Source organism: the organism of the source record quoted next, unplaced genomic scaffold, assembly GCF_019419815.1.
Source record: "Pyrus x bretschneideri cultivar Hongxiangsu unplaced genomic scaffold, Pyrus_bretschneideri_v1 Contig138, whole genome shotgun sequence".
Taxonomy (NCBI): domain Eukaryota; kingdom Viridiplantae; phylum Streptophyta; class Magnoliopsida; order Rosales; family Rosaceae; genus Pyrus; species Pyrus x bretschneideri.
This window is the reverse complement of record NW_025999433.1, coordinates 54,275-115,222: the sequence shown is the minus strand read 5'-3', so window position 1 is coordinate 115,222 and position 60,948 is coordinate 54,275. Positions and strand designations below refer to the sequence as shown.

Sequence of the window (60,948 nt, the reverse complement as noted above, 5' to 3'; positions counted from 1 at the left end):
ACTGACCAAGTCGAAGCTATGAAACAGCTTCTTCAACCTAAGGTTCTGTTTTGTGATAGCAAGGAGAGAGAATTTAAAGAGCTTGCGAAACGGAAAATGACGATCGAAGGCAACCAGGTTGCAGTACTTGCTGAAATTTGTGGCATAGTTGCTGAAATTCGTGGCGCCATCAAAGCGATGCTGGAACAAGTTGAGAAATTCCACCTACAGTAAGATCAATTTAAAGAAAATGTGGGTAATCTCAAGACCACGCTGGATACTGGAGATGTCCTCTGGACAGCCTTTAAGAAGATAATTCACCAGCACCGACCTGCGACTAACAAGCTTCTAACAAGGACATGCGCGGAACATTTTGGGGAGAGATCAAAGGTGCCTTCGAAAGAGCTGTATCTAGCAATTTCTATTACTTTTACTTGCGAAACCGAGTAATGGCTGAATTTTGTACAAGGATGCATTTTAATCAGCAGAGTTACCTTGATATTTGACGAAGGAGAAGCTGTGAGATACTTTTCCTTTGCCGCATCAATTTTTGCAATGAGGTTAAGGAAGGACAGCAGCAAAACCAGGAATGCAACTGAAAACCCAAATCAAGTCATTCTCTATCCATTTAAGAAGTTGATTATTGCAAACTGAGATGATCAAAACTGTCTGCATGTATAGAAAATAAACAAACCACCACCATTAATCAGAAGCCAATACGTAACATGCATTTGGTTGCCAAAATATATAGCAAAAGTGAAAACTAAAACATTTTGTGTAAGTGAAACCAAAACATACACAAATTCTCCACACACAGGGCAAGTTTGGTATTGATGCGCTTTAAAAATAAAAAAAATGCTTACTGTGAGAATAAACAGCTGTGAAATAAAGCAGTAGAGTGTTTGGTAAACTTCTACAAATTGTAAAAGTGTTTTAAAAAAAAACCAGTGTGTTTGGACCCAAATTTACACCGTCGCCCCATGCAATCAAGGCTGTTGAGTGAGCATAGCTCCACACCATTAGATAGAAAAGTAAAGATAATTTTGTTATTGTTAAAGAGTAATCTTATGATTTTTATCATAATAGTTATCTTTTAATGGTGAATTATCTTGATATTTTCTTGTACAAGATAGATGAGATGCAAATTATATCTCCAATTTGAAAGCGAGCAATACAGTTCAATTAGGTTTGGGATTCTTGGAATTTAGACGTGTGGTGGATTGGAGCATCAGAGCACTATATCAAGAGTCCTAATACATTGCGGCGTTGGTTGCCAAATGGATATTGATTGGTAGAGAGATTGATGCATGCATAAAGATGAAGATGCCAAATATTTTGGTTTAAATAGATACCAAGATGGAATCAACAGAGAATGTCCTCCACGTGTGCTTGGTATCGATTAGCCATGCATGCAGGTTATTGGCATATTTCAAATTGGGATGCTTATCAGCACAAAGATATATGCTAATAATTAGTATATGCTATTAATTAGCATGTGGTGGTGCCGTGCTGGTGAGTGATGAGATTTTTATGCATGAGGAAGCTTTGATATTGATGGTAGTTTTACAACACAACGGCCATCAAGATGATAGTCCTATAAATAAGAGATGTGTAGAAAACGAAAGCCCCTTCAAATCAACAAACAAATTGCCCCGTGCAAAGCTTCTCAACAATCCTGAGATTTTTTTCCTTTCTTTTTCTTCCCGCCAACACATCTTCAATTTGGATAAACAGAACTATGAAGGCAATCGGCGACATCTTCAGTTTGGATAAACAGTACTGGAGCTGTAGAATCAGCCGAGGAGCACCTTTAGTTTGGATAAACAACACTGCTTTGAGACCAATTGATTATTTATCCAAGTCTTGGTCAACAAGGATTTTCGAGTCCTTGTTGGTAGAGGTCATCTCATCAGCGTTCTCGGCGAAGTGAGGTATTACTGGGTTACTACATTTGGCACACTGAAAGCCGAATTTGATATTGAACTTCGCATAACTAGCATTCTTGTCTTCAGGCTTTAGAACCGAAGGCCGAGACGTGTTCCTTCCTCAGACGCATTCGCGAGATCAAGAAGTCAGCAGGGTGCCTAACGCCACATCAACATATTTTACTTCTCGGCTGAACTCGGTCAACTAGTTGGCACGCCCTGCACACAACTGAATGACGTAATTAGCTTATTAATTACTCGGCTTACACTCCACGTAAAGCTAGGTAGTTTTTAGGGTCAACACAGTGTTATAGTATTTGGTAAATTTTTATGTAAAACAGATGTGACTCTGTAAAATGATAAAAAAAAAAAAAAAAAAAGAGTATAATACTGGGTGTGCTATTAATTTAAATTTTCTTAACAAATAAAGGTCAATAACTAAATATACTTTATTTAAAATATATGTATATATATATATATTTATAAACTTTATCTCAAATATTAACTAGTACGATAAATTACTTCAATCGAAATATTTAGACTAAATAACTAGAATTCCTTAGTACAATATTGTTGATGTAATTGAAAGTAGTCTAATTAGATGCATTCATCAAACTTCTTGTTATTCTATTTCTTAATGCCTCTATCTCATGTGATCCTTCAACTTGATAATTTCGGTATTCTTCATCATCATCATCACTATAGATCACTTCACAAAAGTCATTGGGGTCATCAAAATGGTGATCACATTCCAAATACCTTCGTATGTAGTTATGAAGAGCCATTGTAGCAATGACGATCTTCACTTGCTTATTGAACGGGTAATTAGGCATATCCCTTAAAATTGCCCATCTTTTCTTCCAGACCCCAAATGTTCGTTCAATGATGCTCCTAAGAGAATAATGCATGTGGATGAATACCTCTTTATGACCTGTTGGTTCGGCACCCCTACGAAAGTCCAAAAGATGATATCTTTCACCTTTATATGGTTCCAAATAACCTCTCATTTGTGGGTACCCCGCATCTACCAAGTAATATTTTCCTGACAATTGAAACCATTGTTTGTAATGTAATAATTATACAAAGCGAGTATGTAAAATGTTATAATAAGTATGAAGATTCTAGAAAAATAACAAGTATGAAGATTGCTATTTGGAGGCTTAGAAAAGTTTAAATTTGGATTTCATAGCACGGATAGAAAAACCCTTGTATCATGTGTAGTGCCTTCCCATCCGGCACAAGAAAATGTGAATTGCATGTCAAATTACATGCAGTCATAACATTTTGAGTCGGCATTCCTTTCCTACCAGTATATGGAACTTGATCTGGAGGCTGTAGTGAAGCTCAACATGTACTCTATCTATAACACCAATACAATCCTAAAAATAATAACATAGAAGAAAACCGTCAACCTACACTCATAGTTTGCAAATAAGTTAGAAAACGAGTCAAACTTTACCTTAAAATGAGGCATGTATCTTGTAGCTCTTCTTATTTCTTGGGGAATGCCACAAAACTCCGAATCCATTAGTTTGATAATATCTATTGCCATCTTACATACAATATCCAACATAGCACCAAAATATCTACTAATAGTCTCACCAGAATGCTAAAATCTCTCTTGCGCTAATCTATTTTTCACACCATGTCCCAACATATCAAGAACATTCCTAATATTTCAGTTGCATTCAAAACATATGGATTATTGTTGAAAGATTTGACGAAGATGCCCCCTTCTTTGCCATCGATACCAACCAGTGATTTGTATATATACATATATATTAAAACAAGAACAAATGATATTGTAACACAACCAAGAAAAAACTAATCAAACTTTCTAATTTCTTTATTATTACCATTGTAACAATTTATGGAAACGAAATCTGAAATCAAACTATTTTGCTAAGGAAAGACTACACATTACTTGAAGAAATATCAGTAAACCTCAAAGTGGCTTAAATCTGCAATCTTATGACTACAAAATACTTAATTTGTTGGTGTGGACAAAAATTTTCTAAAGGCATTCACTAAAAACACCAGTATATTATGTCAAAATTTTGCAAAATCCACATTCTTAGGTTTTTGTTGACAATATACCAAGTAGTCTTTATTTTTAGGGTTTTGTGTTATTAGGAAATATTATATTGTATTGTATGTAAATATCTTGTATTATATTTACCTAAATAGGTTTGAGTCAAATCCCATTAAATATGGGTCACTGTTTCCTAGCCTTTAATGTAGGGTTGATTAGTTGACTTGTGGTGTACTGGTGCCTGATTGCCCACATTTTCAACTCTCATCCTATTTCCCAAACATCATGTCAGACACACTTGTTCAACCACCACCATAAAAAATAAAAAAAAAATCAAAATAATAGCAATATCGGCATGCATTCATCAAGTTCATACTATGTTCACCATTCAGATAACCTCGGTCATATGATCGTTTCAGAAAAATTGAATGGCCCCTTTTATCCATCTTGGAGTAAATCCATGATACATGCTCTCACAGCCAAGAACAAAATTGGCTTCATCGATGGCTCCATTCAGCCCCCTTGAGCAACACACCAACCAAAAGAATATGCTCTTTGGAATCAATGCAACAATATGATTTTGTCATGGCTTGCTCAATCAGTTGAATCCGATTTATCTAAAGGAGTTGTTCATGCCAAAAGCGCCCAAAAGGTGTGGGAAGATTTCAAAGATCATTTTTCACAGAAGAATGCACCAACAATCTATCAAATTCAGAAGTCAATCGCATCTCTCTCACAAGGCTCCATGACAGTTTCGGCTTATTTTACAAAACTTAAAGGCCTTTGGGATGAATTAGAGACATATCGACCTCTTCTTATCTGTGATCAGACAAAGGCACATAATGAGCAAATGGAAGAAGATTGGATGATGCAATTTCTTATGGGTCTCAACGATGTCTATAATGGAGTTCGCAGTAATATCCTTATGATGACACCATTGCCTAAAGTTCGTCAAGCATATTCACTTGTCATTCAAGATGAAACACAACGACAAATGACATCAGGATCAACCGAAAATTTCTCAATTGCTGCTGCAGTCCAAAGTCGATCGAACCATTCCTCTGACAGTTTCAAGAATCTTCACTGCGAATACTGTGATAAATATGGGCACACAATTGAAAATGGTAGGACTCGAAAATATTATTGCAAGTTTTGTGACAAAAGAGGCCACACTGAAGACAGATACCGAATAAAAAATGGGACCGAGGGCTCTAGTTATGGGGGGAAACCAAGACAAGAAACACATCAACAAGTCACACTCTCGTGGGTCCCATAACAACAATCAACGTGCTGCATTTCCTGCTGCAAACACAACTGCTACGTCATCATCTCTTGTTGCCAATGCAGCATATGGTTCTCATCTTGCTGCCAATACATCAATTGCCCCCTTTCAACTACACATGTCTCAATCAAATGCTCTGCAAGGACTTTCAGCAGAACAGCTCCAACAATTGGACCAAGCTGTATCCATGACAAATTTAAACCAGTGTTTTAAAAAACGCCCTAGGCGCTAGGCGCCTTGGAATCGAGGCAATTTTGTGCAAAACGGCTGGAAAAATCGTGCGGCTCTAGGCAGCTGGGTGGTTTTTTTTTTTTTTTTTTTGTTGTGAATTTTTTTAAAGTCTAAGTTCTAATTATACTTGAAATTTTGTTAATTTTATAGAGTAGGTGTGTTGTGTATCAACTTAAATTCCGGGATGCCAAAGATAAGTATCTTACATTACTATATTTCTTTATCTTCCTCTTATTTTCCATTTTATGTTGTTTTAAATTGTGAACTTGTTGTACATGTGGCATTCTACAATACTCCTCACTATGGTTATATAGCATATATGCTTAATGTGTTTTTAAAATTTGGACTTGTTGGATACTCGTTTTGCATTTTATCATTCTTTTATTATCTTATCCATGAATTTCATACAAGTATAATTTTTTGTAATTGTCAATATGAACTTTATTTACAAGATATACAAGAAATTTACCTAAATCCGCCTAGGCGTTAGGTGCTAGCCCGCTGCCCGACTAGCGCCTAACATTTTTTAGAACCTTGATTTAAACCATGCTCCTGGTAATAACAGTGCTTATGCAAACGTTGTAGGTATGTTCCCTTTTACTGTTGCTTCTGTTAATTCCATATTTACAAAGCCTTGGATTTTGGATTGCGGGGCCACCAATGACATCACCTCAGACTACTTACTTTTCAATAAAACCGAACCTTCACTGATATCTACTGTTAAATTGCCCACTGGCTCTTTGGCCACAATCACTTCCTTCGGCACCATACCGTTCAATTCCGATATCACATTAGATAATGTTTTGTGTGTTCCTTCTTTTCACTTAAATCTCATGTCTGCTAGCCAAGTCACTAATTCTCTAAACTGTTGTGCCATTTTTTTTCCCACCTTTTGTGTGGACTTGGCTACGGGGAAGATGATTGGATCGGGTAAGCAACGTGATGGACTTTATTACATGTCACCGTTGCAACGGACGCCCATCTCCTGTCAAGTTTCCCACTCCTCCAATTTATGGCATATGCGGCTTGGACATACTTCACCTACTTGCCTTAAATTAGTATTTCCCTCATTATTCCCGAATAATATTTCTTTTGATAATAATTGTAACGTTTGTCCCGTAGCCAAACAAACTAGACTTCCGTTTCCGTTAAGTTTTATATTAACTCATAATCCATTTGATTTACTTCGTTGTGATATTTGGGGAACTCTTAAAATTCCCACGCATTCAGGGGCTCGATTGTTTCTCACTATTGTGGATGATTTTACTAGATGTACATGGATATTTTTGATGAAATATAAATCTGAAGCTCAAGACCTTTTAAAATCGTTTATTACCTTTGCTCATACTCAATTTCATGCCAAAATCAAAGCCATAAGAGTCGACAATGGGTCTAAGTTTTTTATCCATGAAAGATTTTTTTCTAAACCAATGGCATTGAATATCAACGCACTTGTGTCTACACCCTGCAACAAAATAGGGTTGTTAAACATAAGCATAGGCACATCCTCACCGTTGCACATGACTTACTATTCCAATCTCTCTTACCCCTTTCTTTTTGGGACGAATGTGTTTCCACCGCTATCTACCTCATTAATCGATTACCATCCCTTTTGTTATCCAATAGATCCCCTTTCAAATTATTATACAAGCGCTCACCATCGTTTGATCACTTGAAAGTTTTTGGTTGTTTATGCTTTTCCACTGTTGTTCACCCTACACACAAATTTGACCCTCATGTTAGGCGTTGTATTTTTGTTGGTTACGTAATTGGTCAGAAAGGTTGCAAACTTTATGATTTGGAGACTAAAACCTTCTTTGTCAGTCATGATGTTAAATTTTTTGAAAATACCTTTCCTTTCCACTATATGTCTCATTCAACCTCCCCACCTCACGAGGACATCCTTGCAATACCGTCCCTTCCCATCTTAACTGATACCCATGACCCCTCTCACAAGGTACCCAATATTCCCTCATTTCCACCATCCATTGACCCCACCCACATCAATATCTCACCTCCCATAAATTCGCCCACCTCATCTCATCGTGAAACGAGTGTGCTTCCTCCAGCCGTCCTATCTTCCACTAGACCCTACTCCTCCATCAATCATCATTCATCCTCCACATTACTTTTCCATCAAATTAGCTTCCTACACACACCAAACCTACCCACCTTTCCATCCTCATCCAGTCAGACACATCTCATTCTCTCGCCACATCATCATCTCCAGCCCTACGATAGTCCCATCGTCCTAAGCAACCTCCGGTTTGGCATAAAGACTATCATGTGACTAACCAAGTCAGTCATTCTCCTTCACAGCCTCGTCCTTCCTCAGGTACTCAGTATTCTCTTTCTAATTTTCTTTCATACTCACGTCTTTCTACTACCCATTGTGCTTTTCTAGCTAACATTATAGGTCCCACCAAACCCACTTCTTATGCTCAGTTTATCCTTGATCCTAATTGGTGACAGGCTATGCATGCTGAATTAGAGGCTTTACAACACAATAATACCTGGAGCATGGTTCCCCTGCTTGCTGGTTATAAACCTATTAGATGCAAATGGGTTTATAAATTCAAATACAAGTCTGATGGTACCATTGAATGGTACAAGGCTCGTCTTGTTGCAAAAGGATACACTCAAGTTGAGGGCATCGTTATCATGAAACTTTTTCTCCTATAGCCAAACTCACCATCCTCCGTTATCTCCTTACGGTCACTACTGCCCGTTGTTGGTTCATCCATCAATTAGACGTTCAAAATGCCTTTTTACATGGTGATTTGCATGGGATTGTATTCATGGAACCTCCTTCTTATCTTCGCCGATAGGGGGAGAACATTGTGTGTTAGCTCAACAAATCTCTCTATGGACTTAAACAGGCTTCTAGAAATTGGTTTTCCATTTTTTTAGATACCATTCAGAAAGCTGGCTATCAACAATCGAAAGCTGATTATTATCTTTTTACCAAGGTTGAAGGTACTTCATTCACTGTTGTCCTTATCTATGTAGATAACATACTTCTTACAAGAAATGATCTTCAAGAGATGGAACGACTCAAAACATTTCTTCTCACACGCTTCCGCATCAAAGACCTTGGTGATTTAAAATACTTTTTGGGTATTGAATTCTCTTGTTCTAAGAAAGGCATTTTCATGTCTCAAAAAAAAATATGCACTAGATATTTTGCAGGATTCTGGACTTATGGGGACACGTCTAGACAAGTTTCCAATGGAACAAAATTTGAAACCCACTCCCACTGACGGAGCATTGTTAGATGATCCCACCAAGTACAGAAGACTAGTCGGACGATTGATTTATCTTACTGTCACCAGGCCTGGCATAGTCTTTTTAGTTCACACATTGAGTCAATTTATGCATGAGCCTCGCAAACCTCATTGGGATGCAGCTTTACGAACTCTTAGGTACATCAAAGGCACTCCTGGTCAAGGCTTGTTATTCCCTGCCTCCGATAATCTTGAGTTAAAGGCCTTTTGTGATTCAGATTGGGGAGGTTATGGTGCCACTAAAAGGTCAATTATAAGGTATTGTGTTTTTCTTGGAAATTCACTTATCTCATGGAAATCCAAGAAACAAGATAATGTTTCTTGATCGTTTGCAGAAGCCAAATATCGGGCTTTGGCAAACACATGTTTAGAATTGACTTGGTTATGCTATATAATGCAAGATTTAAAGGTTCCGTAAAAGGCTCCCACACCATTATTTTGCGACAATCAAGCCGCCCTATATATTGCAGCTAATCCCGTTTTTCATGAGCGAATGAAGCATATTGAAATTGATTGTCACATTGTTCGAGAAAAACTGCAAGCTGGAATGATTAGTCTTTCACATATACCTACACGTTTCCAGTTAGCAGATTTATTTACTAAGGCCTTGGGGAAAGATCACTTTGTAACACTACGCGACAAGTAGGGACTTCATAATATTCACTCTCCAACTTGAGGGGGAGTATTAAGAAATATTATATTGTATTATATGTAAATATCTTGTATTATATTTTCCTAAATATGTTTGAGTCAAATCCCATTAAATATGGGTCACTGTTTCCTAGCCCTTAATGTAGGGTTGGTTAGTTGACTTGTGGTGTTTATATTGTACAACAATGAGATATATGAAATATTCAATCTGCCATTCTCATAGCCTTTACAGTGTTCAGTCATTTTAACATGTCTATCAATTATGGATGCATAATTTCTGGTCATGGCAGGGAAAAAATAAGATCACAGCCAATTAGATTGCTTGCTTTTATTTGTTTTTATTTTTTTATGTTAGAAATAACATTTGATGCAATACACGAGATTGACCATTACTTGAATTTGATGCACTTCTTTAATAAGATTTCATCAAAATTGAAGAAAATTGCCATTTAATTATTGGTTTTCTCTTCTAGGTGATTAGGAAGTCGTAAAAAAGGAGAGAGAGAAGGGGATGCAATATTGGCAGGGGCTGAAATCAGAAGATGATCCCTACAAACCCCACAAACCTTAAGATAAATCAGAACTAGAGTTCATAGAGCATTTCAGAGCAGTTCACAGAGTAATTAAGATATGAAAAACAAGAAAATTAATCTAAAAAAAAATGATCAGCAACTATAAACATGTTTCCTCCAGACCTTCTGGAAAAAAATTAATATACAATTAAGATAATGCATATTTTCCTTGTAATATTCAAGCAAGAACGTATATCTAAAGAAAATGTGGGTAATCGAGTAATGGCTGAAAAAGCTGTATTTTGGGGAGAGATCAAATGTGCCTTACGAAAGAGCTGTATTTAGCAATTTCTATTACTTCTACTTGTGAAACCAAGTAATGGTTGAATTTTGTGTGACCAGTATTCTATGACTTCTTTGACAACAAAGCAACCTCCGTTTCCTACTGTTTCTTCCGGTACCTCTAAGTGATTGCATTAACAATCTTGACAAAGAAGTCCAATAACATAAACCATACCAAAATGTTCCAAACTGCCAAGGATTCTGAATTAGACAAACTGAAATAAAACTGCCCTTGATATCAATATCGACAACATATAAATTAAAAGCCAATGTACAATAATGTATTTTAATCAGCAGAGTTACGTTGATATTGGACGAATGAGAAGATGTGAGATACTTTTCCTTTGCCGCATCAATTTTTTCAATAAGGTTAAAGAAGGACAGCAACAAAACCAGGAATGCAACTAAAAACCCAAATCAATACAGTCTCTATCCATTTAAGAAGTTGATTGTTGCAAACTAAGATGATCAAAACTGTTTGCATGTATAGAAAATAAGCAAACCACCACCATTAATCAGAAGCCAATACGTAACATACATTTGGTTGCCAAAATATATAACAAAAGTGAAAACTAAAACATTTTTACGTAAGTGAAAACTAAAACCTTATTTCCTTGAAGCAGCTCGGTCTTGATTGTCGGAGTTTGTCGGCCATCTTCGTTTCTCACTGTTTCTTTCAGCTGCCATTTGGTAGCTGGGGTAGCCTGGGTTGCTTGTCGACGAGCCATGCAATCTATTCTTTGGTGGGATGCTTCTGTGATTTGTACAGCGCGGTATATGTGCTAGCAGAGGAGTTGTAGCTATACCAACGTTGGTCGTGTGACTCAGGTGGCTTAAAGGTTCGCTGGTTCACGGGTGAACTTCAGCTGCCAGAGTTGTGCACATAATAATCTTTATTATAAAATGGCTCGTCGAAGTTGAGTCGTCGTCTGGCCGAATACAGCATGTTACTCTGTGTTTGAGAGCCAAGCCTATCGAAAACTCTATGGAGTCGAGCCAAAGACGGCTTATTACTCTGTGTTTGAGATGTTGTCGCAGCTGTAGGCACCAGTTGTGGTGCCTCAGCCTGAAGTGGTTGTGCCTTCAACTCAGTTATGATGATGATCGATTGGCATTGACTACATAGAACCATTGGGCTTTCAGTCTCTTGTGCTGGAGTCCGACATTAACTCGGCATAAGCTGGGTTTGAAAAGACTTAGGTGGCTCGTCCGAAAATAAATCAATCTTCAATCATGGCCGAAGGTTCTGTTTAGGGACATATTGCGTTGGGATGAACTCAACTTTTCCTTTTTCTTGTCCTTAGGTAGATGAGCATCTATCATGCTTACCGTCGTAGGAGGAAAATCATCGGTGTCGACTATCATTTGAGCTTTCTCGGAAAACTTGAGTTTGCCATTGTTGATCCGGCTTTGGATGGTGTTGTGAAATACAACATAATTATTTGTCATATACTTATTTGAGTTATGGTACTTGCAGTACGTCTTTCCTTTCAAATCTTTGGCCTTGGTGATATTGTACCCTAGCCAAAGCTTGATGATTTTTGCAAGTAACAACAGGTCGAAGATGGCGTCGGCTTTGGTGATGTCGGAAATGTAGACCTTCGGCATTTTGACGGCTGCTTCCACAGAGGCCGAGTGAGTTTTGACATCTTTGGAATTAGCGTGAGCCAATGCCTTGCCTACGTATGGTTTGTCAATTAATATCTCGGCTGCATTTGTACTAGCATATTGGGACTCTTTGCTTTCGGCCGATGCATAACTTACCGTTGTGTTATTGTAGATCGTCTTCGAGATTTTCTCTTTTTTGAGCAAATAATCATATTGCTTGGCATGTTGAGCCAGGTCATACATATCTCGGAAGTTTGCCCCTAAGAATTTCTTTTTGTACTCAACATCCAGGCCATTCAAGGCAAGCCTAACAAACTCGACCTTAGAAAGGGGTACTCGACACCAGTTTCTGGCCGATTTAAACCTCGTAAGATACTACATCGGTGATTCATTGGATGCTTGAGCCATCCTAGCCAAAGAAGAAACTGACATTTCGATCCCTGGCTGATAGAATTGCTCATGAAATTTCTTGACTAATTCCTCCTAGCTTTGGATGGAGTTGGGTGGGAGGTTGATGTACTATGCGAATGCTGTGCCTGTTATCGAGAAATTGAATAGTCATAGTTTATGAAAATCATTGTTAACATCTCCACAATGAGCAATGAATCGAGCCATATGTTCTAACAAGGACAAGGATGATTCTCCAGCGAAAAGGCTAAAGTTTGGAATTTTGAATCCCTTAAGATATTCGAACCTTTCTACAAAGGTTGGATATGGGTGAATGAATTTTGGGAACTTCAACCCCTTTTTTAAGGTCGAATCAATCATTCTCTGGACTTTGATCATGTCAACAGGCGCCGTCTCTACTCATTGGTCGATTTTGACCAAGCTGCTGCTAGGTTCACCACTTTTTCTAAAGTTAATCATTTTAGGCCGAGCAAATCCTATCTCGGCCTGTATCGGTGGCAATGGAATATTCTTTAGGAGATGAGGTTGCCTAGGTCAATCGACGTGTCCACCTTCGTGGGCTTTATTAACCAAAACTTCGAGGAATCTATTATTCACAGCGCTGTTATCATGCATCTCTTTAAGTATGCTTTTTACCTCTTGGCTGAACATTTGCTCAAATTTCTGAGATTGTTCTTCTAATTGTCGCCTGAGAAAATATCTATATGGTGGACCAAAGGCCTCATCATCGTCATCGTCACAATCTTCCACTAGTCATTCGACAAAGACGCATTTTGCCATTTTGATGGGGATTTTTGCATCATGAGTCTGACTGCCGAGATTAATTTCCTTTTCTCGGCGCGTTGTATTTATGACTTCATGTGTCACGGCAACAGGATGATTTTGTGCCTGTAACGTGCCATCTTATCCTGGGCTTTGGACTGTAGGTGGTAAATTAGTTGTGGACTTACCCATGACTGTTTACTTTTTGACTGACTGTGTTTCAATGGTCATGAACTTTGTAGATTTTGCACTGGGTCCCACCTGGCGTGCCAAAATGTTGATCCTAAAAACTACCTAGCCTACGTGGCGCGCATGTTGAGTAATTAATAAGCTAACTATGTCTTTCAGTTGTGTGTTGGGCGTGCCGAACTCTAATATTAAAATATATAGTGTAATATCCACCATCAGATGCCTTTTGGAAGGCAACGTGGGAAGAGGAAGAAAAAAAGGCTACATCCAACACCAACTTCAACTCCACTTTTCTTGAATGCAGGAGCGGCTTCTTTTTCATTCATTTATTTTTATCTGTAATTTCATTTTTGCACGTGTATTTTTTTACTTCGACAGGTAGTACGGGCATACTGAAAGTTTCATTCAAATGGGGCATTGGGTATCATGTGTACCCGGCTTCTGAAAAATAAAATTTAAAGATTGAGTCATTTAAAAAGATGACAACTAAGGTGTCAAATGCTAATAGGTTGGGAACACCAGGTATCATGTGTACCCGGCTTCTGAAAAAATTTCTCCTTTCCGCAGGGTCTTCCTGCACTGATCTTACCGGTCCACCACCATGAAGATTCGAAGAGAGAGAGAGATGCGGAGATGGCAGGACGGTTTTCGTGGTGGGAAAAGTTTTTCTTTTTCTTTTTTCAGAAACAAGGGCAAATTCTGAATATTGAAGACTAAAACAAATAAAAAGACAATTTGGGAAAGTTATGTAGTACGAGAGGTCGGAACAGAAAAGTCAGAGTCGACTACTCGGCATTTTCACTTTTAAACGCGTTCTGCCTTTTACTCGGCACTCGGTTTCTTTGTTTTACAACACCACTGCCGAGTGAATTTAATCGAAACACACTGCCGAGTTCATGGCGGAGAGCAATTGCAATCACAGTGAATTGTAGAGCTGCAGCTGCTTGTGCAAATTCTAGTCACAGTGAATTTAATCGCAACCCACTGCCAAGTTCATGGCGGAGAGCAATTGCGATCTTCCTGATCAATTGCAAGTTTCAAACTCTGCCTTTTACTCTGAACACGGTTTCTTTGTATCACCAAACCTTCAGATCAAAGCACTGCATTATATAATGCAGGCCACGAGTGAATTGTAGAGCTGTAGCTGCTTGTGCAAATTGCAATCACAGTGAATTTAATCGAAACCCACTGCTGACTTCATGGCGGAGAGCGATCGCGACCATTGTAAGTTTGATATGTTCGATAAAAATGTTTTGACTTTTTGCAATTCATTGCAATATGAGTATGTTGATCCAACCCAAGTTCATCTGTGGTTCTTATGTTTTCTTGAAAGTTGTCAATATATATATATATATAGACATGAAATATATCAAAATTTTCAACATAGATATTTTATTATGTGTTGATTATGATATGATTGAATGCAGCAAGTGAAATGGAAGTAAGACTCGACCAGAAATATCATCGATGGCTAAGTGCGCAGCAAATATGTAATGTTCTTCGAAATCCTAACTACACAATTTCTGAGAAGCCTGCAACTACACCACCAAGTATGACTTTCTGCTGCATTGCATTTGTTAAGAAATATTGTATTGGCTTATTTAACTCGAATTTTCTTTAGCATTTTAAGAATTTTATTTTTCTTTTTGCATCATTCTTCGAAGATTAATTTGGATGTGTATTGAAAATTCCCTTGATAAGTTTTGAACTGTTGGTCATTTGTATAAGAGGAAAGTTTATGTCAACCGGTGTTTATGTAAAGTATTGGTCGAGTTGGTCGATCATTTTCTTTTAGATTGCCCTCTCACATGAGATTTGTGGGTTTTTCTTCTCTTTATAAAATTAATCAAGCTATTTTTTATGCGAATTGATATTGGCGCTCCAAAATTCTCATTTGTGAGGAGTGCATAATAAGATTTTTGGAGTGTCAATAACAATACCCTTTTTTATTTATAAGAAATTAATTGGGATATAGTGTCATTGGCTTTCAAGAATATAAGAATCGACATTTGCATTGGATGTTACGACATGTTTGTTTTTATTAATTATTTTGGGATGCCTGTGAACATTGCATTGCTTTATTTGGAAACATATGAAACCTTTATTTGCTTGACACACATGATTTGTTTTAGGTGGATCCATTGTTCTTTATGATAGGAACTTGGTGAAGCATTTTAGAAAGGATGGCTATAAATGGAAGACGGCAAAAGATGGAAGGACTAAGGAAGGCCATGAGAAGCTCAAGGTAAGCATACGCCAAGGTTGATGTTATAAGAAATATGATGTATTAAGCATGACACTTAACCATACAACTATATTTATGTAACGTAATCAGTTAATCTTGTAGATGTTGATTTATTTTATGGAACAAATTGGCATGTTGGATATCGCCATTTATAATTTGATGTAGTATAGTTGGAAGAATTTTGGTACAAAATTGATATGGAGCAATGGCATGGTACAATTTCGATGTGTACATCTCTGTTAGGTTGAAGATTCCTTATTTTCCTAATTAAACTTATTGAACTATTGTTGTACATCTCTGTCAGGTTGAAGGTGTTGATGCATTGCACTGCTACTATGCTCATAGAGAAGATGGAAATTTTCACCGACGCAGTTTTTGGATGATTGATCAGTAAGTTTCTAAAAGAACTTAGTCTCTTTTTCGGCCTTAATGCAGTAATCTCTCCTCTAAACTCTAATATTTCACTGCTGCAGGAATTTCTCACATAGAGTTCTTGTCCACTATCGGGATGTAAAGGTTATGCCTTACACTGTCATTTATATTTTCAGTAGCATTTCATTCATCTGTCAAGTTAGTGCTTGAGATTCTTACACACCCTTTCTTTCAGTAATGTTCATTTTGTCCGTCATATCCATGTTCTACATTTAACATTTATTTTGATATATAATAAGATCAGGAAGACCAAATAAGGATTGGGAAAGGTGTTCTGCCTTCCAGCAAAATTGATGCATCAGGTGCTTGTTTTACATTGTCAAAATCTTTCTCCGATATTTGACACGAGTTCCTTTTCTTTTACAAATATTTTGGTTTTCTTTTTTTTGTATTATTTGTTCTCTGTGTTTATCTTCTATGTATTTCTTCTATTGTTGTTGTCTTCGCTTAACACGATAAATGTTGCAGCATATGATCACCAAGCAAGTTCTGGGTTACCCCCTGTTTCTGGATTGCAACATGATTTTGCTTGCTCTAGTTCCAATCCAAGTAATTTCCAGCATTCACAAGCAACAGATGTGACAAACTTGAATAGTGCTCAGATATTAGAGCCCGAAAACACTGTTTCAGGTGCTTGTTTTGCATTGTCAAAATCTTTCCCCGATATTTGTCACGAGTTCCTTTTCTTTTACAAATATTTTGGTGATTTTTTTTTTTTTTTTGTATTATTTGTTCTCCGTGTTTATCTTCTATATATTTCTTATATTGTTGTCATCTTTGCTTAACACAATAAATGTTGCAGCATATAATCACCGAGCAAGTTACGAGTTACCCCCTATTCTTGGATCGCAACATGAGATTGCTTCTTCTATTCCCAATCCAAGTAATTTCCAGCATTCACAAGCTACAGATGCGACAAACTTGAATAGTGCTCAGACATTAGAGCCCGAAACCACTGTATCAGGTGTTTGTTTTACGTTGTCAAAATCTTTCTTCGATATTTGTCACGAGTTCCTTTTCTTCTACAAATATTTCGGTGATATTTTTTTATTTATATTATTTGTTATCCGTATTTAGCTTCTATATATTTCTTCTACTGTTGTCGTCTTCGCTTAACACAGTAAATGTTGCGGCATATAATCACCAAGCAAGTTCTGGATTACCCCCTATTCTTGGATTGCGACCAAGTAATTTCCAGCATTCACAAGCTACAGATGCGATAAACTTTCAAGATTTTGGTGATTTGTTGAACAAAACTTGTTGGTTGTTTACCTTTGTTATTCCTTTGCCAGCTTTGCTTTCCATATTTCTCTGGAGATGTTCGTTATTTAACTTGACATTCTATAATGTGCAGACCCTAGTAATTGTGGAGGCTTCGAGAATTTATTCACTGGGTTACCTGGTACGTGGAATGTGATCCTGTCTTATTAAAGTAACTTGTTCCAGTGTATCTTTTGAATCTATATTGTCTTTGTCGATACATGAGTTCATTATATAGCTACTATTTGTCGAGTTGGTCAACAAAAAAAAGACTGAAAAGCTGTTTCATAGTCGCACGAAGAGGAAGACACTGAAACCTCTTTCCATAGTTTGTGTAGCCCAAATTCATCAAACTTTGGAGACGATGAACAGGTACTTGACAAGTACCTGTTTCATCAAGTACTACTTCTCTTTTATAATCATTTTGGTGATTTGACAATGTACAACAAGTACTACTTGTTGTACATTGGCAAATCTTTTTCCATAATTTGTCGTGGCTACCTTTTCTTTTATAATCATTTTGGTGATTTGGTAAACTAAACTTTGTTTGTTCCTTTAGTGTGAATGTACTACCTTTGTTAGTTTTGTAAAAAACTCAATCAAAGCACATCATGTGGAGCACATGTGGGCTTTGTTTTAAGGGTTTTTCACCACTCCATGACCCCTAGATGATTTTAGGTAAGAATTATGTTTACTACAACTCGTGTACACATATCTTTTGCTTCCATGAATTACGGATTCACCCAGCCACCATCAGATCGCCTCTTGAGTTTTCCTTGATACTTACAAGTAAAACTTGTTACCTTTTAAAAACCCATATCGTCTTTGTCAACACATGAATGAATTCGTTTAAATAGTTACTATTTGTTGAAACAGATTGCAAAGAAAGAGAGGTTGATTTTTTTTTTTGTATTATTTGTTCTCCGTGTTTATCTTCTATGTATTTCTTTTATTGTTGTCGTCTTCGCTTAATACAATAAATGTTACAGCATCTAATCACCAAGCAAGTCTTGGGGTACTCTATGTTCCTGGATATGAGATTGCTTCTTCTATTTCCAATCAAAGTAATTTCCAGCATTCACAAGCTACAGATGCGATAAACTTTCAAGATTATGGTGATTTGTTAAACAAAACTTGTTGGTTGTTTCCCTTTGTTATTCATTTGGCAGCTTCGCCTTCCATATTTCTCCGGAGTTTTTCATTATTTAACTTGACATTCTATAATGTGCAGATAATTGGCTCGAGAATTTACTTAATGGTATGTGGAATGTGATCCTTTGTTTTATTCATGTAACTTGTTCCGGTGTATCTTTTGAATCTATATTGTCTTTGTCAATACATGAGTTCATTAAATAGCTACTATTTGTTCAATTGGTCAATAAAAAAAAGACTGAAAAGCTGTTTCATATTTGCACGAAGAGGAAGACATTGAAACCTCTTTCCATAGTTTGTATAGCCCAAATTCATCAAACTTTGGAGACGATGAACAGGCACTTGACAAGTACCTGTTTCATCAAGTACTACTTTTCTTTTATAATCATTTTGGTGATTTGGTAAACTAAACTTGTTTGTTCCTTTAGTGTGAATGTACTACCTCTGTTAGTTTTGTAAAAAACCCAGTCAAAGCACATCATGTGGAGCACATTTGGGCTTTGTTTTAAGGGTTTTTCACCACTCCATGACCCCTAGATGACTTGAGATAAGAATTATGTTTACTACAACTCGTGTACACATATCTTTTGCTTCCATGAATTACGGATTCACCTAGCCACCATCAGATCGCCTCTTGAGTTTTCCTTGATACTTTTAAGTAAAACTTGTTACCTTTTAAAAATCCATATCGTCTTTGTCAACACCTGAATTCGTTCAAATAGTTACTGTTTGTTGAATCAGATTGCAAAGAAAGAGAGGTTGAGGAAGCTGTTTCTTCACATTTTTGTTGTACATTGTCTGTGTTTTTCCAAAAAATTTCAAGATTTTGGTGATTTGTTTAACAAAACTTGTTGGTTGTTTCCCTTTGTTATTCCTTTGCCAGCTTTGCCTTCCATATTTCTCTGGAGTTGTTCATTATTTAACTTGACATTCTATAATGTGCAGACTCTAGTGATCGGGGAATCCCCGAGAATTCATGTACTGGGTTACCTAGTACGTGCAATGTGATCCTTTTGTCTTATTCAAGCAACTTGTTCCAATGTATCTTTTAACTCTATATCGTCTTTGTCAATACATGAGTTCATTAAATAGCTGCTATTTGTTGAATTGGTCAACAAAAAAAAACCTGAAGAATCTGTTTCATATTTGCACGAAGATGAGGACACTGAAATCTGGGTTAAGATGGTGGACAATGGCACGATAATTTTTTTCTTTTGTTTTGCACTTTTTTTTCCCTATGCTTACAAAGTTTAAACCATTATTGTTCAGATGCAGCCTGCACCAACTCGAGAGTCAGCTCAAGTGCTGCGGTGGAGCCAAGTCATTCATCTCTTGGAAAAAGGCAATGCGGTAAATTCTCAAGTTGCATCATTACAAAAACTGCGTTGATTTTTTCTCATTCATACACTTAATTCCTAGAGGCAGTCTCTAGATAGTTTCTTAGCTGAGGGTGATGACTTATTTCTAGACTCCACTAAGTCCAAGGCCACACCCTTTGCAACCATTGAAGGAGTAGATGAAGACGAAGAGGGAAACGATACAAACCAAGCCTGGAAGCGACTCAAAGTCACATGTGGCCAGAAGGTAGACTCAGCCACCCAAAGTAACTAGTGGATGAAACCCCCAATTATTTCATGTTCCAAAACTAACATTCCTTGTTTCTCATTACAGAATGCGACTTAGATTCCTTCTTTTACTACGGTCTTCCTTCGTTTCTAAACTTCTGACAATTTTTTGTTGTGGTGGCTCAAAAATTACAGCCACCAGTTCCACAACCAACCGCAACCATTGGGATTGCTACTTCTGCCGCAACCAACATGACTGCTGCTCTTGAGTCTAGCAATCCAGCCATGCTGCAATCAAGACCAACCTCAGATGCCAACCAAGATTTTGTCCAAGACGTTGAGGTAAACACCATTTCATCTTTGATTTGTACGTGTGTATGTGTGTGTGCGTATTTTTTATTTATTTTTTAATCTTTTGATCCTTCTTTATTTGAAACTTTTCGTTAACAAATCTGTTTGAACATAGAATCAAGAGAAGGAACTCGAGCCTACCTCCACTGAGCTAGAAAATGGCAAAAGCAAGGCTGTCGTTCAAAATTATTTTGGGACGGGAAAGGTACGTACACAACTTTCTTTAATTCAACATCCCTTAGGTCTTGTCAAGTTTGAAGGTAAAACATGGATTAGAAAATAGTAGAATTTGGATGGATAAGTTTCCTTTAAAACTAAACTATCTTCTAGCTTCAACTTGGACATAATTTGGAAGTTGGCATCCATGTCTTTGTTTGACATACATCGTATATATCTATTCCATTCCAGCACTTGACACTAGCTTAACGAGGCCTTAATAGTTTTCTCCAACGTCTTTCTATTGTAGAGTCATGAGTTTTCAGAAGTTGCGGTGATGGACTCCTGTAAAAGCCTCCATGCTCTTTACGACCGAGCGTCTGCAACCAATACACTGGCCAGCTCCTCCATTTCTACTCCTACCAGAGACTCGCAAGACATAGCGACAATCAGAACTATTCTAGAAATGGACTTTACTATTATGGCTGGCGATGTTCAACGAACTGAGAAGATCTCACTCATCAGGAGCTTCGTAGATTCTGAATGCTCTAACATCGGCATCAGAACAATGATTTTGTCAATATTGAATCTGCTTGAGCAACCTCTTCGAGCCTATTCCGAGCACGATAAGGGCAAAAACTTGAATGACCAAGTCGAAGCTACGATAAAGCGTCTTGAACCTAAGGTTCAGTTTTGGGATAGCAAGAAGAGAGAACTTCAGGAACTTGAGAAATTGAAAATGCAGATTGAAGCCGACCTGGCTGCAATACGTGCTGAAATTGATGGCAGCATGAAAGAAACTGAACCGATCCAGGCAAAACTCAAGGAATTGCTCCGACAGCGAGATCAATTTAAAGAAAATGAGGATTATCTCAAGGCCAGCTTGGATATTGGAGAGGGCATCTGGACAATCACGAAGAACGTAATTTCAGGGACCACCTTATTCCGAGTATGATAAGGTTCAGTTTTGTAATAGCAAGGAGAGAATTTCAAGAGCTTGCCAAATGGAAAATGAGTATTGAAGTCAGGTAGGCTGCAATACTTGCTGAAATTCATGGCGCCGTCAAAGAGACTGAGCGTAATCTCAAGATCCAGGCACAGCTTGAGAAATTGCTCCTACAGCAAGATCAATTTAAAGAAAATGAGGGTAATCTAAAACCCAACTTGGATATTGGAGATGGCATCTGGACAATCACGAAGAACGTAATTTCAGCGACCACCTTGATTGGGCATGTTAATTGCAGAGACGTTTGTGATAAACACCCAATGTTGGAATGTAACCCTTCAGCTGAAGATTGACGGCTAAGATCATCTCACAAATGTTTTCCATTTCAGTTTGAATGTCAGTCATTGGATCATAGTCCACATGGTTACTCAATGTTGTATCTAGTTTTAAGTAATAGAATTAGACATGTGGCATTATCTCATAGGATGATACCAATGAATGGTTGAGATTATATTGTGTGTTGGAGGGTGAAGGATCTCCCTTCCTTCCATATGCAATGGTAACAAAATGTATGCGTGTTCAGTGTGTGAAATGTGAGAAGCATAATTTCCTTTCATCTTCCTCTTGAGCATTGTCTGTCTTTCTTTGCACAGAACCTCCATTGAAACACATATCACCAATCACAAACACTAACACCCAATTGGTTTTCATGGATGTACCAAATCAACAATAACCCAATTTTCTTTATAAAAATTTATTTAAGATTTGGTCAAGTCATTTTTTTTTTTTTTTTTTCAATCATGGTTAATATTTAGGAAAGTTGGATATAACTGTAGGTTCGACCATGCGAGATTCTTTGTTGAGGTTTTTCGGACTAGCTATATTTATTATTAGTTATGAGGTGAACTGTTAATTTAGTATTTCAATTATCACCTGAGTGAAAATTAGGGTCTTAAACTATTTTTTATTTTTTTTTAGAAAAAAATCTGTTGATTACATCTCTAATATTAGATTCAAAACTACTATATTCAGTTTTTCATCAACTTAAGTCACGTTATGTGCATGTGATACACATTGGAGGGTAGATTGGCAATTTTTCATAAAGAAATAGCGTATGAAATTAAATTTGAAGGGTAAATTAGACGTTTGATTCGCAACGTATATTAAACGTTAAGGGCCTATAGGCGAGAAAATGATGGTATTATACTCTAAAGTGTGTCAAATGACTTAAGTTGACAAAAAATTAGATAAAATAGTTTTGAATATAATAGTAGAGATGAAATTAGCAATTTTTAATGAATTAAGGGACCTAATTTTTACTGAGTTGATAGTTTAGGAACTAAATCGACACTTCATCATTATACCTATAAGATTTAAGCTAAGTTTCAAATTAGGCCATTTGTTAAATCTCCTTAAAATTTTGAAAATTTATCAGTTTACACTTTTTGTATATTTTAACGTCTATTATATTTTAATTGTGCCTTGCATATCAACTCAATTATAGATTTTACGCTCATCATGTCATCAATTTAGTGAAAATTTAAATAATTTATTAGATAAAATGTGTAATTTAATACAATTTAAGAATATTTTTTTTTCGGAAGTGGGTTAATATCATTACCAAACACGAAGTAACAGTACAAGGTCCAAAGATACAAAAGCATAAACAAACAAAACAGGAAAGATCCAAATTAGCCCAAATGACCCAACAAACAAAAAGGCCCAAACCCTAAAATACAACAACAGAAACCCAAGGCTTCCCTTGCTGCACCCGCCGCCGAGCATCCCTACCAGCACAAACCCTCGCCACCAACCAATCGACGTCGCGCCGTTGCAACATCCAACCACAAGCACCTGTTCGAACACAGCCACACAGACGAGAACCAAGAACCATGTATAGGAAGCCCGTGGGATTCCACGAGCAACACTGCCAACAAAGGCAGACAGTGAGAAGGTGGTGGTGTTGAATACCCGAGCCGATGGGAACACCGGAACTCTACACACCATCTCGAAATACCGCAACAAGCCGCAATTATGAAGCGGTTGTAGATCGGAGTAGAGATGAGCAAGGAGTAACGCCGATGGGGGTATGAAGAAATGGGTAGATCCGAAAGAAGAGCAGGGGGAAAAACAGCAAAAAGGAAGACAACAGAACAAAGAAAGCACAACCACCGACCCCAGCAACAGCTAGGGTTGGCGGCATCGGAGTTGATCAAAAGTGGAACCCTCACACAAGCGGTGGTGAGAAAGGTCTCTCAAGCAGAGAGAAAGTCTCTCACAAGGAAAGAAAGAAAGCCTAACGTTAGGACCACTGTTTTTTTTTTTTATCCAATTTAAGAATCTTAGGACACTGCAAATAAATTCAATTTCACGCCCAATTTGAAAATCACCCTGGAGGGTGCAAAATATAATTAGGCCAAGTTTTTCAAAACTGTACATTTCTTAATTTTTTTTATGTTTATGTTTTTACCCGCTCTCTCTCTCTGCCTCTCCATTTCGTCGCAGCTATTCAATTAGATTGACTGGACGCCGCACACACTAATCGACCCGCTGATGTCTCCGAAACCCAGACCGCACCGACGAATTCATTTGACGCCGGAAATTTGTCGGATTCCATCGCCTGCGGTGATCTACCGGAAGAGGACAGAGGTGTTGTGGGTAACTCATGTTATTTCCGTCGCTCAGCCTCACCAGAGCTCCAAGCCTCTCCATTTGTTCCTCAACAAGGACGCCTCCATGTGCCAACACCTCCTCGACCTCCGCTCCGTCGGTACCTCCTCTCTCTCTCTCTCTCTAGGATTCGATTCGCAATAACCTATCTCGCATTGAAAGATCCACACATTTTTAGGGGTTCTGTGCTTATTTTTGTTAGGAAGGCGGCTGGAAGAATCTGGACTTCTGAACGAGTCGCTGCTATCACGGAGCAATTCTTGGGATTACATATGCCGTTGGTTTGTCCCGACGGCGCCGTTGTTGCGTATACTTGGAAGCGACAGCTCGCCGGCCAAGCTGGCGTGTCTGCGGTTGACCGGACCAGATTGGTCTATATCCTTTACTTAAAAAATTATGATTAAAGGAAAGCTTTTTTTTACTTCAAAATTTCCAAAGCATACATAAACTTGTGTTCCAAAAAATTATAGATTTTGAATAGTTTTCCACTAAAGAGGATATGGAGAGCAAATACAAGTTTCATATTTTGACCTATGAAGCCATTTCTTGAATTTTGTCATTCCATGTTTTAGGTTAGCTCTCAAGGCCTTCACTGATCAGAAAAGGCATTTTTTTTACTCACCTTGATGAGGCGTCAAATGGTCAATGTAATGAGTCAGCTTCGAAGAAGCATCGCTTTTCCCAAGCACCGGTAGCACATAATCAAGAAGAGGTTCTAGATTTCAAAACACTGTCAGAGGTTTTAGCGCTTTTCGAAAAGGTTCCTAATTTGAAAGTTTCCACATATGAACGATTGGATTGGTTGAAACGAGCATCTTCACTGCCAGAAAATGAGAGTTCCAGTGAAACATTAAGGGATCATAGTTATCACAGTTCAAGTGAGTTACGATCAGGTCCGCTTGATGTTGCACCAGATAAGGTTGCTGTCATTGAGTCGCTGTTTTCCTTCTACCGTCAGAGCTGTACTTTCATTGCATACTGCTGGTTCTATTGACCCAGATGCAGTGGCTTTCTTTTCTCCAGCTGAACTTCGTATATTTATAAAAAAATAAAAAATAAAGCTTATTATGTTTCATTTGATCAAATTACATTTTTTACCTCTGAAACCTTTTACTGGCTTTGAAGTTATTGATGTTACATTTTTTATGCAGCAAGTGTGGACGGCTGCTAACAATGGACCGGAAATCAGCTCTACTGTTACCTCCAGTTTGTCGTCCTTATTGGCAGTTCACCACATCGAATGCGTCATCAAATTTGAATGTTTCCGGGGCTTACCATGTGGGTTGTTTCTCAGAGGAATTGTGATCTCCACTGATGACAGGTAAAAACTGTCCATTGTCTCACATGTTGAATTGGCAAGATAAAGAAATTATAATACGTCATTCAAAGAACTCCCACTAGAATGTTGAATTTTACATCTTTTCCTAATTTGCTTGAAAGCTACTGGGACATGAACTTTTCTTTTATGTTATTTTTGTATTATTTCAGGGAGATGGTTATAATCAAATTATCTGCACTATAACCTAAATAATTCGCTAGAGTGTAAGTTTTCAAATTTTAGTTGCTGCTATCCGAGTACACAAATCATCTTACATGCGTTGTTTGCAAACTATGAAATCACTTAACTGGTTTTTGCAGTGATATACAACTGTTTCTGGCGATTCCAAAGCTACTGTAGAGCATGACAAATTGGTGATGTAGGAAAAAGAGCGACGGTAGAACTGTATAAGAAATAAGAGAGAAAGAAGGGGAACTAGAATTGGGAAAGGTTAGGAAAATTAAAATCAACCTTGTCAATCAATTATTAGAAATATGGTGCATCCTTTAAAGCAATTGCAAATAATCTACTCCATAGACTAATTAATAATTTCACATAAGTCTTAAGTGAATAAAGAGAGAATTCAAATTAGTTGGCAATATTAAATACATATATCTAATTTCGAGTGTTTGTGACAATGCATAAAATGAATCACAGTTTTCTTGTTGTCTGCGTCGTCAATTTGTTTTAGCAAATTCTACAGCCATTTCATACTTCATGACGGTCCTATCAATTGTATGTGTCAGCTGTACTGGCACCAGAACAATGTTTATGGGTTTTTTGAAGCAGCTAGAACAATATGTTCCAGCCTACTCCAAAGCCTATTCCGAGTATGATAGGGGCAAAAATTTGACTGACCAAGTCGAAGCTACGAAACAGCTTCTTCAACCCAAGGTTCAGTTTTGTTATAGCAAGGAGAGAGAATTTCAAGAGCTTGCGAAAGCAAAAATGACGATCGAAGGCAAGCAGGCTGCAGTACTTGCTGAAATTCATGGCATAATTGCTGAAATTTGTGGTGCCATCAAAGCGATGCTGGAACAAGTTGAGAAATTCCTCCTACCGTAAGATCAATTTAAAGAAAATGTGGGTAATCTTGTTATGATCCAAACTCAGAACCTTAACTCAGACCTGCAAGTATGTGACAATGGTGGATGGAGGAATACAGAGAAGAGCTAGAAAGAGAGAAGAGTATTTTTTTTTTTTTTAAATATATTTCTTTTTGAATATTCGTTGTTTCTTCCCTTTCACAAGTGGCTACATATATGGTTCCCCAAAACTCTCAAAGCCAGCTGGCATAACTAATTACAAAACAACTTAATCAAAATTCTTATTTAATTGCTAAACTATGATTAAGATAATCACAAATATAACATTGCCTTGCCCTTCCGTTAAACCTTGTCCTCCAGGTTGCTGTTAAAACTTGAATCCTGGAAATTTTGCAGTGAACTCATCATAATCTTCCCAAGTACATTCTTCAGCGTTCTTGTCCTTCCATTGAATGAGCAGTTGAACCCCAGCTGCATTGTTCTTCTTGTAGACTCTTCTTTGCAGCACTGCTGCGGGTTCTTGAGCTTGTAGTCCATCATCAGTCACTAGTGGTAACAGTGGCACAAGATTAACATCAGGACCCACATGTTTCTTTAAGCAACTGACATGGAAGACAAGATGTATCTTAGAGGTCTCAGGAAGCTTTAGCTTGTAGGCCACACTGCCAACTTTCTCTAATACTTCGAAGGGGCCATAGAATTTTGGGTGAAGTTTGTGGTATGCATGAGTTGCTAGTGATTGCAACTGGTAGGGAATAAGGTTCAAGTAGACCCAACCTCCCACCTCAAAGGTTCTTTCACTCCTGTTTTTATCCGCTTGCACCTTTATTCTGTTTTAAGCAATGATCAGATTAGTTTTTAGCATTGTCAACATTCTGTCTCTTGCCATCAATCCCTGTTCATCACTCTCCAGTTTAGCAGAACCAAGCTCATAAGAGGCAATGTGTGGAGGAGGGTAGCCATATACAATTTTGAAAGGTGTGAACTTGGAGGCAGTGTGAAATGAAGTGTTGTAACTCCATTCAGTCCAAGGAAGCCACTAAAGCTACTTCTTGGGTTAGCAGCTAGTGAAGCATCTCAGATAGGTTTCTAAACATCTGTTGACAACCTCCGTCTGTCCATCACTTTGTGGGTGATAACCCGAGCTTATGCATAACTTCGATCCTTGTAGTCTAAAAAACTCCCGCCAAAAGGCACTAAGAAAAATGGAATCCCTGTCACTCATTATGGTCAGTGGCATGCCATGCAATTTGAAAATGTTTTCCACAAATTCTTGTGCTACCATGCTAGCAGTGTATGGGTGCCCCAATGCTATGAAATGCCTATACTTAGAAAGCTTGTCCACCACCACTAAAATGATTGACTTCCCCTTGCATGAAGGCAATCCGCAAATGAAATCGATACTTATATCTGTCCAGGCTTGCTATGGAATTCGAAGAGGCTGCAGTAACCCAGGTGGTGATATTGTTTCATACTTATTCTGTTGACAAGTCCTGCATTCAGCCACCCAAGCTTTTATATCTTTTTTCATCCCAACCCAATAAAAACCTCTTTTCAATCTTTGGTAAGTCTTCAATACCCCTTCATGACCTACTGTGGGAGTAGAGTGATGCTCCTCAAAAACTTTTCTCCTCCAACTAGAATCAACTCCTAATAAAATCCTATGCTTGTATTTCAAGAAGCCATTATCCAGTTCATACTTAGGAGCAGTGATAGTAGTTCTAGGATCTTGATCTCGTACCTCTACTTCTTGTTTCTTTGATCTAACCCACAGATCATGTTCTAAATCTCTCCTGAGGTCATCCAACCACCCAAAATAGGGATAAGTAGTAACCAATAATTCTCCATTCTCCTCTAAAGGTAGCTCAGAAAGAGGTGGTGACCTTGGAACCCGAGAGAGAGAGCATTTGCCACAATGTTTTCCTTGCCATGTCTATATTGCACCTCATAATCAAGTCCCAACAATTTGAACACCCATTTTTGTTGGAATGGGGTGTTGGTTCTTTGACTCAAGAATGATGGCAATTAGCTCATTTTCATAAGTTGACAATGCCTGATTTCTTCGACCTAAAGCTTGGTTGGCAAAAGCAATAGGCCTCCCATGTTGCTGCAAAACTGCTCCAATACCTAAACCAGAAGCATCACACTCAACTATAAATGGTTCTGCAAAGTTGGGTAGAGCTAGCAATTAGGGTGAAGTCATGGCTTGCTTCAATTTCTGGAAAGCTACCTCAACTGCTTCTGACCACAGGAATCCCTCTCTTCCAGTGAGTTTGTACAAAGGCTGGCAAATTTTGCCATATCCAGGTATAAATTTTTGTAGTAGCCTGTTAACCCCAAAAATCCCCTTAACTCCTTAACATTCTTAGAAGCATGCCACTCCAATATAGCTTGGATTTTTGCAGGATCTGCAAAAACTCCCTCACTGGATACTATATGGCCAAGGTATTCCACTTGGTGCTGCCCAAAAGAACACTTTTGTTTCTTGACAAATAGTTGATGTTGTTGCAATAATTCTAGAGTTTTTTCCAAATGCACTAGGTGCTCATCCCACGACTAACTATATATCAATATGTCATCGAAGAACACAAGGATTAACTTCCGTAAGTAAGGTTTAAAAATGTCATTCATGAGGCTTTGAAATGTTGCAGGGGCATTAGTGAGGCCAAATGGCATAACCAGGAACTCATAATGGCCCTCATGAGTTCTAAAAGCTGTTTTTTCAATGTCATCCTTATGCATTCGAATTTGGTGATAGCCGGACCTTAGATCAAGCTTTGAGAAATAGTGAGCTCTATATAATTCATCCAAAAGATCATCAATCAATGGAATATGATACTTATCCTTGACTGTGAGTCTGTTCAATTCCCTATAATCCATGCATAACCTCCATGTCCATTCCTTTTTCTTCACCAACAGCACAGGGAATGAGAATGGACTGTGACTATGCCTGATGAACCCTGATTTTAGAAGTTCCTGCACTACTTTCTCAATTTCAACTTTCTATGTAGGGCCATAATGGTAAGGCTAAATGTTTTGAGGCTTAGATCCTTGGATAAGTGAGATTTTGTGATCCTGTGCTCTATGTGGAGGCAATTGTGAAGGAATATGAAACACTGCATCAAATCTTATTAAAACTGCTTGTAACTTTTCCATTTGTTGAGCACTGAGGGTGCCAGTATCCTTTGGTGAAGACTCCATTGAATACAATAAAGCTCCCAAGTTAGAATCATAGAATTCCTTGTTGAGCTGCTGCAATGACATTTCCTGGACAGTCAGCTGTGGTGGTATACTATAGGATAGTTTGAACTTGTTTTGGCCCACTTGAAACTCCATTGTGAGTAATTGAAAATCCCAGAGTACCGGACTCACCATAGACAACCATTGCACTCTCAACACCAAGTCACAACCCCTCAAAGGCAATGCAAACAAATCAGTGTGACAATGGTATCCTCCCAATTCCAACGGAATGTGTCCACAACAACCCTGACTTTTGATTTTGCCTTCATCTGCTATCATTACTTCAAATGGTTTGGTTGTTTGTAAAGACCACCCCAATTTCTTAGTGAACCTAGAATCAATAAAGTTGTGGGTACTACCTGAGTCGAGGAGGATTCATACGGGTTGGCCCTTAACACTACCCAAAACCTTCATAGTTTGTAGGAAGCGCTTAGCATTCATGCCATAAAATGCACATTCACTCAGTGTCATTCCTTGCAACTCAGTTTGCACAGCCTCGTCATTCTCCTCACACAATTCCCCATCATCACACACATCTAACAAAAGCAACTGTTTATGTGTACATTTATGCCCCATGATCCATTTCTCAAGGCAAAACCAACATTCCTCCCGGTCTTTCTTTCTCTGTACTTCCTCATGAGCGAACTTACAATATGGTAAATTGGGAGTTTTACGATATGATTAAGATAATCACGTATATAACATTTCTCAAGACCACGTTGGATATTGGAGATGTCCTCTGGACAACCTTTAAGAAGATAATTCACCAGCACTGACCTGCGACTAACAAGCTTTTAACAAGGACATGCATGGAACATTTTGGGGAGAGATCAAATGTGCCTACCAAAAGAGCTGTATTTAGCAATTTCTATTACTTCTACTTGTGAATTTTGTGTGACTGGTATTCTGTGACTTATTTGGCAACAAAGCAACCTCTGTTTCCTGTTGTTTCTTCCAGTACCTCCGAGCGGTTGCATTAACAATCTTGACAAAGAAGTCTAACAGCATAAACTATACCAAACTATTCCAAACTGTGAAGGATTCTAAATTAGACAAACTGAAATAAAACTACCCCTGAGATCAATATCGACAACATATAAATTAAAAGCCAATGTACAAGGATGCATTTTAATTAGCAGAGTTACCTTGATATTTGACAAAGGAGAACTGTGAGATACTTTTCCTTTGCCGCATCAATTTTTTCAATGAGGTTAAGGAAGAACAGCAGCAAAACCAGGAATGCAACTAAAAACCCAAATCAATACATTCTCTATCCATTTAAGAAGTTGATTGTTACAAACTAAGATGATCAAAACTGTGTGCATATATAGAAAATAAGCAAACCACTACCATTAATCAGAAGCGAATACGTAACATACATTTGGTTGCCAAAATATATAGCAAAAGTGAAAGCTAAAACATTTTTGCATAAGTGAAAACTAAAACCTTTTTTCCTTGAAAGAGCTCCATCATGATTGCCAGAGTTTGTCGACCATTTTCGTTTCCCACCGTTTCTTTCAGCTGCCATTTGGTAGCTAGGGTAGCCTGGGCTGCTTGTCCACAGGCCATGCAGTCTATTCTTTAGCGGCAACGCTTCTGTGATTTGTACAACGCGATATATACGTTAGCAGAGGAGTTGTAGCTATACCAACATTGGTCTTGTGACTTAGGTGGCTTGAAGGTTCATTGGTTCACGGGTGAACTTGAGCTGCCAGAGTTGCGCGCATAATAATCTTCATTATAAAATGGCTCATCGAAGTCGAGTCGTCGTCTGGCCAAAGACGGCTTGTTACTCTGTTTGAGTGCCAAACCTATCGAAAACCCTCTAGCGTTGGCCTGCACTGAGCACTTTGTGAGATGTTGCCGCAGCTGCAGGTGCCAGTTGTGGTGACTCAACAGGAAGTGGTTGTGGTTTTGGCTTAGTTATGATGACGGTCTATTGGCATCAACTACACAGAAGCATCGGGCCTTCAATTTCTCCTGTGCTGGAGTTCGACATTGACTTGGCATAAGCTGGGTTTGAAAAGGACTTGGGTGGCTAGTCCGAAGATAGATCAATCTTCAATTGCGGCCGAAGGCTCTGTTTGAGGACATACTGCATTGGGACGAACTCGGCTTTTCCTTTTTTCTTGTCCATAGGTAGATGAGCATCTACCATGCTTACCGTTGCTGGAGGAAAAGGATCGGCGTTGATTATCATTTTAGGTTTCTCGGAAAACTCGAGTTTGCCATTGTTGATCCAGCTTTGGATGGCATCACAAAATACAACATAATTATTTGTCATATGCTTGTTTGAGTTATGGTACTTGCAGTACATCTTTCCTTTCAAATCTTCGGCCTTGGGGATATTGTGCCCTAGCTGAAGCTTGACGGTTTTTGCAAGTAACAGCTGGTCGAAGATGGTGTCAGCATTGGTGATGTCGAAACTGTAGACCTTCGACGTTTTGACATCATTGGAATTAGCATGAGCTAATGCCTTGCATACGTACGGTTTGTCAATTATTATCTCGGCTGCATTTATACTAGCATTTTGGGACTCTTCACCTTCGGTGGATACATAACTTACCGTTAGGTTTTTATAGATCATCCCTCGGGCTAGGGGTTTTCGAGATTTTCTCTTCTTTGAGAAAATAATCATATTGCTCAACATGTTGAGCCATTTCATACACATCTCAGAAGTTTGCCCCCAAGAATTTCTTTTTGTACTCAACATCCAGGCTATTCAAGGCAAGCCTTACAAACCCGACCTTAGGGAGGGGTACTCAGCACCAGTTTCTAGCCGATTTAAACCTCATAAGATACTCTATCGGTGATTCGTCAGATGATTGAGCCATCTTGGCCAAAGAAGAAACTGACATTTTGATCCCTTGCCCATATAATTGCTCATGAAATTTCTCGACTAATTCCTCCCAACTTTGGATGAAGTTGGGTGGAAGGTTGATGTACTATGCGAATGTTGTGCCGTTTAACGAGAAATTGAACAATCGTAGTTTATGAAAATCACTGTTAACATCTCCACAATGAGCAGTGAATGGAGCCATGTGTTCTAACGAGGACAAGGATGATTCTCCAGCGAAAAGGCTGAAGTCTGGAATTTTAAATCCCTTAAGATATTTGAACCTTTCTACAAAGGCTAGATATGGGTGAATGAATTTTGGGAACTTCAACCCCTTTTTTAAGGCCAAATTAATCATTCTCTGGACTTCGAACATGTCAATAGGCGCCGCCTCTACTCCTCGGTCAATCATTTTAGGCTGAGCAAATCTTATCTTGGCCTGTATTGGTGGCAAGAGAATATTCTTTAGGAGAGGAGGCTGCCTAAGTCGATCAACGGGTCCACTTTCATAGGCTTTATTAACCAGAACTTCAAGGAATTTATTATTCACAGCCCTGTTATCATGCATCTCTTCAAGTATGCTTTTTACCTCTCGGCCGAACATTTGCTCAAACTGCCGAGATTGTTCTTCTAATCGTTGCCTGAGAAAAGATCTAGATGGTGGACCAAAGGCCTCATCATCGTCATCGTCACAATCCTCCACTAGTCATTCGACAAAGACGTATTTTGCCATTTTGGTGGGGATTTTTGCATCATAAGTCTAACAATTGAGATTAATTTCCTTTTCTCGGCGCATTGTATTGTGGCTTCATGTGGCATAGCAACAGAAGGATTCTGTGCCTGTGATGTGCCATCTTATCCTATGCTTTGGACTATAGGTGGCAAATTAGTCGTTAACTTACCCATGACTGTTTTCTTTTTTACTGACCGTGTTTCAATGGTCATGAACTTCATAGCTTTAGCACTGGGTCCCACTAGGCGTGCCAAAATGTTGACCCTAAAAACTACCTAGCCTACATGGCACGCATGCTGAGTAATTAATAAGCTAACTACGTCATTAGGTTGTGTGTGGGGCTTGCCAACTCGTTGATCGAGTTCGGCTAGAGAGTAAAATATGTTGATGTGGCGTTGGGTGAGCTTCTAACTTCTTGATCTCGCGATTGGGGCCGAGGAAGAAACACGTCTCAGCCTTCGAGTTCTAGAACCTAAATACAAGGCTGCTAGTCTTTTCGAAGTTCATGAATCGTCGGCGTCAAGTTCAGTCTTGGTAATTATATTCGTGAGAATATAAGTACACCGAACTGGTACCAGACTGTACGGACTCGAAATAAATAAGTGTCTTGATTGTAAATATGGTTTAGCCGTCAGAATGCCGAACTCTAAAATGTACTTGCGAATATCCAATCATTAAATAAACTCAGGTTTTAATGTGCTGAGCCTAGTAACACCTTACTTCGCTGAGAAGGCTGATGAAATGACCTCTTCAACAAGGACTCGGAAATCCTTATTAACCGAGACTTGGATAATAACTAGTCGGTCTCAAAGAAGTTGGTCAATCAATAAGATCATTCTCATGAGCTTTGTTGTTTACTAGAATTTTGAGCAACATAATATTCAAAGCACCATTATTGCGTACTTCTTCAAGTATGCTTTTCATATCCCGACTAAACATTTGCTCAAGCTGCTGAGATTGTTCTTCCAATCGTCGTCGGAGAAAAGATTTAGATGGTGGACTAGAGATCTTATTGTCGTCGTCATCGCAATCCTCCACCGGTCCTTCGATAAAACCATCTTTTGCCGTTTTGGTAGTCTAGGTGAAGATTACCACATCATGACTCTGACTGCCGAGACTAATTTCCTTTTCTCAGCGTGATGTACCTGTGGCTTCAGGTGCCACGGCAACATGAAGTTCCTATGCTTATGCCGCACTGTCTTGTGCTAGGCTTTGAACTATAAGGGGTAAATTAATAGTTGACTTACCTATAACTGTTTTCTTTTTTACTAACCATATTTCAATGGTCATGAACTTCGTAGCTTTAGCACTAGGTCCCACTGGGCATGCTAAAATGTTGACCTTAAAAACTACCAAACCTACATGGCGCCCATGCTGAATAACTAATAAGCTAATTACATCATTCGGCTGCGTGGTGAGCATGCCAACTCGTCAACCGAGTTCGATCGGGGAGTAAAATGTATGTTGATGTGGCGTTGGGCATGCTGTTGACTTCTTAATCTCGCAACTGCTGCCGAAAAAGGAACACATCTCGACCTTGAGGTTCTAGAGCTTGAAGACAAGGCTGTTAGTTTCTTCGAAGTTCACAAATCATCGGCATCGGGTTCGGCCTCAATAATTATATTTGTGAGAATATAAGTACGCCGAACTGGTACCAAACTGTACGAACACAAATACTCAAAAGAGATAAGTGTCTTGATTGTAAATGTGGTTTGACCATCGGAATGCCGAACTTTAAAATGTACTTGCGAATATCCAATCATAAAATAAACTCGTCTTTCAATGTGCCGAGTCTGGTAACACCTCACTTCATCGAGAAGGCTGATGAGATGACCTCTTCCAATAAGGACTCGAAAATCCTTGTTGACCGAGACCTGGATAATAACCAGTCGGTCTCGAAGCAGTGTTGTTTATCTAAATTGAAGATGTCGACGGTTGCCTTCACAGTGCTGTTTATCTAAGCTGAAGATATGTTGGCTGGAAAAAAGAAAACAAAAAATCTCAAGGTTGTTGAGAGGTTTTGCATATAGCAATTTGTGTGTTGAATTGGAGGGGGTTTTGAATGATGCATTTCTTTCTCTATTTATGTAGTGATTTCCCAATGACCGAAGTAAAATCTCAGTCGGACAAGAATTCCTTAACCCAATCTGATTAGATCTTGACCAATCCTAACCCCTATAGGATTTTGAACTAATCTCTTTAACCATTCAGATTTACTCATTGACTCTCGACATCTTTGACGATTTGAAACATCCTTAACTCCTAAAGAATCATCATTGCTCTAGGATTCGACCACTTCACCCTTATCCAGGCCGAACCATCTCATGATAGGATTGGGCCAAACTCCATTGGGCTTGGCCCATGACAATATTCCCAATGCTCCTTATTGGACCGAAAGCAATGCTAGGCTCGGCCAAAAGTGTTACTTCAGGCCCAAACAATAATATGCATATATTAATTTAGTATTATGTCTTCCTTTTTTTTTTTAGGTCAAATTATGTGTCTCATTTTCATTATTTATTGATTTAAAATATATTTTCTTTAACGAATAATGGGTCGGGTCATATTACCCGTTTACTTTAATGGGTGCTACACAACACGACCGGTTAAGATATCGGGTATGTCATGAAAATGACACAAACACAAAACATGACACGAATGCCAGGTCTACTCACGAATATCCTCCAATTGGAATTTCTCCAAAATTCATCCATTTGATCACTTTTTGCTCAAGAGGAAGTCGAATGTCCTGTATTAAAAATATAATTTAAAGTATCAAAATTCTCATAAGTATCTAATACATTAATGCAAAAATTAAAGTAAAATATATAGTGTAATATCCACCATCAGATGCCTTCTAAAAGACAACGTGGGAAGAGGAGAAAAAGAAAAAAGAAAAAAAAAACGCTACATCCAACTCCAACTCCAACTCCACCTTCCTTGAATGCGGGAGCGACTTCATTTTCATTCATTTATTTTTAAGGAAAACTAATGAAAAGGGCATGAAAACTTTGAGTCTTAATAATAAGGACAAAATAATGGGTAAAGTGAATAGTACCAGGTTTGACTTTTTGGTGTAAAAATGTGGTTTTTCATTAAAATGAACAGTACCACGGGCTTTTCGTTAAAACTCCCTTATTTTTATCTGTAATTTCATTTTTGCATGTGTATTTTTTTACTTTGACAGGTAATACGGGCATACTGAAAGTTTCATTCAAACAGGGCATGGGTACGCAAACGACGAAACGATCCAGAACATCGCCTAGTACCATAGACGACGATGCATTAGCCGCACCAACAACCGCAAGGTACGACCCAAAACCCCACGCTACCGCAGCCTCCTTCTGCAGGGTATGCCACGGCGGAGGCGCCGCCAGCAACACCGACCATCCTCTCATTTTCTCTCTCTTCCATCTTCCTCTCTATCTTCCTGCATTGGTCTTACTTGTCCACCACCGTGAAGATTCAAAGAGGGGAGAGATGGGAGATGGCATGAGGGTTTTCGTGGTGGAAGTTGTTGGCGTGAGGTTTGGAGGAGAGGTGTTTTTTTTTTTTAAAGACTTTGGATGCGGTCCTAAGCTATGAATATTCTTTGATTGAAACCTTGTTGATTTCAATTTTTAATCGAAGTCCCTAAAATTAATGTGATAATTTATTTCTATGGATGTTACTATATTTTTTAAATTAAAAATTTAAATTAATAGTTGCTTATATTAATGAGATTTTAAATAAAAAACCATAATTTGTGGGATTAAAAATATTAAAATATAAATTATACTATTTTGTGTGTGTGTGTGTGTGTGTGTGTATAAACATGGGTACATTCATCTAAATTAATCAAAAAATTATTGTAACAAAATATGGATACATTCTTAAAAAAAAGAAAAAAAAAAAGAAAAAAAAGAAGATATTAGGCTTAATAACATTAGTAAATTTCTTCAATTAAACTTGACATGGATACATTCTCAAATCAAAGAAAAAAGAATGTACCCATATAAGTTTAAAAATGGATTAGAAAAAAATTGAATAGATTTTATATAAACAAAAATGGTACATTTTACATATAACAAATTGATATATTTAAGAATGAGTACATATAAGATTAAAAAATTGAAAACATTTTTTAAAAAAGCTAATGGGTACAAACTTATTCTAATTTTTTTATTTAATGTTTTGAATTGAAAATTAGTTAGGAGTTTAATAAAGGTGTGAGTATTAAAATTATAAATCTATTATTAATTTTTATTTTAAAATATTATGTAACTGATATGTAAATTCATTATTACATTAATGCTAGGGACTTGGAATAAGATCTGAAAACTAATAAAGTTTTAATCAATAAGCATTAGCAAGGGTAAATTCGGAATATTGAAGACAAACAAATAAAAAGACAATTCGGTGCTTCGATTTATTTTTTTTTGGTCGGGTGCTTCGATTGATTTGATGCAGACAAATTATTTTGTATGAAAAGTCTGAACAAAAAAGTCAGAGTTGGCTACTACTCGGCATTCACTCTTAAATACTCGGCATTCCCTTTTAGGCGCGTTCTGCCTTTTACTCGGCACTCGGCATTTTCACTTTTAAACGCGGTTCTGCCTTTTTAGTCGGCGCTTGGTTTCTTTGGTATAACACACGTTCTGCCCCGTAGATTGAAAAATCATGTTTAAGACGTATTTTGGTCTTTTGAACTTTAATTGAAGTACTTTTATATTATATGATTTTTTTAGATTGCCAATAATGAAAGTATTTGCTTTGTGAACCTTGTATTTCTATTTTTTAGTCTTGTAATCTCTCATGTTCGTTGATCCGAAACAGAAGAATGAGGTTATAATTAGTACCTAAATGCATGACAACGATAAATGGAAAAATTGGTTTTGATGGATGTATAAAATCAGCAATAACCTAGTTTTCCTTATAATAACTTATTTAAAATTTGGTCATGTCAAATTTTTTTTATTTCAATCATGGTTAATGTTTAGGAAAGTTGGATATAACTATAGGTTCGACTTCAAGAGATTCTTTGTTATGTTATAAATAGATAATAGTTAGAGGGATAACCTTTCTAAGGACAAGAGTGAAGCAAGTGCAAAATATCACACTATAACTTTAGTAGTTATAACACAAAAAGGATGGCAGATAAAGAGAGGGAGAGGGAGGGATACTGATATTATTTCTCTTACTTTCTTTCGCAGTGCATTTGATAACAGATGAAGTGCTCTATTTATAGAGCGACTCTCGTAACTACAACCATCAAAATACAATGATGATACTTTTGAAAGTATCAAACACTATTACTCACTATTACTAAGTCTTTAAGCATTCTTTTGAGTGGGCATTCACCCATTAATTCTATAACACTCCCCCTTGGATGCCCACATATCAGCATCAGTTGCCTCGTTAAAACCTTGCTCGGAAAAACCCAGTGGAAAAAAACCATAGCGAAGGAAAAAGAGTACAGCTTTACCTGGATTGTTGATATAGTGTTAAGCATGCTTATGTTGCCTCGTTAAAACCTTGATAGGAAAAAACCCTATGGGAAAAATCATAATCGAAGGAAAAAGAGTACAACAAGCATGTATCATGGATGCTTCCCCTGATATTTATTTCCCCCTTATTTTGCATTCTTCAAATTTAGAAGATTGGAAAGTTGGCGTAATCTGCTGATACTCTGCACTAACTTCTGAAACGTGCACTTTGGTAGACACTCGATGAACAGGTCTGCCAGATTTTTATTGGCACGGATTTGTTTGACTTCAATAACTTTAGCCTTCTGAAGCTCATGTGCACTGAAAATTTTTGGAGATATGTGTTTAGTCTTATCGCCCTTAATGAATCATTCCTTCATTTGGACAACACAGGTTGCATTATCTTCATAGATGATAGTTGGATTGTCTGTCTTCGAAGGTAGACCACATGAATTCTGAATATGATGGATTATTGATCTTAACCAGGAACATTCACAACTTGCTTCATGTAAATCAAGTATTTCTGAGTGATTTGAAGATGTAGCAACTAATGTTTGCTTTGTTGAGCTCCATGAGATTGTTGTATCTCCATTAGTGAATACATATCCAATTTGTGAGCGGGCTTTATGCGGATCAGAGAGGAAACCAGCATCTGCATATCCAGCAAGGATCTGGTCATTTGTGGATTTTCTTGAGTAGAATATACCCATGTTTGTTGTCCCACGAAGGTATTGCAAAACATCCTGAACTCATTTCCAATGACGAATTGTTAGAGCAGAGCTATACCTTGTTAACAAGTTAACTGAAAAGCTATATCTGGTCTAGTACATTGCGCTAAATACAATAAAGCACCTATTGCACTCAGATATGGTATTTCTGGACCAAAAACCATTTCATCATCTTCTTTTGGATGGAATGGATCTTTCTTAATGTCTAAAGAACGAACGACCATTGGCGTGCTAAGTGGATAAGCCTCGTCCATGCCAAATCACTTCAGGATTTCTTCAATGTAAGCTAATTGGTGGACCAAAATTCCACTAGCACAATGCTCAATCTGCAGGCCGAGACAATATTTTGTTTTCCCAAGGTTTTTCATTTCAAATTCGCTTTTCAGATATTCAACAGTTTTATTGAGCTCTTCAGGAGTTCCAACTAGGTTCATATCATCAATATATACTGCCACTATAGCAAATCCAGAATTGGATTTCTTAATGAACACACAAGGGCAAATGACATTGTTGATATATCATTCTTTGATCAAATATTCACTGAGACGATTATACCACATTTGTCTAGATTGTTTCAACCCATACAATGATCGTCTTAATTTGATCGAGAGCATAGCTCGTGGTTTGTTAGTTGTTTCAGGCAACTTAAGTCCTTCTGGGACCTTCATGTATATGTCAGTATTTAATTCTTCATATAGATACACAGTCATGACATTTATAAGTCGCATGTCAAGTTTTTCTGAAACTACTAAACTTATTAAGTAACGTAACGTAATTGCATCCATTAAAGGAGAATATATCTCCTCATAATCAATTCCAGGTCTTTGTGAAAAGCCTTGTGCAACAAGTCGTGCTTTTTATCTTGCAATCTAGTTTTTCTCATTGTGTTTTCTTGTGAATACCCATTTGTAACCCACGGGATTTACATCCGGCGGAGTTTGGACTACTGGTCCAAAAACACTTCGCCTTTCCAAGGAATTTAATTCTACCTGGATTGCATCTTTCCAGTTAGGCCAATCTTGTCTCTGTTTGCATTCATCAACAGAGTGGAGCTCAATATCATCACTTAATATGATTTCAGTGGCTACTGCGAATGAGAACATATCATCGATGATTCTTTCATTCCAATCCCACAATTCATTTGTACATGCATAATTTATGGAGATTTCTCTGCTTTCATGTACTGTTGTCTCTTTAGGGACAAGTGTCTCATCAATGACATTTTCTTTTTCTAGAAGTACAGAATCATGAATTAAGGATTTTTCATTCATTTTCTCTTCCTGAATGATTTCATTTAAATTCAGCTGTGCCCTTGTCTTTCTCTTTCAAGGGGTTGAATCTTTTGAACCTGGGGGTCTACCACGCTTCAGGCATACACCAGATGAATCATTCGCTGGCACTTTATTTTGTCCAACAAAGACATTAATTCTTACAGGTGCATTTGCAGCTGGTATATGTGATTTTCTCACTTTCATAGCATCATTAAATGCATCTGGCATTTGATTGACAATACTTTGAAGATGAACGATCCTTTTCACTTTATTTTCACATTGAGTGCTACGTGGATCAAAATGAGACAAGGTGGGTACAACCCATGTCAGTTCTTGCCGTTCTTCTGGAACGGTCTTTTCTCCCCCTAACGACGGGAATACTGTTCATCAAAGTGACAATTAGCAAAACGAGCTATAAACATATTACCTGTCAGGGGTTCCAAATATCTAATGATAGATGGTGAATCAAAACCCACATAAATTCCCAGTCTACGCTGAGGTCCCATTTTAGTGCATTGCGGTGGTGCAATAGGCACATAACTAGCACAACCAAAAACTCGTAAATGTGAAATGTTTGGTTGATGTCCAAACACGAGTTGTACTGAGGAGTATTAGTGGTTGGCTATAGGTCTCAATCAAACCAATAATGCAGCATGTAAGATGGCATGTCATCATGGTGGATCTTGGATGACCCAAACGGTCATGCCAAAACATGTAATCTTTTGAATTAATGAACTTCTGGTTCATGACAGCATGTGATTCAATTGTCCTTATGTATGTATAATACAATCCACTCGACAAACCACGCAACTTCTCCAATATACACTTCTGGGTATCATTGGAGATAATGCATAGATACTCCACATTTTATGCACTTTTCGTTTCAATGTGGTATCCATTTAAATGTATGTCTTTGAAACTCAACAAATTTCGAGTAGATCGAGTAGCATACAATGCATTTTGTATGGACAAGATTGTTCCATTTGGTAACATAATCTGGGCTCACTACAAATAAAAAAAAAAATTAGTCATTACTGACGAAGATTTTCCGAGGGCCCAAAAAAATCGTCGTAAAAAGCACATTTTGCAACCATAAAATATGAGTCGTCGGTAACATGGCATGAAACAAATTTTTATTACCAACGCACATGATGTCCTTAGAAAAGGTCTCAAGTTTCGTTGGAATTGCACTTTTGTTTGGCGGGAAGAATTGGCGCCAATTGTATTAACGACAAGTAAAGTTCTTATCGGAAATAGAATGGTTATTTCTGAAGGTTTACTTATGTTGACAAAATTGATTTAGTATTTTCGAGGGCAAAAAAGTCCTCTCGATAATGTTTTTATATTTTTGAGGGAAAAAAAGTCCTCTCGGTAATGCTTTTATATTTTCGAGGGTGATTAGTTGTTGTCGAAAGTAATCATATTTTTTTCGACAAAATTTTTTCTTTGTCAGAATAAATTTTAAGGCATATGGTTTTGTTGGAATCAATTATTTACTGAAGGTCACATGTGTCGTTTGAATATTCTTGAAATAAGTTTGATGCTTAATTTAAATTCTACAATAAATAGATCATATAGCTTAGAATACATATGGAGAAAATTGGACCATAAAATTAAAAAAAAAAAAACCATTGAGCAAAAAGGTGTATAACTTAATATAGTATTCTATGATAAAAAAAATAATTTGCATGCCTTTGTTAAATCATAACATTTGTCATGGACATTGAACAAAATATAACCACATCACTTCCACAACTAAATTTTCAGACAAAAAAAAAAAAAAAGAAAGAAAAGAAAAGAAGACACAATCACAATGAGAGCTTATCCCATAATTTCATCATCTTCGTCATCATTTTGGTTGGCTTGAATACCCCCATGCGCCTCTTCTTCTTGGTATGGCTCATCATCATCATCAACATTAGGCATCTCATAAACATTTCTAGGCTTCGTTTCCACCACATAACTCCAAGCCTTATTTTTAATTTCTAGCATAAAAAGCTTGGGTTGCTTGGGTTGCTTGGTTTGCCAGCACAAATGGCTCTTTAGTATTCAACTTGCGAGTTGTATTAATACTAATTGTTCCATAACAATCTATCTTATAACATGTTCCTTTTCGCACAAGGTCAAACCACTCACAATTGAACAATACAACTCTATTGCATTCTGTGTAACGAAGCTCAACCACGTCTTTTAATACTCCATACCAAGGCACACTATCAATCTGATTCTCCCCCTTAACCATAACTCCACAATTTTGTGTTTTTTTTATTCTCATCACGTTGCAATGTATGAAACCTAAACCCACTCATATAGTAACCAGGATAATATTTTACTCGCCTTTTTAGATCGAGAGCCAACGAAAGCATTTGCTTATCAACTTTGTTATCATAGTATAGTTGTTTGATCTGCATATATGGAAAGAAAAATATTATAGAAACAATATATCTAATAATCAACAATTTTCACATAAATATTATACATACCCTCTCATGAAACCAATTTGAAAATTGAGGCCTATGTGACTCCTCCACATTTCTAACACCAGAATGCATTAGAATATTCTTATGTTCTCTGCACATATAACAAGGAGTTAGTTAAATTAATATATTAAAATATTGTAATACTAAAAATAAGTAGTAAAAGATCGAATGTTGAAAGTTCATATGGTATGAGAGATTTCTTACTGAATAAAAGGTAGACATTCATCACAATTTTGTAGGACATAAAACTTGGCAGCCTTAAGGAGTTCGATACACATCTCTTCAAGTACAACTTTCCCAAAAGATTTACCTAGTGTTGAAAAAATAGGTAATCGAGATGTATTAGATAACGATTGACCTCCATCATCATTTCTATCCCTTTGATTAAACTTAGTTTCAACTTGATGCAAATAATGAGAGCAAAATGTTATGCATTCATCTCCTAAGTAGCCTTCCGCAATAGATCCTTCTGGACGAGCCTTATTACAAACATAACCTTTTAGTTTATCCAAATACCTATCCAGATAGTAAAAATTGAAATTAGAGAATATAACTTGATATCAAATAAAATGTTATGTAATAATAATATTTGAAAATTGACATTACCTTTCTACAGGATACATCCACCTATATTGCACTGGACCCGCCGTTTTTGCCTCACATGCTAAATGGCAAGTTAGATGAATCATGATGTCAAAGAAGGCAGGAGGGAATATTTGTTCCATCTTGCATAATGTAATAGCAATTTGATTTTCAAGAACATTCAAATCTTCTTCTCTTAACACTTTAGCACACAATTCCTTGAAAAAAATAAGAAAGCTCAATGAGGGGCTCACATACATCTTTAGGCAATAACTCTCGAGCTATAAAGGGAAGTAATATTTCCAAGAAAATGTGACAATCATGGGTCTTCATACCAGAAATACTACGTTATCCAACAGCCAAACATCGAGATAAATTTCCAGAGTATCCATCTGGAACTTGTAATTCAGATAACCATTTACATAAAACTTTATTATCATCATCTGACAATGTATAGTCACCTAGGAGAAAATCAAGCTTACCATCTTCTCTTACTTTTGGATGATATCTTTCCCTTATACCCATTTCGCGAAGATCAATGCGAGCATTTAAAGAATCCTTTGTTTTACCATCAATGCTCATCATTGTGCCAATCACACTCTTAGATACATTTTTCTCAATGTGCATAACATCTAAGTTGTGACGCACCAAAAGTGTTTTCCAATAAGGTAATTGAAAAAATATAGAATGTTTTTCCAATTATGTCTCCTTCCAAACCTAGGTATCATCTGCTTGTTTTGCTTGCCATGAGTTATTTTTCTTAATTCATCCAGTTCTTGTATAACATCATCACCAGATATTGTTGTTACCCTAAGCCTTCAATTACATCATCACCAAAAGGGTTTTCCCTAAGCCTTCAATTACATCTGATTGACTTGATATTGTTGTTACCCTTACTCTTGTAGGCATCAAGCTTGGGAAATACTTTCGATCACGAAGTATTGTATTTGTGGTTGCACTGTCTGCAAAACAAATATCTCCGTCATTTCTCATGTTTTGAGAATAACCATAGCTTTTATCCATGCTTTATGAGTAAAGGGGATCACGGTTAAAAACAACTTAGAAATTTAAATGCCTCTTTTATTGAAATGCGAGTTTTTAAACTACAAGTTCAGAATAATAAAAGTACATCAAATATAAATGGTTCAGTTGAACCGATACACTTCACTCCCCCTTTCTACAATGAAGTCTGAGACATCTAGGTGGGTTGTGTTCAACTGTCTTGATAAGTCACACACTGGATTAGGTATATCCATTGGTCTAGCCTGGTCGAGGAAATTAGTTCGACACCCTTCTCCTTGAGAGAGACTTGATATAGATCCACCAGATGTTTTGGGGTACGACAGGTACGCACCCAGTGCCTATCGCTACCACACCTATGGTAGGCTCCATCAGAGTTTCTAGGAGCATTGTTCATACGAGCTTTGCCTTTGTGGCGATTTCCATTTTTAAAGCTCCACCCTCCGGTTTTGGCCTCTCATTGTCATCATTCTTCTACCAGTTAATATACCACCCTCAAGTATATGACTGGTATCTGGCAAACCAAAAGATCCATGAACATTCCTTTCAAACATTCCTTTCATCAAACACCTGGAGTGCAGGTGAATCAATTTTCACGAACCCATCTTTAGAAACAGGAATTGTGAAAATGAAATCCTGGACCACGTCGTTCTTGCAACCAGATTCACGAATAGACAAAGGCGTCGTCCCAAACTGAATGAATTTGTCAAAAAGAAGTAGCCAAGCCATTATGAAATGTAAAACCCAGAACACAAGCTTGAACCTTGGATTTCCTGCAATCAGAATCAAGAACTAGAGAAGCTACTACAGAATCTTCAGCTTTCTTGTTGAATAAAGAAACCAACTCCTTTGCGGTGCCTGCCTTGAGATTAGAATCAAGAAATGGAGGAATTTTCACATAATCTTTAGCTTCCCTGTCGAACAAATTGAAAACCTTTTCATCCTCCACAACCAAAGCTTTTCGAAAAAAGCCCACAACTTTCTTGAAATTTGGAATTGGAACGAAATATTGCAAAACCATCGTAGTTGTGTTTGCCGTAGTCGCGAACCTTCTTGAATCTCTTCAATATGGGTCATAAACAAGGACGAGTCTTGGGCTTATAACTTTGATGAAATTGAGAGAAGAACTGATTCACTCTCTCTTTTCCTCATGGAAGGATTGAAGCTTGAGAAGGACTTGGTTCGATTTCTCAAAAGAGATAGGAGATGCCATTTTGATGAACGGCGGATGCGAACCCATATCGCATTTGTCCACAAAATCGTGGTATAGTTTCTCAAATCGAGCATCAGAAGAATCTTGACAAGCTTCCATGGCGTCAAATCGCTGAATTAGCACATTGAGAGTGTCGTTAATTGCAGCAAGATGGTTCTGAAATTTCATGACTTCCTTCGTCGACGCACGATTCAATCGACAAAAGAGAAGGGATTGAGGGATCAAGACTGGCTCTAATACCAATGATAGAACGCCACTTCAACCTTTACTCAAATGCAAGATATACTAACAAGAACACTAATACAATCAAATATTCATTCACCCTTTTGCATATGCACATATCTCAACTTATATAGCTGGTTGCAGGCTAAAGAAATCCAACTCAACAATTGACACCTAGCTAACTAAGTGATGCCACTTGGCATCCTAACAGACTCAGCCACCCAAAGTCACTCGTGGATATACCCTCTATGCACCTAATCTCCATTGTCTGCATTTTAGATTAATTTAAAGTAGAATATCGTTTGTATCAAAAAGAGAATATTTCATTTTGCTAGGGTCAAGACTCGCAGCCACCAGTTCTACAACCAACTGCAACCACTGGGGTTGTAATTTCGGCCACAATCAATGGCACTGCTGCTTTCGAGTCTAGCAATCCTGGCTTGGTGCGGTCGGAACCAACCTCGAATGCCAACCAAGATTTCGCCCAAGACGTAGTTAAGGTAAACAATATTTCCTCTTTGATTTGTGCGCTTGCGTGTGCTAGTTTTATTTGAACCTTTTCAATAACAAATCTGTTCAACTTCAAACACAAGAGTTAAGAGAAAGAAACTGAGCCTAACTCGATTGAAAATAGTAGAATTTGGAGGGATAAGTTTCCTTCAAAACTAATCTGTCTTCTAGCTTCAACTTGGACATAATTTGGAAGTTGGCATCCATATCTTTGTTTGAGATACATCATATATATCTATCCCATTCCAGTCCTTTGACGCTAGCTTAAAGAGGCCTCATTAGCTTTCTTCAATGTCTTTCTGTTGTAGAGTCATGAGTTTGTAGAAGGTGAGGTGATGTGCTCTCTTGAAGAACTCCATCAACTTTTAGATCGAGCATCTGCACCTAATACACTGGCCAACTCCTCTATTTTGAATCCTACCATAGACTTGCAAGCCATAGCGACAACCAGAGCTACTTTAGAAACGGACTTTATTACTATGGCTTGCGAGGTTCAACGAACTTGCATGATTTCAAGCATCCAGAGCTTGGTAGATTCTAATTGCTTTTCCGCCGGCACCAGACCAATGATTATGGGTTTGTTGACGCAGCCAGAGCAATATCTTCCAGCCTACTCCAAAGCCTATTCTGAGTATAATAGGGGCAAAAACTTGACTGACCAAGTCCAAGCTACAAAACAGCTTCTTCAACCTAAGGTTCAGTTTTGTGATAGCAAGGAGAGAGAATTTCAAGAGCTTGTGAAAGGGAAAATGACGATTGAAGGCAAGCAGGCTGCAATACTTGCTGAAATTCATGGCATACATGCTGAAATTTGTGGCACCATCAAAGCGATGCTGGAACAAGTTGAGAAATTCCTCCTACAGTAAGATGAATTTAAAGAAAATGCGGGTAATCTCAAGACCACGTTGGATACTAGAGATGTCCTCTGGACAACCTTTAAGAAGATAATTCACCAGCACTGACCTGCGGCTTCTACACTTCTCCATTACATTAGTGATTGTATACAAGCTTCTAACAAGGACATGCACAGAACATTTTGGGGAGAGATCAAAGGTGCCTTCCGAAAGAGCTGTATATAGCAATTCCCATTACTTCTACTTGTGAAACCAAGTAATGGCTGAATTTTGTGTGCCTGGTATTCTACGACTTCTTTGACAACAAAGCAACCTCTGTTTCCTGCTGTTTCTTCCGGTACCTCTGAGCGGTTGCATTAACAATCTTGACAAGGAAGTCCAACAACATGAGCCATACCAAATTGTTCCAAACTGCCAAGGATTCTGAATTAGACAAACTGAAATAAAACCGTCCCTGAGATCAATATCGACAACATATAAATTAAATGCCAATGTAGAAGGATGCATTTTAATCAGCAGAGTTACCTTGATATTTGACGAAGGAGAAGCTGTGAGATACTTTTCCTTTGCCGCATCAATTTTTGCAATGAGGTTAAGGAAGGATAGCAGCAAAACCAGGAATGCAACTGAAAACCCAAATCAATTCATTCTCTATCCATTTAAGAAGTTGATTGTTGCAAACTGAGATGATCAAAACTGTGTGCATATATAGAAAATAAGCAAACCACCACCATTAATCATAAGCCAATACGTAACATACATTTGGTTGCCAAAATATATAGCAAAAGTGAAAACTAAAACATTTTGCGTAAGTGAAACCAAAGCATACCAAAAGGAACTTAGCAAATTCTCCACACATAGGGCAAGTTTGGTATGTAGTAGAGTGTTTGGTAAATTTTTTTTGTAAAAGTGCTTTAAAAAAAAAAGTGTTATAGTGTTTGGTAAATTTTTATGTAAAAAACAGCTGTGACTCTATAAAATGACCAAAAAAAGTATAATACTGGGGTGGTGATGGTCGCAACAGCAGTGATGGATGACGATGGTGGTGATCAGTGGTGGTCTGTGTTCGGTGATGTCGGCGAGGAGAGATAGAAGTGGGAAAAGATAAGTTGAGTGGGAAAGGAGGCTAGGTCTCTCAAAGAAACAAATCTCATCCATTCATTCCATTTTAGAAACGGGCCGGCTCGGGGGCCTGTGCATCTATAGATTTGGACTCACTCTGCCTCATAAATACCACTGCCCCGTCCTGCCCCGCCCTATTTCTTCTTTAAAAAAATTAGATTCGGCCCGTACTTCTCCCGACCCGCGGTTCCTGGGTTTATTGATGGCAAAGAAACAATTATCGAACCAAAGGAGTAAACAACAGCAAGGAGATGAAAGGCACGAAGGAAGGCATCAAATGGAGAACTAATCAAGGTGTGTTTAATGTACAGAGTGGCTAGCAGATATTGAAGAGTCCTTCCGTTTTCTTTTCTTCTAATGTTGTCAATAAATGAGCTTTAAATTGTTGTTGGCTACGGAGAAGAAAATCAAAATAGAAGAGGAAAAAGAAAAGCTCGACTAAACAATATTCTGGAGAAGCAGAGGACATGCGGCAAGACAGCAGCAGCAGAGCCAATAATTTTTCAAGGTTTTGTAAACTTAATTTTCATTTTTCTTATTATGGACTCATTGTCGTTTTTTTCTATGTTTCAGAACTAATTTTCCTTAGCTAGGGTTACGATGTAACCATGATTATGAATGCTTAAATTCTAAAGTGAATTATTTTCAAGTTTTCAATTTTCATTGAGTATCGTTTGTCGTGCTTATATGCTTGGTTATAGTCTTGGTGATTGGCTACCATCTTGACTCTTAGTAAATTTGATGCAAGCTATGCAGATGCCATGTTTTCAACTTGAGTGATAGCTTGCAAATAAATACCATAAATTATCTAGTAGTAGATGCCATACTCTAGGATTTGTGTAATCTTTATATAAATTTCCACTTATCGTAATGAGTTTCATTAGAGCAGCTCCAGCGTGTGTTGGAGCCTGAGGGTTAGACGAGTGAACAGGGCTAGAGAGCCTGGCGGATTTGGTCCAACGTGTGGCAGCCCGAGGGAGAGGCCTAGCATGAGTTACCAGCCTGAGAGCCCAAAGGCAACGTGACAGAATTCTGACATCAGGGTGATGTCAGCCACAATATAAAATTAATAAAAATATAAAATATTAATAAAAAAGTAAAAAAATAATAAAAAATTAAAAAAATGTAAAACCCAGCCTTCGAACTTAACGGCTCTCGTCGGAGTTCGTTGCAGAGGCTAATGATACACCCACAAACAAATGGGAGATATCCAGTCCCTCCTCCGCCGCAGCTGCCGTCGCACCCCACACCGCCTTCGCCCCTATCCAGATCGCACGATTGGGGATTTGTTTTTGGAGAGAGAGAGAGAGAGAGAGAGAGAGAGATTTTAACTAAGGAGTTAGCGATCCTTTACCTACTTAACTAAGGAAAAACTGTGAATTTTTGCATGGATCGGCTATTGATGTTGTCAGAGTTTGAGGCCCTGCCTCCGGAGCTCAAGTGAGAGATAGCTGCTGAGCTTGAAAAAGAAAGAAAAAAAAAACACAGAGCTTTTCAAATGATCATGATCCTGGTGTGTTGGCACCATGTGAAAAGAAGAAAAAAAAAAATAATAATAATAAGGTTTTGGAATGGTGCATCGGCACCATGTGAAAAAAACAAAGGTTTTGGAATGGTGTGCTGCATCATGTGAAAAGAAAAAATTAAACATATAAAAATAAATTTTTTAATAGAAAGTGGTTCAACGAGACCGATTAAAAATCTCATCCGAAGGTATAAATAAAATTATTTTGTATTATTTTTTTTAAATAATAATATTTATTGCCTATTGCCAGGGCTATTCAATGTAGGGGTGGAAATGCAAAAGGCAGTTACTGTTCATTAAGGGCAGTTACTGTTCACTGGGTGGATTAAATAGTGAATAACCCGGGGAGGCCTTAGCAACGGTGGAACTGCTCTTATGTTAAAGTAATCCAAATGCCATGGATGGTTGCATAGTGGAATATACGTAATAGTCTAGATGTCATAGATGACACACCCCGACTAGAGTCGAGGCATGTTGGCCGACACCCAAAGGTGACGTAGCCAAAAGTGTAGGTGAAGTGGAAAAATATGAATAAATTTAAACCAAAGCTAGAAGTTATTTAAGCTAATAAAGAGTGCGCAGTAATGGGAAGAACTCATATTACACAAGTAGTCAGAGCATGGATGACAGTACGACATAAGTAAAGCAGTCGAATCTAGTTAAGATATTATTACACAACCAGAAATAAACTCCTACATTTACTTGAGTGGATGTCAGAATTGTCAGAGATCCCTCGTTCGCCACAGAAGATTCAGCTAACTAAGTCCTGGAGGGGCGAAAAACAGAAAGTGTGAGTGGGCAAAACAAAAGTTCAAGAAACACGTTTATTTTCATAACGTACTAACCCTTCGCTGTAAAACAAGTATATTTTCCGTAAAATCACACTACGTATAAGTATGAAATCAAATGAAATTCATCAATAATTCAAGAAACACAACAAATCATAATATCTCAAACGTAGCGTATGAAAATCAGGTGCTCATCAGTACATGCAAGGAGAGAGAATTTCAAGACCTTGCAAAAAGGAAATCCTGGATTGAAGCCAGGAAGGCTGCAATGGTTGCGGAAATTCTCAGCGCCATCAAAGAGGCTGAACTGATCCAGGCACAACTCGAGAAATTGCTCCTGCAACAAGATCAATTTAAAGAAAATGAGGATAACCTGAAGACCATCTTGGATATTGGAGATGGCCTCTGGACAACCTTGAAGAACATAATTCACCCCCACCTCCCTACATGACTTCCTTTCTTTGGTTGCATTTGGGCTGCAGTTCTTTTTCCATTTCTTTTTGGTGTTGTTTCGGACGGTGTTCTTGGTAGATTGAAAAATCATGTTTAAGTCGTATTTTGGTCTTTTGAACTTTAATTGAAGTACTTTTATAAATTTTGGATGGTCAATAACGAGTGCATTTGCTTTGTGAACCTTGTATTTCTATTTTTTACTCTTGTAAACTCTCATCTTCATTTGATCCGAAACAGAAAGATGAGGTTATAATCAGTATCTAATGCATGACAACGATAAATGGAAAAATTGGTTTTTGATGGATGTATAAAAAAGTCAGAGTTGGCTACTCGGCATTCACTTTAAATACTCGGCATTCACTTTTAAAGAAAATGAGGATAACCTCAAGACCATCTTGGATATTGGAGATGGCCTTTGGACAACCTTGAAGAACATAATTCACCTCCACCTCCCTACCTGACTTCCTTTCTTGGGTTACATTGGGTAGGGTCGGTCCAGAAATTTTTGAGGCCCGGGGCGATGTAAAAAAATGTGCCCTCATTTCATATAAAAAATATATTTGTTTTCACACGTAAGACATCGATAAAATTAGAAACACTTCAAACTCAATAATTTAGAAACACGGAATAATTAATTTATTTTGTATCAAATGAAGGAAACTAAAAAACTTCGGGCTTACAAGTAGATGAATTATGAGTTTTTTTTCTTTTTCATCTGAACTTTTAAAGTGTTTTTGTATAAATTGTGAGTTATTTTTTCTTATTTACTAACCTCGTCAATATAAGACTAAAAAAATATTAATGTTTTTGAGTCTTTAAGGATATGTATAAGTAATGAATGAACACTAAATTAAACCTTTTGATGACACGTAATATTTTTGCAAATTTGGTGTAAAAATTTAGTCTATGCATTACTCTTTACTGAAGATTAGACTTGAATTGGAACGGATATTTAAAAATAACAACTCACATAGCTACTAGCTAGTAAATAAATTAACAACGAAACAAAAATTTGTAAAAATTGAAAAAATAAACATGCATATAGCATTTCGAACTTAGGACCTCTCGTTAATTTTAAACAACTTCTTGATCATTGCTTCTAATTAAACTTGTTGATCAATAAGAAAAATTTGTTAAAAATTTGTAAAAATTGAAAAAAATAAACATGCATATACCATTGCTTCTCATTAAACTTCTTGATCATTTAGCCAAATTTTATAACTTTATATTATTATGAAAAGAAATTTGTAAAAATAGGAATGTAAATAAGCACACATGGTGTTTTGAACCTAAGACCTCCTCATTCATTTTAAACAACAAAACCACCAATTCTAGTTAAATTTCTTTGTCACTAAACCAAATTTTATAAATTTATACTCTTATAAAAACATATATAAATATACCACCCTAATAATTTTGGTGCCCCCAATTTTTTTGGGCCCCGAACGGTCGCCCTGCCCGGACTAGGCCTGGGCAGGGCCTGGCATTGGGGATGTAGTTCTTTTTCCATATCTTTTTGGTGTTGTTTCAGATGGTGTTCTGGGTACAATGAAAAATCATGGTCTCTTGAACTTTAATTGAAGTATTTTTATATTATATGACTTTTTTGGATTGTCAATAACGAGTGCATTTGTTTGCCAACCTTGTATTTCTATTTTTTTACTCTTGTAATCTCTCATCTTCGTTTGATCCAAAACGGAAGGATGAGGTTATAATTAGTATCTAAATGCATGACAACGATAAATGGAAAAATTGGTTTTGATGGATGTATACAATCAGCAATAACCTAGTTTTCTTTATAATAATTTATTTAAAATTTGGTCATGTCAATTTTTTTTTATTTCAATCATGGTTAATGTTTAGGAAAGTTGAATATAACTATAGGTTCGACTTCGAGAGATTCTTTGTTAAAGTTTTTTGCCCTAACTATATATTATGCTCTCAAAGTTTAAGATGATATTTAAATTAGGTCATTAAAAATTTAATTTTTTCAAATTGTTTCTTAAAGTTTTGAAACTATATCAATTTACACTTTTTGTAATATTAAATGTCTATTATACAATAAATTGATGAGTTTTTAGGTTATATGTTGCAAATGTGGCTTACATGTCAATCCAGTTACGGATTTTATGCTCACCATGTCATCAAATTAATGAAGATTGAGTTAATTCATTACACAAAATGTGTAAATTGATACAATTTCAAAATATTAGGGTGCAATGTGACAAATTAAAATTTGATGGCCCATTTTGAAAATCACGCAAAACATAGAGAGTGCAAAATATAAATAGCCAATGGAAAAAAAAAAAAAAAAAAAAAGCCAAGGGAAAATGAATGTTAAGAAAATGAAAAGCTTTTCCTAGATGCAAAATGGAGTTCACCAAAAAGAAAACAAAACCCAATTGAAAATGAATGATAAAAAAATGAAAAAGCTTTACTACCCAGAATTTTCTTGATTTTTATAATTTCATACATCAAGTTTTTTAATCCCAGTCAGGTATCTAAAGTGATAATTCTGGAACACTTTTATACATCCGTTAAGTTTTCAATTAAAACAGTCATTAACTTGTGACGTAACACCCATGTGGACAATGACTGGGTGCCGCGGTCAATCTGAGTTCACATGGATATTAAAAAAAAAAAAAAAATTAATTTAAAATTTTAAAAAAGCAAAAAGAAGAAGAAGGGATAAGATCATCTCCAACCCTTAGGTTAAAACCTAAATTTTCTGGGTCAAACATATAGTGCTAGGTTCGATTTTTTGCCAAAATCGAAACTTTGGTTTGGTTCGGTTTGGTTCATTTTTTTTCGATTTTTTCAGTTCGGTTTAATTCGGTTCAGGTTACGCTTTTTTTTTTGAATTTTTTTTTTAAATTTGAAATTTTAACAACTCCAACACAATCATAACATAAGCATTCCAACATAATAAAAATAAACATTTAAAGTTCAACTAGAATCATCAATCAAATGTTCCAAAGTCCAAAAAATAAAAAAATAAAAAAAAAAGTTTAAGTCTTCAAAAGTCCAAATTTAAAATAAACATCACACTTCAAGTATCCACACCTAAAATAAACATAACAAAGTCCAAACTTTAAAGAAATATTCCACTTAACTAAAATCATAACAAAGTGCTTCAAGGTTTCATGTCTTACACGCACTTATTCTCTTCAAGTCCTCAAACTCAACACTTAGGCGGCCTATGAGGCAACATAGTACCTTTCCTTGAACTTCCACTTGCCATTTCTACATACAAATAAAAAAAGAATGAACATGATGTAATGCAAGCATGCAACATAACATCTAATTTAAATAATCTAACAAAACCAAATCTAATAGTAAGATTACCTTTCTCAACTTCTTCACAAAACTCAATCTCCTCAAAAGTTGGTGAAATTAACATATATGAAATAGGCAAAAATTATCCTATGAAATTAACATATACCACTAGATACCACATTTTAAATTATAAGCAGAAGTTAACATATATGAATAATGAATCTATGAAATAAGGAGAAGTAGATAACCATAACTCCAAGGTTCTAAAAAATATTAGGCGCTAGTTGGGTGGCGGGCTGGCACCTAGGGTCTAGGTGGCTTAGGAGGATTTAGGTAAATTGCTTGTATATCTTGTAAATAAGTGCATATTGGCACTTACAAAAAATTATACATGTATGAAATCCATGGGTAAGATAATAAAAGAATGATAAAATGCAAAATAGCAAGATTCTAAAAGACGCTAGGCGCTAGTCAGGCAGTTGACTAGAGCCTAGCGCCTAGGCTGACTAGGTGGATTTAAGAAATTTTATTAAATATTATATAAGTTAATTAAATTTACTATGTAATATATAAGAAAGACATGAAAAATATGTTATTTTTTTTACAAAAAAATAGTATATGTGACGTTAGAGTTTCAAGTATATAGCATGATCTGATCTTCAAAGAGACTATCAAGGTCTCAAAGATGGATTTCCCAAATAAAACAATTTAATTTTAAAAAATAAAATAATAAATATAAGATATTTTGAATGAAATTAGTGTTTAACATTTTCTTTAAACCACATGGGGACCCCTCCACCTTTCCTCCATCACATCATCCAAGGTTCCAAACCGTGGAGCCATGTCAAAGATTCATCCCATATCTCTCACATAACCCAAGGTCCCAAATTGAGACTCCCAATCCTATATCAGACATAAAATAGTGTAAAAATTTCAAATTCAACACACACCAACACATTTGATGCATTGGAAAGGGAAAGCTTTTATTTGGGGTTTCTTTTTTGTATCCTCTTCCTTCTCTCTCACTTCTTCTTCGTCTACTTTATTTTCTTCTTCTATTTTGCTCTGTAACTTTCCTCCTTCTTCGATGGAGTGCAAATTTTCAATCTGAATTGTTCTCTTTCCCATCATTCCTCTTCTCTATAGATCATCCATGTTCTGCTAAAGATACGACGGCGAGTGAAAGGGAACGACAACAACCGAAGCCAAAAAAAAAACAAAAAAAACTACCGGCATGGTCCGCGCCTAGGCCACCGTCCAGGCCGCCTAGACCGCCTAAAGAGCGTCTAGGCGGGCGCCTAACTCCTACCCGATGTGGCCCAAGTCGCATTGGCACTCTATTGTCTAACGCCTAGGCGGCCGACTAGGCCGATTTTTAGAACACTGCATAACTCAAACAAAGGTCCAATTGACAAAAAGAGGCATAAATTAACATATACCATTATATGCTATCATTGATTATTTTCATACCTACCTCTCTGTTCAAACAGAGGTCCGGTTGACCAAAAGAGTCAGGGATATATTCGACGATGTACCAAATCAAAAAAATACAGATCCAAAATATACTCCTAATTAACTAATGAAAATATAAAGCTACAACAGCCACAATGAGCATATGTATGCATACATGTGTTTAGACTTGTCTCAACAAAATATGACTGGAGGAAAAACCTAAAGCCAATCTTGACAAATCCACAATGGCCTTAGGGCGTCTCCAGCCGAATGGTCCACAGGGCCGAAAACAACCCAAAACCCGTCTCCAACTGAGGGCTAGTGGCCCCCACGGGGACAAAAAAGTGTCAAAAGGCCTACCGGCTGGCCCAAACCAGCCAGCCAACCATTGAATTTGATTTTTTTTTTTCTGCCAAAACTTTTTGAAAAAAATTTAAAAATTCTCATTTTTTTTTTTCCTATAAATACCTAAGCCATTCCTACACCATTTGTCACATAATTTTCACCATTCTATACTATCTCACTTCATTCTATTTCAATTCTTCACATTCTATTTTCTTACCTCTTCCAATAATCTTTCCTTCAATTTTTCAATAATTTTGAAATGGCCTCATCTGCAATGAAAGGTAGGGCTTGGATCTGAAAAGAAGATGAAGCACTTTGCAGGGCTTATAAATGGGTCTTGAAAGATAGTGTGAGGGGGAGTTCTCAAACAAGTGAAGGTGTTTGAACTCGTGTGTCCAAAAAATACTATGAGTTCTACGAAGGCACCACTCCACGGAATATCCGAAACCACGAGAGTTGTTCTTCAAGTTGGAAGAAACATCTTCATCCAAGTTTGAATAAATGGCATCAAGCACTGTTTGCAGCCGCAAGTAGACATGAAAGCGGCGCCAATTACTACAACGAAGTAAGTGTTTTCACAATTTATTTTAAATATTTAATTATATTACATTTAATTTCATAAATTAATTTCCTTTAATTTTTGTAATTATATTTTCTATGTACGCCAAACAGAGGAATTGTATACGGAGGGCATCTCAAAACCCTTTCAGCATCACGGTTGTTGGGAAATTTGTAAAGGTTGGGTGTTATTTGAAGATCCACCTTAACATAAAGTAGGCCATACGCCAGTGTTCAAAACTGCATCCTTAGCTATAGATGGGGATGAAGATGGATCTCCTACCATTCAAGAAACAAGGGTAGAAAATGTGTCTTCGGGTGAAGATTTCATACCTAGGGTTATGGGACGAAACAAGGCCCGAAGGTTGAAGGAAAAGGGTAAGGTAAAGGATGATTAAGCCGCTCAATGGCGACGTCATTGCGATTAATGGCGGAGCAAAATGCCATTGCCGGGGAAGAAATGAACCGCAAGCATGAAGAACAGACCAAACAAATACAAGAAGAGTAGGAATATGAAAAGGAACATTTCGGATTACACTCCAATGAGTAAGGCCTATTTTGATAGAAAGAGAAGGAAATTATGGCCCGGCAGCAGTTGTTTACCTCCGACTATACTCCTACAATGGCAAATGACGAAGATGATGATGATTATGGACTTTAAATTTAAGTTGTTGTAGTTTTTAAAATATAGTTGTAGTTTTTAAATTTAAGTTGTTGTAGTCTTTAAATTTAAATTATGTTTGGCAATATAGCCCTATGACCCTCGGTTGGAGATGATTTTTTGTCACAAGGCTATGTTTGGCATATGACCCTCTAGCCCCTCGGTTGGACATGATAAGAAATATGGCCCTGCATTGTTCATTAAAATATTAATTTCTTGGAGGGTTATAAGACCAAAGAGAGTCATCTAGCCCTCATTCGGTTAAAGATGACCTTATTTGGACTGGCCAACATAGCATAATGAATGGTTTTATATTAGCGCCTTGAAAGACCATGTCAATCATGTCAATGGGATTAATCAAGAAATTAAGAAGAGACATGATGTAGGAAGACAAAAGAAAGAAAAGTTCCTATTCCAATCCAATGGCAAATGCCATGATATGCTTTCACCTTCTTTGAGGAGTTTACCTACGCAATATACTACAATTTATTCATAACAAAGGACTGCTAGTACAACAACAAAACCACACCCTCGGTTTGAACCATATTATTATGAAAAAGGAACATGCATTGCTATGGTATGGCAGAAAGGAAACCTTTTCGGGTTTTAGCAGAAACCTATACAGAAGAAATTAATAGAAAAAAGGAAAAATATTGGGAATTTTAACTCAATTCCAAAATGTGGGTTTTAGAGTTACGATCTACATTTGTCAAAAGGAAGAGAAATAATACAATTTCCTATGTATCTAATTACCTATAAACCTTAACTCAAATTGCTGGATGGGGATGGTTCAGATTAACATGCAGCAAAACAATTAATAAATGGAATAACAGATAACAGAGAGAGATAGATAGAATCAGAGGTTTGGCATTTCTCACTTTCCTTTTTACATTTTGATTTTCCTTTCCAATTTTTTTACTTCTTTCTGTAATTTCACAAACACATACCCACCTAGAATACTTACCTTTGTAATGATTGTCGACTATGGGGATGGCGAGGCGGGTGAGTGCTTGACGGCAGGGCTGTGAGGCTGCGAGGCGCTGCAAGGCTGTGGGGCTCCCAGCTGCGAGAGTGGAGTGATGGCTAACTGAGAGACAAAGTGAGGGAGGCGCAATGAGAGAGATCATAGAACGGCACAGGTGAGGGAGTGATGGCTGAGAGATCAGAGAACGACACAGGTGAGGGAGTGAGTCTGTAACATAGTGAGGGAGGCGCGGGGGTAGAAAACTCTCATAGGGTTAATAGCATAGCCAAAAAATGACATTAACCTAAGGGTAAAAACAACATCAGTGCATCAAACGGTAAAATGACGTCATTTTATACACACTTTGGTTCGTTTCGGTTTTTCATGTTTGGTTCAGTTTTTTTTCGATTCGTTTTTTTTTGGTTTTTGGTTTTTTCAACCCACCCCTAGTCAGACAATTTATGTTTTAACCCAGAAATAACTTTTCTACTCCAACCCTTCTAAGTTAAATTTTTAGCCAAGATTATTAAAAAATGATTTAAGGCTAATTTATTTTATGTAAAATATTATGTTGACTATCCTAATTTATTTTATGAACACTTTAACCTAAAAATATTTAGATTCCGATAAATATTGAAAAATTAGTAAACCCACACATATGAAGACAAGTCTTTTGTCTAGTGCTCACATATATTAGATTATGTTGATGTCTCCAAATCCTAGACCACATCAGCGACTTCATTTGATGCCGGAAGTTGTTTGATTTTCATCGCTTGCGGTGATCTAGCGGAAGAGGACGAAGGTGTTATGGGTAACTCACTGTTATTTTTTAAAGGGTTAATCTCATTTTACTACTTTGAAGTTTCTTGGTTTTTAACATTTGGTACATCAAGTTTTTTTCGTCTTAGTTTGGTATCGAAGGCCATCTCCAACCGAAGGGTCCAGAGGGCCAGAGGGTTGAAAATAGCCCGAAAATTGTCTCCAACCTGAGGGCTAGGCCAGAGGGCTCGTGGGCCCACAGAATCTGAAAGGGCCAAAGGGCTGGCCAGAAAATAGAGCAATCTTGTAGGTTATAACCGACAGGATTGCTTAAAAAAAAATTTGAATTCAATGGCCAGCTGACGCCAGTTACCGTTGGATTCAATTTTTTTTTTTTTTTTTTTTGGTTTTTTGTGCCATTTTTTTTTTTTTTAATTCTTGAAAATTCTAATTTTTTTTTTCCTATAAATACCTAAACCATTCATTCACCATTCCTCACAAAATTTTCACCATTCCTACATCATTTCAATTCTCATATTTTCTTTCCTCTTTCAAAAAGCTATCCTTCAATGGCGGATGATGAAGATGATGTTGATTACGGATATTAAATTTAAGTTGTTGTAGTTTTTAAATTTAAGTTAATGTTGTTTTTAAATTTAATTTGTAGTTTTTAAATTTGATTTATCGTTTTTAAATTTAAGTTGTAGTTTTTAAATTTAAGTTGTTGTAGATTTTAAATTTAAATAATAAATTATTTTTGGCCCTCAGTTGCAGACTGCTTTTTGTGACAGGGCTAAAACGAGCCCTTTGGCCCTCGGTTGGAGATGGAGGCAAATATGACCATGTACTGTTCATTAAAATATTAATATCTTGGAGGGCCAGTGGGCTAAAACGAGCTCTCTGGCCAGCCCTCGGTTTAAGGTGGCCCAAAGTCATAATTTTGGGACATTTTCATACATCCGTTAAGTTTTCCGTTAGAACCTCTGTTAACTGATAACATGGCGCTCACTTAGATCATGACTAGACACCACATGTCGAAACATTAAAAAATTAAAAATAAAAATTTTAATTATTAAAAACACTAAACCTCTGCCCCTTTTCTCTCTTCGACTCCTCATTTCCTCTCCCCCTTTTCTCTCCATAACCACCACCTTCACCATTCCTCTCCTAAGCCCCACCCTCCTCTTCCTCCTCCTTCTCTTGCAATCCAACCTAGACCCAAACCCCAAACCCCCAACCTCCTCCTCCTTATCCTTATCCTGCACCCTATCAAAATTAATAATTTAAGTCATTTTTATTGAAACTTCCCATAAAATAAAGGGTTAATCTTAGTTTACTGCCCTTAAGTTTTGTGGTTTTTAACATATAGTACATGAAGTTTTTTCGTCCCAGAATCATACATAAAGTGTTAATTTTGGGACAGTCTCATACATCTGTTAAGTTTTCCGTTAGAACTTCTGTTAACTGATAACCTGGCACCCACGTGGACAATTAATGCACGCCACGTGTCAATATAGGCCTACGTCAATATTAAAAAATTAAAAA

General features: G+C 37.2%; 1 protein-coding gene and 1 pseudogene across 3 annotated transcripts; both read left to right on the top strand.

The window, feature by feature from the left end:
• The first annotated feature begins 13,743 nt into the window (after positions 1-13,743).
• LOC125475134 lies at positions 13,744-21,928 on the top strand. 3 transcript variants are annotated; one of them, XM_048579499.1, is made up of 18 exons: positions 13,744-14,429; positions 14,633-14,755; positions 15,338-15,450; positions 15,755-15,840; positions 15,924-15,966; positions 16,127-16,184; positions 16,351-16,512; positions 16,685-16,846; positions 17,004-17,141; positions 17,237-17,284; positions 18,132-18,257; positions 18,374-18,400; positions 19,240-19,287; positions 19,564-19,644; positions 19,763-19,878; positions 20,055-20,201; positions 20,326-20,415; positions 20,677-21,928. In XM_048579499.1, the coding sequence occupies exons 1-18, from the start codon at positions 14,405-14,407 to the stop codon at positions 21,319-21,321; spliced, it is 2,238 nt and encodes a 745-aa protein (XP_048435456.1). In that variant the 5' UTR covers positions 13,744-14,404; the 3' UTR covers positions 21,322-21,928. The 3 variants fall into 3 exon arrangements, with proteins under 3 accessions (XP_048435456.1, XP_048435458.1, XP_048435457.1); XM_048579500.1 differs by having other exon boundaries at positions 13,747-14,429; positions 17,004-17,120; XM_048579501.1 differs by lacking the exon at positions 19,240-19,287 and having other exon boundaries at positions 13,745-14,429.
• Positions 21,929-23,409: 1,481 nt separating this feature from the next.
• LOC125475139 lies at positions 23,410-26,526 on the top strand (annotated as a pseudogene).
• The last annotated feature ends 34,422 nt before the right edge of the window (positions 26,527-60,948 follow it).

Excerpts from the sequence above, each read along its gene's own strand:
- LOC125475134 (XM_048579499.1), top strand. The coding sequence starts at position 14,405 with ATGGCGGAGAGCGATCGCGACCATT. Across the intron at positions 16,185-16,350 it reads CAGCAAAATTGATGCATCAG|CATATGATCACCAAGCAAGT; the intron begins GTGCTTGTTTTA and ends TAAATGTTGCAG. Across the intron at positions 20,416-20,676 it reads ATTATTTTGGGACGGGAAAG|AGTCATGAGTTTTCAGAAGT; the intron begins GTACGTACACAA and ends TTTCTATTGTAG.